Genomic DNA, 71,718 nt, shown 5'->3' on the forward strand with positions numbered 1-71,718 from the left:
TTCAAACCTATGTGAGTCCTGTGCACAACACCCACACCTTTATCGCTAACGAAATATAGTAGATTCCATAGTTTGTTTGACATTGATTTAGTGGAGATTTGTTTTGTATATCAAAGAAATACAGCACTAAATTGTTTGTGTATTAAAATAATGTATAATTGATTACACTAATTTTTTGCCGTCCATCCACACACGATACCTCATAATTACTAAGCGAGAACATATTTGGTCATTTGTGCACAGAAAAACTACTGAATTTATCTATGTACATAAGTAATTACACCCTTTGCCATGACTCTCCAAATGAGCTCAGATGCATCCTGTGTTCTTTAATCATCCTTGTGTCTATATAAGTTATTTGGAGTTCCCCAGTGGCAAATTCAATTGATTGGACGGGATTTAGACAGTCATTCACACTGTCTACATAAGGACCCACACTTCATAGTACGTGTCAGAGCAAAAGCAAAGCCATGAAGTCCAAGGAACTCTCTGTAAATCTTTTAGATGGAATTGTGTGAAGGCGTAGGTCTCGGGAAGGGTTTAAAAAACATTTTCAACATTGGAAGTTCCATCACTGTAAGACTTCTGGAGCTGGCTGTCAGGCCAAACACAGTAACCAGACAAGAAGGGCCAGTGAAAAAACCCAGTGGCCACTCAATTAGAATTTCTCTGCAGAGATGAGAGAACCTGCCAGAAGGACAACAATTTCTGCAGCACTCTCTATAGAACTTGATTAAGTAAATGTCTTACCCACCTTTAGAAAATCATCTTTGGGGACGCTTTTCTTTAAAGAGGACAGGACAACTGCACCGTATGGAGGGGAGGATGGATGGGGCCATGTATCGCGAGATGTTGGCCAAAAACCTCCTTCCCTCAGTAAGAGCATTGAAGATGGGTCGTGGCTGGGTCTTCCAGCATGACAACGACCCGAAACACACAGCCAGGGCAACAAAGGAGTGGCTCCGTAAGAAGCATCTCAAGGTCCTGGAGTGGCCTAGCCACTTTTATTTTTCTAATAATATAAAATGTGAACCAGAGAGAAAGGAACAAACATTCATGAGAAAAAGAAAAACAAACAGAAGCAGAACACAAAAGTAGGCCCTCGATAACCCCCTTTCTTTCTACCTGACATGCCCCCCTCCTCCTCTGAAATACATCCCCCAAAGGGCTGGCTAAAGAATCCCCAAAATACGTGCAAGAACATGAGCACATTGAAGGCTTAAGCTGTAATGTGATCTATTACAGTGCCAAATGTTCCTCATAGGAGAGAGGCTGCATCACCTTGACTCAAATTTGATTTGAATGTTGCTTAGTATATTTACAATTTGCTCTTAATATAGAGGGCTTGTCAATTTGCCATTTGATGATATCTAATTTTTTCTTCCTCTCCAAAATCAAATCAAGATTTAGTGACTCGACAATTGCACTGTTTTAAGATACATTTAGCCAAAATAAGACTAAGAAATTTGTGAAATCAATAATCTCCCAAGAAAATCAATTGCGGTTTTGGGGCAAAGCAGCGGAGTAGAGCACCCATTTGTCACATAAAGTATCCAGTGTCAGAGAACCAATGCAATTTGTTGTTTGAATATTGTAATCTGAATAGAGTCTTGAATTATATACAAGATGATGTCTGGCTTTGATTGAACAGTTTGGAATCTGGTCTGAGGTGTTCTCCCAGTATGCTGTAGAAATGTCAGTGCCTAGTTCCTCCATTCGTTTTGTTATTTTTTGATTGTCAGCTGACCAATCTGAAATGTGTCACAGACTATATTTATATTTGTTGAGGGGGGGCACCTTTCAAGCACACTTTAAACAGAAGTCTAGAGATTGTAGTAATTTATGGACACCATTCAATGATATGTCTGCCCATCTGCAGTATCTGCTGTCCTTGTTGGTACATGGGAGAGGTAATCAACAGGTGCCAGCACTGCGCCAGCTATGCCCGTCTGCCACAGGCAGGCATCACATTGTCAACTCCTTATTAATATTGCTTTAATGGCCCAATTAGCAAAGTTGTTACAGTAATATTGGCTTCTCCAACTACGGCAAGTATCAGACGGCATAGACAAGGAAATATGTGAGTGACCCACGTCAAAATACCTACGTTTCCTTCATTAATTCAACATCATTTTGAAAGCAGAACCGGTTTAGAATCAGGACAAATGATCTACAGGTTGCTGACAGTAATTAGTTGGGATTAAGTAATTAGTTGGGACTCTAAATATTTACATCCTTGGTATGTCAGTTATTGAAGAAACTCATAATGTCATAATGGCTGTTGCACTGAACAGTTTGATATTACTTCTGACTTCAATGAGTTCCGAATAATTATGCCATAAAGCTGTGTTGTGGTTGGTTTCCTTGGCAACACAATTTGAAAATATCAATTTCTGACCACAAGAAAAGTAATTTAAACATTTTAACATGAAGCGTAAGGGTGTTAGCACAGATTTGTGGTGGTTCTTCGCCGTTTTCATGTGCGGTGGCTCCACAGATATTGCAGATTCCACCCACATTTACAGTAAACAAAAGAAACCCAATCACGGGAAGGCGGACAACATCAGATATTTTAATAACAACAATTTCAGTCTGACTGAAGAAGATGCCAAATTGAAGTGCAGGTCTTTTGGTGACAGACCATCAACAAACCTCCTTGGACTGGCCAACCTGAGGGTGTCATTGTACACTTGGTGCACGGATGGTTTCAGAGATGACCCGACCGTTGGTCCGGTTTGGTCTTGGAAGTCTCAACCCTACGAGCCCCGGAAACCCTGTATGTCCTTCGATGAGATGCTGGCGTACCCATCGGAAAACACCTGGCCTTACTTCCCGTGGCAGATTGTGCGTCCATCAGCCCCGGAGAAAAGGAGAGCCTCCGACGTGTGGACTGGCGATGTAAAGAAGGCCCGTTCATCCGGCCCTGAGGTGCGGAGTCCCACCACCGAGGAGTTCCTTCATCAGAGCCGTTTGTTTAAATATATGACTCTGTCCTCCGTGAGCCACACTGAGGCATCCCTGTGAGGGACTCTGGGAGAGCAGCCTCCCTATAAAGAACCAGTCTGAGGACAAGGTTAGCACATACCTTCCTCATGCCCCAGAGGGACCATTAAAGCCTCCCTCGGTATTATTGAAAATAAATATTTGTATTTTATTTAAATATGGTCCTAGACTGATTACTGATTTCTCAATCAAGCACTCTACTTTAGTGCAACTGTTTAAGTACTGTGAATGTGAAAATGTGTTATTTCCGTCTCACAGTGAGAAACTGTGATAAAATAGGTCAAAAGAGGTAAAAGCCTTTGAAGGAACCATCTTTGTAATGCACAGTAGCAGCATGTTATCTTTACTTGGGTGAGATCTGAGTGCTCCTGTAACCACCAGCTGGCAATTCCTGATTAAATCTACAGACTCACTTCAAAGACTCACACGTGACAATGGAACAACGGTTTATGACCCATAATTGAGTCGGTTATGTTTTTGTTTTTTTATCATGTGCTGAACTTTTTCTCTGTTTTTTCTGTTTCCCTGTTGTCTTTCAAGTCTAGCACGCTTTTGTTAGATCGGTTACTTTTTTAGGTCAGTGCCACTGCTATTCAACGAACATACTTTGTGTTTGAGGTTTTCCTACACATCAACCTGCTTGACAATCCCATGTGCCCATGTGAATTTAGGGATAGCGGCTGTATATTGTTTCAAGCCATAACACATTTTTTAGCTAGTTAGCTGGCTCAGTTTTCAATAGTTATTCTAAGAGACTTAGAATATTACACTAGAGACTCTAAGGCCTGTTAGTGTTTCATGTACACAGGAACAAATTAGTAGCATTTTACACACAATGTACTATTTCATATTAATGAGGATGATGGGCCCCCTGTGCTGCTTTATACTATGACATTTGTTTGACCAAAGGGTGTCTGGTGACCCGTCTTCGGTCCTTCACTGATCCGGGATTCGTGTGGTCACATGACATCCTGGGGTGATTGTCAATGGGATAATTGTTCTATTTATTGTAATTGCATCAATACAGGCTATTTATTGCAATATGGACTTTGCCTATATCACGCTGCTCAACTCAGGAGTATTGTCAATCAAAAAGAAATAGTCTATCAATATGGTTATTCCCTCTATCACAGACCGTTCCAATAATGCATTGAAATGTATTTTCCGTGTGCTAAGCCAGCCACAGGATCTCTAAGAATCCAAGACAAAGCATGTGTGTTGTTGTATTGTATTAATGAGTGTGAGTGTGTTAAAGCTGTGGAGGGGTTGTTTGTGTGTGTCCCTGCGGTGCATCCCCGCTGAGAGCTGAGTGGATTGGACTTGGGGGTCTGTGGGAGCATATGGTGAGGTCAGCGTGTGGAGTACAGGTCAGAAGATTATCAACTCTGGTGGTGGGAGTTGTCAAGCTCAGATCCATCCCTCGAGCAGACACCGATGCACCCTTCCAAATGTAAACCCCTCATTAAAGCTTGAAGCACATTGACTTAGAGCCCACTTATACTACATCAACTGTCGTGTAAACAAATGAAATGACATTCACATAACATGTACGCGGACCTTTCGGACTCACGCTGGTAACAAGAAACCATCAAAGTGCCCCAAGGCTTCGTGCTTGGCCCGACCAATGACCCGAAAGGCAGATCAACCCGGCGACAGTGTTGTTTACCTGGTAACTACCACGGAGCGCGGAGTGTTGCTGATGATTGCGGAATTGTTCCGGTGTCAGTGTAAAATGTTTCAGGTCAGTTCCCAGTGACACTTTGTTCTGATTCGGTTCATGGAACTAGAAGGACCTGTTTTTTTCTTTCTTTAGCATGGTGAGCATTCTTTTGTCTCCACTGTAGAGGTCTTCCTGCAGTGCAGTGGTTCCCAAACCTCTCCTGGGGCCCCCCGGCCAATCCATCTATTAGATGCATCCCAGAGCTAGCACACCTGAATCAACATATGAACAAACCCTTACCTGTTGAATCAGGTGAGCTAGTTCAGGGCAAAAACTAAACTGTGGGATGGCTGGGTGGGGGGGGGGTCTGCAGGAGAGGTTTGGGAACCACTGCTGTTGTGGTCTACCAGATACTTTACCTTTGCTGAGCTGACTAGTGTTTTCTTTCTGATGGTATGAAATAGTTGATTTTGGTACGTCAAATTTTCTGTCTCTACTCAGATCTATTTATTCTGATTCATCTGCATCATGATGACTTTCATTGGCACCTCTTTGGTTCTTCTGTTGTCAGACACCAGCAACCGACTCCAAATGCAAATTAAAAACTTAGGATCAAGACTAGACATGGACAGCTCTCATGCATGCACTAATGATGAAAACAAAAACACACTTGCCTAATAAGAGACAACTGTGAAGAGAATTGTCCAAATACTTTAGGTTCCCTTATAGAGGGAAACTATGTGGAAATAATGTTTCTAAATTGTTCATACAATATGGATAGAAATACCCTCAAATCAAAGCTGACAGCCTGTATTAACACCCCATCATTCTTCTATCATTTCAAATCTAAAGTGCTGGATTACAGAACCAATACAAAAAAGACATGTCTCTGTCCAAATACTGATGGACTGCATTGACTGTCTGTACATAAAACATTCTTAATTACAATGCTCTACAGGTTGAGCAGAACGCATATGTTTTCATACAATTCTACGAATGTATGTTAAAAACAAGTGAACAATCAATTAATTTTTCAGAGTTACTTTAAAGGGTTAATCATCCTTCCTTGGTTTTGGTAAACCACTGAGGGATGGGGCTGCTGAAATGTTACCACACTCTGTATTGAACTTGAGGTTGACCACATCCCATTTCTTCCATCAGCTATTCGGTCTACTCATTCTGTGTAAAGTATTACAGTCAATAATAACAAACTCTGAACAGTTGCGGCTAACTACCAACATATCCCCCCCATCCTTTGCAGCTGTGCAACAGTTTTCCAGCCCTGGGGATCTGCGCCTATATAATTATCAAACCATTTTTTTATGTTAATGATGATTTAATGATTTAATTTGAATTCATTTGAGGAACTGTGTATACTTCAGTTTATGAACAATTAAGTTCATAACCTGAAGTAAAGTGTACACATTTCACAAGAAGACACCGTTGAATCTGCCTATTTGAAATGTGTGAATTAATCTCAATAAGTTAGGTGTGGTCAGACAACTTGTAATGGAGCATTTCTTGCTCACAAGACTTACATAAGAATCTCTGCACAAAGACGGAGCCAAGGTCAACACTGGCATTGTGGCCCGCGGTAGGCCGCTGAAAATGAGAGGGGTGTGACATGTGTTTGGTCTAATTAGCTTTGTTTGCACCCCGCTAAGTCCCCCACCGTTGCAATGCTGAGAGCCTGCTTCTCTTAACTCTCCCAGCAGTAACAGGAAAGCTACAGATTGGTGTGGAGCCTGTCTGGCTGTGGGGAGCTGTTTTTCCTCAGCGCCTGATGGATTTGCGTTACTGGTTGCTTTAGGGGTTGTGCTGTGCTATGTAAACAGCTGTGCTGTCTTAGGTATTAGCGTCAGCGTGTTGGTCTGTTTCTAGGTCTCGGGGAAAGGTACAGCAAGGGATCGAAAAACGCGATGACTGGTTAGCCAAGTAAGGACAGCAGTTGACTGTGTTGCATCTCTGGCGTGTTCCATTACCTCCGTAGAATAGATAGTGTGGTTCGTTTCTCTCAGGAGACAAAACAGTCTTAGCTTTTGCTTATTTGTTGTAATGCTCAATATTTTACAAACAACAGTCAGTGTGAGTAATCACTGTGTTTTTGTGTGCCATTTGCCTTGGAGACAGCCGTCTCAGTTGTTCCTTCAGTTATCCGTTAAGTCTCCTGTGCCTTCTCTTACTGAGTAATAGACTGCTGTTTTAGACACACCTGGCATGCTTGTTTTGTCTGCTGGGCCGTTTGATCCTGACCAAATGTCTCGTCTGCTTTTTTCCCCCTCTGTTTTCGTCTGCAGGCATAGCAAGCAGGGGGATGACCGGACTCCTGAGGCAGGAGACAGACGAGTGAGTGTTCACCGTGGGAGAGCCCCTCGTCACTCTCGACACCCCCCCCCCCCTCCCCCGCCCCCGCCCACTCCACTACCAACACCAGCCACTGACAGCTGCGGCAATGTTCTCTCCCGACCAGGAAAACATCTCCACCACCCCGGCCTCCACCAAAGTGCCAGTCAAATACGGAGAGCTTATTGTGTTGGGGTAAGAAGGGGAAGTAAACTGGGTGTACGGGTGGAGGTCGGGCCTGGGGGCAGTTCTACAAAAAGGACTGCTCTGGTTTCGTTGGGCCACATGGATTTCGCAAGGCTTTGATTCCAGCCCCTTCCTCAAACACTGCTGATTGAAGTAGCTTAATCGCGGTGTTCAGCCGACAGAAGCAGGATTGGATTTGAAGGATGCCACCACTCCTGACTAGTCACACTATGCATTTTTTATTTGAGGTCTGAAACTGCCTTATTAACTTCACTGGAAACTATTGTCGACTGTAGTATGTTGAAACTGCACTACCAGTTTTGATACATGCCAGTCAGCCCTCATGCTGTAAATGTGAGAAACTTCTGACACACATCGGTCCATAGACATGTACAACTTTTGAACTGGGCATAGTTTTATGGAGGGGGGTGGCAGGGTTAGTTGAATCTAAATCCAGTTAAATGCAAACTGCAACTCAGCCACAGCTAGGATAAACAAAAGACCTCTGCTGGCTTCCTGACTGTAGGCCATTTACTCAGGCAAAGAATAATGTAGCCTGTGTGGCGCGGAAGGAGGATGTGAGCTAAATTGGTGGTTGGTTGTTGTGGCTTCGAAAGTACTCTGTCACTTTCACATTCAGCAGTAAAATGTAATTGCCTGGGGGGAACCAAACACTCAGCTGATATTACTGTAGATATATTTCCAGCTGAGTGTTAAGTGTTAACTATTTAGTTTTATTTATTTTTTGGCCAAAGGATTGTAGGCAATGAATGGATTCATAAGGACTGATGCACTTCATAATTGTTATGTATCCGCATTCACTGTGCAGATGATTGAAAAGTAAGTGAAAGGTAGTTTCTCAAAGATGCAAACTACTGTAGCTTAGCACACAAGCACACATTTTGGATGTCTGCAGTAATAGCCTAGCATGCTAGCTGTTCACATATACTTCCATTCATTGTGATAGCACTAGTTAACAATTGTGCAAACGCAAACCACACACAAAGACAAGTGGTCTTCACAGGTTCAACTGACTCTGCAAGTAGATGTAGGGAGTCGTCAACAACAACCTGAACTATCCAGTAGTTAATTCATACTGTTAATACATACGTTTGTCCAGAAAATGTAGATTGCTGCTTACTTGATGAAGCAACAGGAAAGCCCCGGTTTCCTAATAAAAGCTTTGCAGCTGCTCAGCCTTACTATCTGAAAGTTTAGGCGGCAGATGCTTGCAGGGGTTAGCTACTACCAAAAGAGAACCTCTTAGTTCACCCCCTCTGATGGGGCATAAGAGGATTGGTTGTTGTTTTAACAGTGCTGACTAGCAACAAACAGAAAGCTGCCGACGAGGTTGACCCCCACTCCACCAGGGAATTACCGTACAGTCTGAGTGAGGGAGTCGCACACAGTTCTCATTTGTTTCCATTGTTTTTGGATACAGAGGTTTGGTTTCGTCATAACAACAGTGTTTACACTGGCAGTCCAACTCAGATTTGGATTGACTTTGTAAATGCGGCTGTACTCAGTCCCTTTGATCGACGTTCAAACTTCTCAATTTGCATCCTTGAGGCTCACACGGTGTCTGCTGTGGCAAACTCGTGGTATGACTGAGTGGCTTCAGAACCACCAGATTAGGACCCCACGGCCGAGATGTCTCGATTAAAGCTGCAACGAGAGAGGTGCCAAGTCACACAAGTCTGGTCACACTGTAGCCACAGGACAAAATATGAGATTTGCGTCACGCATTTAGCTGTTTGTGGAAATCGACCCACTTTCCGAGTTTACTCGTGCATCGACGTCACATTGCATCATCTTTGTTCAAGGTGCGCTATTTTCTAACCTGCGCTGTGTCCTGGTCTCCACAGGTACAATGGCTCCCTACCCAACGGGGACCGGGGGAGACGGAAAAGCCGCTTTGCTTTGTGCCGGAGACCCAAAGCCAGCGGGGTGAAGCCCAGCACAGTGCACGTGGCATGCACGCCCCAGGCAGCCAAGGTGGGAGCAAGAAAACACCCCGACTAGTCCGGATATTGCTTACAAACCTGGGGCTGGTTTCCCAACAGCATTGTGCGGTTCTAACAACGAACAGTGCCTTAGGATGGCCAAAGGCTTGAAATGCTTTTAGGAAAACCGGCACCTGGGAATTTCGTACAAACTCATTGGCTTTTGACCAGATTTTCCCTTGAGGAGATGCATGCCTAACTCTGAAACAGGGGCACTTGAGGACCGAGTCACAAAAAAAAGCATACTGGGTTACCCACAGTTGGGAAACGTTAGAATACCTCCTGAAATTATGAGCTAAATTGTGCCATACTGCTGTTCCTAACATGGGCCTCCTGCCTCGCCACCTGCAGGCCATCAGCAATAAGGACCAGCACAGCATCTCCTACACCCTGTCCCGGGCCCAGACGGTGGTGGTGGAGTACACTCTGGACAGCAGCACAGACATGTTCCAGGTCAGTGGGTACTCGTCTGTGTCATCACTGGAACCAGTTCTGGTGGGCCATTGCTTGTCACATCCAAGTCATCTCAGTGACTGGGGTCAAAGTCGCTCCCGGCTCCTTATCGGCCCGTAGTCCCATTTTAGGACATAAGCTCACACGGGCAAAGCATTTCCTGCTTCTCAGATTAAATGCGTAGGAACAGAATGTCGTCCCCGTTCAAGTCAATGACTCGGCCGTGGTATTCATTGTGTTTTGGGGAATTTGATCCTATATGATTTGTGAATTCCAGATAGATTACCTTTGGAAGGCCCAGTAGATCTGAAAGGGTTAGATCATGTAGTAAGACGGGTGGTGGTCATTTCCCTTTGCCTTAGTTGAATTTAATGCCATTTTACATCACGTCAGATCTGCAGCCAGAGGACTTAGTAGAGTTTGTTCTAGTTGATTGATATAGGTATCAGAGCCTGTATTTATTTTATTAGTCTCACGGTAGGAGTTCTGATCTGAGGACCAGGTCTCCATCTATCTATGTAATATTATTAACATAAAAACAAAAAATGATTACAAATAAAAAAAGTGCCCATACATCTTCAGAAATAGGCTTCCCTTGGAACACCTGTATTGCAGTATGGTGGTGATTAGTTTCACCCATCGTATAGATTATACAGATTACATTTGACGAATGACGTGCCTTCCCTAAGCTGATTGACCAGGCAGTTTATCTTACAGGCCATATGGGGTCCAGACACTTTGTACCATCCTTCAGACATTCCTGTGTGATATCCCCTTTAAGCTCCACCATCCACTCTTACAGACCCAGGTCTTTAGGTGCTTTAGCCAACTCAACAGTTCTAGTCCAAAGTTATCTAAACAGCCACAATCTCATTAAAGCTAAAAGTTGAGAGCCCACCAAGAAAGCCTCAAGAATTCCTTTATTTGGAATTGGAAAATCCAAATGTAATGGATTTTTAAATGGAATTGGTTACAGTATATATTTCAGAAAGAAGCTTTTTTTGGATCCCCTTACAGAACTTAAACAAGTGCACCCTCCTATACCTCATGCCCTGTTTCCCTCCCGTCCCAGATTGGTCGTTCGACAGAGAGCCCCATAGACTTTGTGGTTACAGACACAGTGCCTGGTGGTCAGCAGGGCCCCGGCGGAGACGGCCAGACCCAGTCGGTCCAGAGCACCATCTCGCGCTTCGCCTGCCGGATCATCTGCCAGCGAAGCCCGCCGTACACCGCACGCATATACGCCGCCGGCTTCGACTCCTCCAAGAACATCTTCCTGGGGGTGAGACGCCCGATGGCACAAAAACTAAATGTCCCCTGTAGAGGATCCATATTACATTTCCATATTGCAAGTCATCAGACTCATCTCGTCATTGTCGTATGTGATAATGTGTTCCGCTTCACATGGGTTACTCGTGAATGGTCTTGGTCTTCGGCATTATCCAAATGCAGTGAATATATCAAATGGCTTAAAACGTCTTCAAGCCATTTATAACCTAAAAAAACTATTAATTTAAAAATATGAGAGATATTTCCACCTCTGAAGTCCTCCATTGCTTATTCCTGTCCGGCTTCCAGGAGAAAGCGGCTAAATGGACGACGCGGGACGGTCAGATGGACGGACTGACCACTAACGGTGTGCTGGTGATGCACCCTCGCCACGGCTTCACGCAGGACTCCAAGCCGGGAGTGTGGAGAGAGATCTCCGTCTGTGGCGACGTCTTCACCCTCCGAGAGACGCGCTCGGCTCAGCAACGGGGCAAAATGGTAGGTGGCGACGAGATACATTCACGCCTGCACTCACAGACTGGTGGGTTACAGACAAACACAGGTACTAAGGATCTGGACTGGCATTTTTTTTTTTTTTACTGCCATTTTCTTATTGGTTTTCTGTTATTTAGAGTATTGTCCAATTGCGCTGTATGACCGCTACCGCAGATGAGTTAAATATATCAGTTGCCTCAGAGCAATGTATTCTGGTATTTATGAGTCTATATAAAACTTCTGGGAGCCTCACCTACTGTAATTTCTTTGGCAAAAACAAATGAATCACTGATTTATATGATGTTGCTTTCTTTTTAACTGTTGAGCGTTTCAATTCAAACTTTTGAAACTCACACACACACACACACTTTTACATTATTGGGAAAACAGCTAATGTCTTTTTATATTGAACAGCTAATGTCTTTTTCAAAAGATTCAAAATATAAAGCCAGAGTGCCATGAGAGAATACAATGAGTAATCTTCAGCAAGCAAAAATAGTACAATGAAAATGAGCAACAGAACTATACTGAGTTTGTAAAAGAATGAGGAACAATTCAGGCTGTTCCTATACTTTGTGGTGAGGACATAACAATTGATAGCATATTGGATTGATATAGTTGGAGTTCCTGAAATGACTAATTACAATTGAGTGCGCACTGAAGGTAGACAGCCTCAGTGTTCATTTGTGGCGCTCCATGTAACAGGTGATTGTCAGCAGACGTCTTCACTGGTGTCCTTCCTTTTGTCAGTAATACCCCGATCCGTGTTCCTCAAACTCCCCTTTCAGGGCTGTTTTTAAAGCCCAAAACAGCAATCAACAGCTGGTCCAATCAGTTGTGCTCTGCCCATACTCACCAACCAGGCTGGGGTTGTCGAGAAGGTCCCAAATCGGCCAGTTGTTCACACATTTAATACACTCTCTCCTCTGTTAGTTTTACTCTGACATTTGAAAACTGTGAGATGTAAGTTAACCTGATGGAACACAGACAAACATGCACAAACAACCTCTGGTTAAATCGTGTGGACAGCAAAAACATACATCAAAAAAGTGTAGAAAATATGCAGGCAAAGTAACACAACAGCCTACAAGTGAAAATGTTCTCTGTCATGACAGATTAATGCTCTTCTTGGCCTTTAGGTTGTTGCCGGCTCCAGCTTTAACTTTACAGTTGTCCATGTAAGCAGCACTGTTATGAAACAAAATAAGACAAATTCTGATGGAATTCATATAAGGACACAAATGAAGAGCCATGAATGAACCACAGTAGCATAGGTTTTTCATGAACACACCAATGTTTCCAGGATAGCTATGTCTTCCGGTTGAGGTCTCGTGCCAGTCCATATATCAATGGCAGCAAAGTTCAGCTTTTGGTGCCTGGCGTCGTAGAACATTGAAGCTGTCCACCGCCTTGAATCAGTCTGGTGCATTTACAAAGGCGTTGAACAGGTTGCTGTTGCCGTCTGATGGTCGCGGGTGGTCGTTCTTGAGGGCCCACACCAAACGGTACACCACTGACGGTCCGATACAGGACTGACTACCCATCGTTGCTCGACAAGGCCCGGTAAACAGAATTCCACCTTGTTTCGCGGCACCTTATGAGGGAGTGTTTGTGGACAAGTTGTTTCGCGTGAAAGGAAAGGGTTGCTTGTGCGGTGGAAATGCGCCACCGTCTTATTGCTCGCTGCTACGATGCGCTCTGTAAGTTATTGACGGGGCTGGGTTACGGCCAGCTGAAGCATGCGTGCGAGGCAGATCTCAGACTTCCAATCGTTGGACTTTCACAATGTTTGCTGCGATGTTATGGATGACCGCTCTCACCAACTGTTATCCCCCACCCGTTCCGCAATGACGGTAGCTAATTCAGCTTTAAGGTTGTCTGCTGTTTGCCTCTCCTGTAGCTTTTCACTGGTCAGTACAGGGTTAGAAGGCTACCACTTCTCGTCAGTGTAATGACACGTTGAGGTTATGTAGGACCTGTTCGCAGACGTCCAACAATCGGTTGTTGAATTTTTGAGTGCTTGCCGTTTGTAGCTGCCCAATCATGGTATTATGGGTTTTCAACATGGCATGTTATAGTCTGGTTTTTCATATGACCAAATTACTGGGAAACCGACATCCTCAGCCATTGACACTGGCTGACTGTAATCGCTGCGAGTTTATTCAGTCAGTACCTCATCACACGTGTTGCTGCTGACTAATGTCTGTTGATTGGGCCCTGTATAAGAATACATTCACTAACTACTAAAACTCACAAAAAAATAATGTAATACAGGAAATTTTACCGGACGATCTGCTGTGATGAAATACCCCATAAGCTAATTTCCATTTGCTTTGTCTTTCAGAGAGATTGTTTTGAGAAGTCATTAATGAAGCAGCAAATAATCATTTGAATGTCCCCAATAACTAACTAACTTAGAACAATTGATGTCTTGAAAGAAAAATCTGAGCATTAGCTCTTCCGACACACTAGAGAGGAGCATATTTTATGGTCAGGTAACTTCATTAAAGCAGTAATCCGCAGTTTAAACAGTAAAAAAGTGTCTACACACTTCTGTTTTGGAAAAAACATTATAAATAGGGCTGGAGTAACCATTCTTATTCATAAACAGCAGTAGAGATGCAAAGACTGACCATTCATGATATCAAAATTATAATTTTACCAATGTTTTGAGGCTTTGTGGTGTTTGCTTACATTTCCATAGTTTACAAACACTGGAGTGAAACAAAGTTGTAGCTTGGCTTCTGCTGGGGTACGACAGATGTACTAAGCTCATGAGGTAAATTATAGTCTTGGTTCAAAAGTCCAGAAATGTATTAGGCAACTGTAGATTACCCCTTTAAATCATTAAACAACAGCTGTGTAAAACAGATGTGAAATGTCATTAATTCATCAATGATTATCCAGTTGTACAGAACAGTCTGGTTCGCAAAGGTTTTTAGATGGTTGGATGTGTTCACGTGTACTGAATTGTAATGCAAAGAAACTGTTTCAGTAAGTGCATGTAGCTTAATTTGTGTGTGTGTGTGTGTCTGTGTCTCCGTGTGTATGTGTCCATTAAACAAATAAGCATGGGATTTATAGTGTTTTTGGTGTCTGTCACGTCACAGATAATAACCTCCCCCTGGAAAACCCTGACTCTTGACTTTCAGTTCCCATCCACTCCTTCCAGAGACCACACAGTCAGTTTGGCAGGAGGGCCTGGACACGTTGTAGTCTGCTGGGTCTCACAGGAATCCCCTCCTAACCTCACCACCATTTTGAATGTAGTGACGTTTAGGCTCAGACATGCTATCGGAAAGAAAAGTGAACCCACACAAACAAAGAAACGTTGGAAGCAGTGATTGGGCGTCCTAATATCTCTGTCTGGGAAATGTTTTATTCCGTTCATTTCCAGACGGTTGTACGTTGTAAATCATGGTCGATTTTCGACAGCCAGCAGGTGATCGGTAACACAACGTAGCCACCCGGTGCTTTTGGCCGCTCCTCTGTATTTCCTCATGTTGTCCCGCTGGCCCAGTTTTTCTAAAGTTATCTATACACATTCCGGTCTGTCGGACAGAAATATGAACAGAAAATTCATCAATTCAATGGGTGTCCCCCGTAATGCCTGCTCAATTCTTTACATTTCTATTTAGTTAATCATGTTTGATATGTGAGGAAAGCTGGATCTCAATCTGAAAACCCCCACCCTCTTAACTTCACCACCGTTTGGGGAGCAATGACCAAAGGTCTGTGCCACACTGCTCTTGTAATAATGATGATGTGGTGACATTTAGACCGAGGAACAGGAATGAGCCCACACCCAAGCAAGACACCTCCCGGGCCAGTGACGTGGGAAGGAAATGCCATGGTCCGATAAGACGGAGCCAGCGAGTGTCAAAGACCCTTGGCCAATCGGTTTAGTCACAACACTCAGCCTGCACTCTGAATGAAACCAAAACAAAGTTTCTCTGCTCTAACACTGAGGTGCCGCTAGTCCTGACAGTACTCATTACAACACTGCGGTATATTGATCTCGCCAAATAAATGGAGTCCCGAGGATCCCCTCTTCACCCCAAAGGATATTCAGTGTAGCATGTGGACAGCGGGTTGCCATCTGCTGGACAGTCGAGGCATTTCATCCAGGCAGAATACAGAGCCACGGCATGCTCAGTTAGCATTGTATTTTTAATGAAGTGTTGTTTTCGTGTTTATGGTTCGTCTTTGCCAGTGTCTGATGATGGTTCTCCGTGTCTCCTTTTTTCTCCCTCCTGTAGGTGGAGAGCGAGAGCCAGGAGCTGGTGGATGGCTCACTCATCGACCTGTGCGGTGCCACCCTCCTTTGGCGCACGGCCGAGGGGCTTTCGCGCACACCGACCGTCAAGCACCTGGAGGCCCTGCGGCAGGAGCTGAATGCCGGGCGCCCCCAGTGCCCCGTGGGCTTCAACACGCTGGCTTTCCCCAGCCTCCGCCGCAAGGAGGTGCTGGACGAGAAACAGCCCTGGGCCTACCTCCGATGCGGCCACGTGCACGGTTACCACGGCTGGGGGGGCCCGGGCCGGGAGCCCGAGGACGAGGCGGTGGAGCTGGGCCGGGAGAGGGAGTGCCCCATGTGCCGGGCCCGGGGGCCGTACGTGCCCCTGTGGCTCGGCTGCGAGGCGGGGTTCTACCTGGACGCGGCGCCGCCGACGCACGCCTTCAGTCCCTGCGGTCACGTGTGCTCGGAGAAGACCGCGGCGTTCTGGAGCCAGATACCGCTGCCGCACGGCACGCACACGTTTCACGCCGCCTGTCCGTTCTGCGTCCAGCAGCTGGTCGGCGAGAGCGGCTACGTGAGACTGATTTTCCAAGGGCCGCTGGACTGAACCGCATGCCACGCGCCTCCTCATGAACCGCTACTGACACCTCAGAAATGTGAGGCCTGTGCTCGTGAGGGAGCTTAGGGCCGGTTTCACCGATGCCGGTTTCACCGAGTCCCGGACTGAGAAATCTCCACTCACCTGGATTTTCAGAAGCAGGACTAGCGTTGATCGGGGTCTGTGAAACCGGACCTAAATGTTTAACAGTGTTGTGCAGCAGGTCATGAAACAGAGGGCGGTTCATACCCGTTTTCAACCTTTTCTTTTTCTCGGTTCGGTGCCTAATGAACAGCACCCACTGTCACTCCACTGGAGGAAAAATGCGTAAAGACTGTTGAAATTTTTTCGAACTTTACATTTTATTTCGGAGAGCTCTGTAATACTTTTTTGCTTCTCTCATTTCAAGTGACCTTTCCGCTCGCGGTGCATTTTTCAGTATAATTATATTTTCATGTTAACAGTGACATAAGTGCTGCAATACTAACCAACCCAGAGGTCTGTCAGGGAAACCTTTTCGAAGTGCACATTTTAAATTTTGTCATGACAAAAACATTGTGCGCGTGTTCGCGTGCCTGCGGGTGTGTATGTGTGCGTGGCTTGATGTTTGTAATCATATCTTTTTCTATTAGAAATGTATGAGGCAATTGTAGCAAAAAAATCTGACAGACTTGGACCAAAAAGTGATTATGGCATTTCTTACCAGCCCATTGTTCTCCCACAATGGCCCATATTACTCCAAAAAGCCATCATTATACAAAAAAACGAATCCAAATGTAATGTACATTTTCAGACATTTGTTTATGCTTTATTGGAAAGTAAAATGAAAGAGCAGTGGTCTGAATTTAGACTCATGCAGAGCAACAGAGGCAGCAGCCTAGTCCGCTGGACCACGCTAGGCCACATGACCCCCGTTATAAACAGAAAGGGTTAACAAAATATCTGTACTTTTACTCAGCGACAAAATGACAACATATTACATTAAACTAAGCTAAAAAAAAGATTGTCTGTGACTGATGACCAGTCAGACCTGTAATGCTAGCTACAGTTTTGGTCATGACATCCTTTTTTTTTTAGAAGCGAAGACACTGTTGTGAACCTGCATTAACAATGTGTTCAATGGCCGTATATATATTTTTACATGAATAACAACATTTATCTACTCCACATTGTATTATTCACCACATCAACCTGAAGGAAATAGTGGCTTAAGCAGTGGAAGAAGTGCATCATGAAAAAATGATCACTTTGCTTTCTGTTTACCCTTCAGCCCTTTGTACAAGGACCAGAGAAACTGAATCTATAAATTAGCTTTTGGAAACATGTTTACAGTTACTTTTATTTAAATGTCTATTTAGGCAAGCAGCTGATCCAGTTGTGAATTGAAGTGTGGCCCTGAACACATACAATTTGTTGTGTTCAAAATGTTATGATTGTTTTCCTGTCATACGTGTACCTGTATTCATTGTGTATATAGTATTTATGATCATGTTTGTAGGTATTTTAATTTCTCCACGTTTCTTTTACACTTCAATTTTTTCCCCCCAATTTGCTTAATGTAAGAGCTCTTTACATTTTTGACCAGCTGAGAGCAGGTGTTAGAGCAGTTCCATGTTCAGTTTAGTATTTACAGTTTTATATTCCCTTGAGAGCCTGATTCCTTTATACAGAATGTTGAAAACTATTTCCTAAAAAATAATTGGTTGCTGTTGCAGATTGCAAACAATAAAACTGCAAACAATAAAAATGTAAAGCTTTTAAATTGTTCATGCTTGTATGAGTGATCAGTGATTTATCTTTTTTTTTTTACCTAACCACTGTTGAAGTCTAAGATAACCAATCTGCACTGGATTTTGAAAGAAAATAATGTTTTGGCCTATGACACACATTTAGTTTGGATTGGCACTATTGCTTTTACGTAAGCCTGAGATAAGTGTTAAATTCAAACCTGTCATAGAAATGTTTATGCATTGTCTATGGCTATGTTTACAGAGGCGGCCCAATTGTGTTATATTGTTCAATAATTGGCATTTCAACCAATCACATCAACTCTGAAAAATATCTCGTAATAAGATTGGTTCTCTGCATACTGATCTTGAAAAATTACAGCATGTCTGTAGGGGTCAACCTGGTTGGTTTCTATACAGTACCCAAGAGACAAATCTGTATCTAATATCCTATATGCGTCATTCTACGAAATGGTTGCACTTTTACTTTGAAGAAGTTGTTTTTTAAATACATTTTATTGGGCCTTTAGGTATTTTGTTGGACAGAGGATATCCTTAACTGTATCAAAAATGATGGTGCTACTTCAGCATCCTAAGTCTTTTTTAAGTTATTATTAAAGGTTATTGACACAATAATGACCCAATCTCATTATTGACCCGATGTCAACCCTGTTTCCTAACTCTGAATTAATATTTTAATGGTTTACTTAAAGATTTTTAATGAAACAAACGTTATTTACTGTGAAATGCCCTTTGGTGCATAACGGCTTGGTCTTTTTTTGTATTGATTTAACTGAAAACTGTAATAGGTGTGTAGATTCTATTTTCAAAGCGTATTATTTAGCCTGAAACTTTTGTACATTTTCATGCACATTTTCATGCAAGATGAAATGTTACCAGAAATAGGGTTGACAATAGTAACAGAGTTGACTGGATGGCAAATTGATTGAAAATTCAAAAGATTTCAATAAGATTTTGCCATGATGTATGGTTTGACTTGTTTTAAATAAGATCAAGAACTGTTCAGAACAGTCAGGGCAGCCTAATCCTGCTTAATTGAACTGGAAAAGTGGATGAAAAAACATACGTCTCTGTTTTTATTTGATTAACACTAAATTTAAACCATTGCAGCCAAGTTTCGAACTGACTTTTCCCCTGGCTGGGGGCCTCTAGGCATCTCCATGCCCCCGGGAGTCACAGTCAGGACCTAACCTCAGAGGGCACTCTAATTGGGGACCCTATTTAAGTAACCCTGGTTTGCCTTTTGGTCAGGCATTGTTTGCGTTATGTGCTTCAGTTCATGTTTGTTGCGCTTCTTCATTATTTAGTAATCCGTTCAAGTGAGTTACAGAAATAATAAAGGAATGTTTGATGATCGCCCTGCTCCATGCATCCTGCATACCTACAACCATGACAATGAAAGGCATAGTCATTCATTATATACATTCTATGACTAAATAACATATGTACAAAACAAACAAACTCAAACATTCATATTAGGTAAGAATTTGTCTTAAACCCCAAACCGCTACTTCTCTCCCATGATTATGTAGCATTAAATAACATACAACAGTAAAAAATACAATAAATTATTATCTGAAGTACGCCTATCTTCAGCAGTAGAACTGCATGTGGTTTTCTTGGCAAATTATTTTGATGTTATCCTTCAAATAGCTGACTGACTTTTTAAAATTCAATAACAGTAAAAGCCTTTCTGCCATTGGTCTACCCAGACTTGCTCAGTCTTTTAGCTTAACCAGTAAGTTTTGCCCATATCTCTCTTTGAATGTCCATGTGATACTCAGTAACCAGTCAACAGTGAGAAGGGATTTATCTGATAATGTCATCAAACAGGCACCAAATCATGTCTTCCCAAGCTGGCCAGAAGAATCGGTTGTTTCCAGTGTGGTGCATGCAGTTGATCTGTGAATACCCTTCTTCAATGGCCAAAATGACACCGGGGTAGAGATCATCATTGTAACTCAGGAAACACAATTTCTCCTAATTACATAACAGTGCATAAACTATGTGGTAACTCTAAGTGCACATTAATAAAGATTTAACCAAAGTGTGTCTTTAATTCAATTGTCATATTATTGGTGATTAAATGTATTTATGTCTACCTTGTTACCATTATGTCAACTGTGTAACCGTTAAAAAATTAACAGTGTTGACAGTAACAGGACTGACGGTTTACGCCTAGGTATTACAGTGTACATATGTGATGACGCTAATGAGACTGCATGGTCAGCACTGATGGCAGATGTTTAGTTTCAAACAGTTGTTTCATTATTTAAATGATTTACAATGTGAATTCAGGGTAACAGGTTTGACATGTTAAATGTGTCCCCCTCTGTCAAACATCAGATAACTTGAAAAAAATAAAATAATAGAATGAGACCCTTACAGGCTATGCTGTTCCCAAGAGGCAATAGATTTTTTCAAAAAACTCTCCTTTTGTAAGTTTTGTGAATTTCAAAAAACTTTACATTTATGATTTATAAAAATTACGATCACTTGATTTTTTTACATTAATTAGAAGCTGGACAAATATGCCAAGGGAGTTCCAGTAGGGGGCACTCTTTATCTAGTTTAACAATCAAATACCAATACCCCATGGCAATAGTAGATTCCTTCTTTTGGATGGGACATTGAAAGTGTCCTGATATTCTGTGGCCTTTCCCAAGGCTCTTACTGTAGAGTTGGATAATTAAACCCCAGTGTCCTGGCTGGATTTCCAATCACATCCAGTTTATGACTTACAAAAACAGAATGAAACTCAGAAGTGCGATGCAGCAAGATAATGAAGTATGCACACAGAAATCCACCCCTAGTATTTTTTTTTTTTTACGTTTTGTATTAATTTGTATATTCTATTCCGATCTCTTTTTCTAACTTTATGTTCTTAGAAAAGTTATTATTTCGACTGTTGTTTACAAAGCATTTTACAATATTTGAGACCTTCACCCTTGCGAGGGGCAAATGGTGGTGTAATGAGCAGGAGATGGCAGTAGTGAGCCGTGATGAAACTTGCAACTGCAGGGTTATATTCGCGCAAAGCATTATGGTTATCGTACCGGTGGAGGTGGGTCTGTCAAGGTTTGCTGAATGTTTTCTCCTGGTTTGTTTAATGTTATTGTGATGGTGGAACGAAGAAGCAAGACCTGCTGTGTTTGTAACCACAGGTACCAGAGATAGCTATCGCATCTTTCTTATTCTATTTTAATCCTTGTAAAAACACTGTTAAAGATACTCAGCAGTCATGCATTATGCGTGAACTGTTTCCGACTGTGCCTGTCTGCTGTCAATGACATGGCTAACGTAGCGGGCTAACATTTTGTTAGCTTTGATAATCAGTCTACGTGTAAAACTAGCTGGTCTCTCTAGGCCGCGGGTGTCGTGTGTACATAACTAGATCCGCGAATATTAACGATCAAGGAGACATTCTTAGAAATACTGAGATAATTAATGGTAAAGTGTGTTAAATTAAGAAAGGGGGATGTGAATATTTGGGCTTATTATTACTGTTAATTATCTAGCTAACTTGGCTAACTATCTAGCCAGGTAGAGGAATACTGATAGTACCTGACTGACGTTGCTCAATGAATTGGCGGCTTAGCTACTTTGGATTGTAGTTCGATTAACTCTATACTGCTGTTTTGTTTTCTTGCTCCCCAGCTGGAGTTGTCTACATAGCTTACTGTAGTAGTCTGATGATGAAAGCACCCAGACACTGTACTGTAGATTGCAGGGTCTGTAGATTGTACTGTAGATTTTATAATGTCAGGCGAAAATCATGTGAACAGATGCGTACCAGCAACTGACTGCACAGTAGGTCACTTACTTAGGTAATAATTCGTATTGATAACCCTATCATCGCAGATATAGCAGACAGGTCAAATATTTTCTTGACATTTTGTATTTTACACTTCCATTTAATTACAACTGTCCCTCGGTCTCAGCAAGCGAAAGCCTATTGACTTTAGCCATTCACATTAAGTAATTGTGTGATTCTTACTCCTCAACTTTCCTGTAGTCCAATTAATGTGTTCAGTGCTTTGATATGCAGGTAATGTTGGTGTAAGTAATGTATTTGCTTATCTCACTATTCATTAGATATTGCACGTTATTGAAAGTGACAGCATTAATCAACATATTGACAGCCGCTATGGGGTATACAAGGTACCCGCCCAAGCTACTGAATCGAAGTCTCGCACAGCACTGTACTTACAGCACTGCCTACTCGTCAGAGTTCTAATGCAAGCCTAGTTTTTCTAGGCTTTTTATCTTTAATCACTGATAGTTAATTACCTCTGCTATAAGGAACAAGAAAGTTTTTGTTCCAACACACAGAGAGCCAGGATAGAGATAGTAGCCTATCTGATCTCATATAGGCCATATATAACATCTAAGAGGATACTCATAGCCATTATAAACCTGATACCAGCTCACAGTTAAAACCATACAGTATTTTTTGTTATACTCATGGTATTACCTAAAGAAAGAGGCACAACGCTTTGTGGTATATGGCCAGTAGAGCAAATTCAAGATTTCCTCCTTCAGTATATTCATGTAATAAGGTACAAGTGGGTGTGGTAATTAGCAATATACTCTTGTGCTGGCAACTGGTTTTTAATAGTAATCTCAGGTTGCAGTCTCATACACCATGGCTTTCCATCAGCATTAAGGATTCAAACCAGCCTGTTTTTATTCTTACTAGATAATGTTGTTTAGGACAGGTTTAGTTATGCAGACGAACCAGTACTCTAAACAATAAGGAAGTGTGTTAGCAGGAATTGTCTTTCACAGTTCAGATTTAACACCTGCAACTCTGTAACTGAAATTTCCGAGCGACAGTGCTATAGCATCAGCACTTTCACTTCTGCTAGGAACTAAGTACGGAAATCATGCCCTGACCTTTTAATTAAAATGGTGCCTTTCATTTTAAAATAGCTGTTCCACTATTTTCTTACTCTTCAAGCATTGTTATATTTCTTTTCCCGGTTTCAGTGTCCTTGGATTCATAACACTTCCTGTGGTCTGGTTTATTGTTTATATATTATCTAGATTCTCAGGGTTGATGTTTAGCCCTCTGTTGTGTGTCAGTACCGTCTGACTGTTTCTTACCTCAGCTGACTTCGGTGGAGAGGTGCCCTGATGTCATGGCCTCCAGTCACAGCTCCTCCCCAGTGCCTCATCCCAGCAGTGGAGGCAACGATGGGATGTTCCGGAAGGACAGGGACCCTTCCTCACGACACCCCAGGCCCATCCGCTCACTGCCCGACGTCTGCCCCAAGGAGCCCATGGGTAAAGAACTAGCTTACAGTTATGGCAGGCTAAGGGTTGTACAAGATAACTGCTCGTGCGAACGCGTTGAAGGTGAGACCCTCCGCGACATTGAAAATATTTGAACAAACATGTCAACAGTCCCTTGAATGGAAAAATAACGTGTGCACTCCTCCCCTAACAAAACACATCATGTTAAATAGCAAATGTCCAGTTTAGTTTGAAAAATTTAATATGTGATAATAAACATTAAATTCTAACCGCTTGTTGCTATTAACAAAGTATATATGCGGTAAATGGTTCAGGGGAAAAGCCCATTTCTTTTAAGAACTGCACAGCTTATTCACCGTACTTACAATCTGCAAGGAGCCATTCTGCAGTCACAAAGGTACAGTGCTACTCATTACCAACCCATGGTTATTGTGGTATGCAAAAATCACTAGCAAATATTTCCTCCATGTGAAATCTCTCACGTGGTGTGTTTTGAAAAACATGTTTTCCCACCAGATACATTTCCGAAGCACTTGCTCAAAGCCTAGTGGCATTTGCACATTTAATGCAAATAAATACATGAATGGTTTATCAAACTTTTTAAGCCAAATGAAGAAATGATTTAGTAAGTCTTTGCAAATAATACATTTAAACAAGGATTTCAAAACAGTTATTGGGTGATGAACTGTTATCCGATTATCATAAAAGCCATTATCATGAAACTGTTATCATGAAACTGTTATCCGATTATCATGAAAGCCAGCAGTTCAATCTTGTGTCTCTTGTTTGCTGCTAAACACATTTAATCCGAGGCCTCTGGATGCCCCGAACAGCCAGGGGCTTTAGTGAATACTTGTGTCTTCAACTCCCACGTGCCCCTTCAGGCGAGGTGTCCCGGGGGCTGTGTGAAGGACCGTCGGTGGTGGTTGACCAGCACAGGTGGACAGTGTACAACTCTAAGGTGAATCTGCCGGCTGCCTTGAACGACCCACGGCTGGCCAAAAGGGAGTCTGACTTCTTCACCAAAACATGGGGCCTGGAGTTTGCCGAGACGGAAGTCATGCCCTCCTTTTACCTCCCCAGCATCACAAAGGAACACTTTGCCCCCTACCTGCAGGAAACGGCTCAGGTAACAGACTCTGGCTCGGGTGTCCACTTTCAATTATTCAGAAGCAGAGGCCATGTCTGACCTGAATTCATTATGGGTTGGCTTTTTTTTTAATGTGATGCATAGTGAACAATGTATTCACTACCTGTGTGTATACCAGCCAATCCTTTTTATATCCTTTTTTGTCCTTTGTTTTAACTGCACATTTGACTGGTATAGTCTATACCTGTTGTATTCGGCACATGGGACAATTTCACGAACAGTGCAACTGCCAGTTAAATAGACTTGAGAACTACTTCCAAGTTTTGTCCTCTTCCCTTATGCTCATGGTCTAAATAGCTCTAAGAACATTTGCAACACCAGCTAAGTGTGACAGGAAACTCATTCTTATTTGCAGCAACAACTGAAAATAATAATGGTAAATTTAAGACTAGATTTTCAAACATGCTGACTGGAATTAGTTCTAGTAACCTTTTGGGAACTGGTCAAATACTTTAACCATAACCCTGCTGCCCAAAAAAAAACCTGAATCCACTGTAAATCTTTTATTGTTTGGTGTTTCTCTGTAGAGGGAGAGAATCCACGAGCGGTGCAAGAATATCTGTCCCAACAAGGATGAGCTGGATGCTGTTTCCAGCATCACAAACCACCATGGTAATGCATTATTGACCGGCCATGACAGTTGCTTTTGTGACTGATCGAGACTGTGTGAAAACAATTCTTGTTGTCCATGTTCAGTCACCAGCCTTTGTCCCTGTTTCCTTTTTCTGGTTTTGAACGTGCTCTTTCGCTTTCTCTTCTGTGTAGACAAATCAAGAGGCGAGTTGGAGCAGGTCCCCAGGGTAATGCGTGTCACTTGTTTTGTGTTAAAACGATGCGAGCTGTCGTGGCAGCCTTTTTAAACAGTGTATTTATTTATTTGGCCTCTTGATTGTATGCTTCCAATCTCATCAATACCATTTACTTATTTAATTGACACCTCCTTGTATAACCTTAATCTATCTTAAACTAGCGCCAAGCACCTGCTCTGGTCGCCTACGATTAACATCTGCCTAACTCTGGCCTGAACAGATCTTCATGAAGCCTGACTTTGCGCTGGACGACCCGGCGACCTTTAACGCAGTCCTACCGTGGTCCCATTTCAACAGCGCTGGCGGAAAGACCAGCCGGGACGTGGTGTCGTCGCGATTGCTACAGGAAAAGGTGAGCCGGTGATAATGTGAATAAACGATCGAGTCCCGTGCGACCTCGGCCTTAAGCCACTGCTTCGGCGCACTGCTCTCTCAGCAAAAAATAAATAATATTTCCACCGAAAAATGGCTTCATTGGTTCACTCATTTCCTGCCCTCCGTCGGCTCCTCCCTCACTCCGCCCCGTGTCTCCCTCAGTTGAGCCACTACCTGGACGTGGTGGAGGTGAGCATCGCCCGGCAGATCTCCCTACGCTCCGAGGCCTTCTTCCACGCCATGTCCTCCCAGCACGAGCTCCAGGACCGGCTCACCCAGACCACGCGCTCCGTGGCGGTCCTCCGGGGCCGCACGGCCGCCATCGAGCGGGTCATGTGCGAGGGGCCCCTGCGGGCGCTGCGCCAGGCGCTGACGCGCTCCAACTGCGTGCGGCTGCACAACAAGCTGAAGCTGATGGCGGCGGTGCACCAGACCCAGCCCACGGTGCAGCTGCTGCTCTCCACCTCGGAGTTCGTGGGGGCCCTGGAGCTCATCGCCACCACCAAGGAGGTCCTGCAGCAGGAGCTACAGGGGATACACAGCTTCAGGTTGGTGAGACAGGCGCAGCGGACCGGGAGGCCGACGCGCCACGGTCGGGGGTTTGATGCCCGACGTGCGTGTCATCAAAAATATTGAAGGGGGGGTGCTCTAGAAAATGTGGGTGAGTATATTTGGCCATTAACCCTGTGCCACATCTCTCTTCACCTGCAGACACTTGGGCTCACAGCTGTGTGAGCTGGAGAAGCTGATTGACAAGATGATGGTAGAGGACTTCAGCATGTACTCCAGAAGTGACCTCAGTAGAAGCCTGGACGAGGAGGGCCAGGTTATGGAGAAGGTCTGTATCTTTAAACGACCATCCAGAGTTTTGAGCATTTGAATTATGAATTGAGAACGAGCTGCGATCCGTGGTTGGTGTTTGGTTGTTGTTTGTTTTGTCACAGATGTCACAGTTTTCAGAGTTGCAATGCAAACGTTCAGTCTCGATAAAGGTGGGTCTTCCCAAACAGGTTGCTACTCGGAATCAAGGAAATCACAACCCTTTTTAATGAATTGGTAGTGATCCGAATCAGAAGATGATCTGAATCCGAAGTAAATCATTGTGTTCATTTTGTGAAATTGGTTCATAACATTAAGTGGATAGATCAGAGTCTTCTGAAGTTAATGTTTCTGCATTGAGTTACAGTTTCTACCAGAGATTTGTGATGTATCCTCTTTCTAGGAAAATTCTGTGGCAAAATTGCTAATTCCCTTACTCTTTGTGATTATGGGGTGTATGGCAGGATGTGAGTTAATACTTGCTTTATTCGTAGCTTGGTATTTAAAGATAATTTACTGCGTTTGCTGAAATGTTTCTCTTGGATGAATGGAAATAATAGTGGAGATGTGATTGTATGTTGTCTTACAACTTAGTCATCCCTAACGTCACCATTTCCTTTAGCCGTCACTCTTTTCAAGGCTAAAATCTGTTAATATGATGGTTTTTCTTATAGTCAAATGTGTACTGTATATTATAGTCAGATGTATACTTGCATAAGGCCAGAATAGTAAACAATATGAAGAGAAACCTTATAAACTACAGACCCAAGCTCTGTAAAAACAAGGAAAACTGCCTCAACTGAAGTGAGTGATGCCAACGAAGGCCTTTTTCCATGTTTTCACAGAATATTCATACAGTTATTGCCCACATGACTCCCATTTTCCCATATAGAAATCACTGGAGAGAGCATGTTTCATAAAGGTCATATGTAAAACACTGGAGACAGCATGTTTCATATAGATCATATGTAAAGATGCAATGTGCAATTTCTTCTTTTTTTTTGCTACTGTTTGTAAAAGTGTCCCTGTTGAGCCAAAATTGGTCCCCAAAAACAACTCGCTTTCAAATTTGGAATATTGTGGCTAACTGAGGTAGATTAGATTCAACTTTACTGTCACCGAACAAGTACAGTACAACAAAATGCAGGTATGATAGTGTTATACCTTATGCACATATATACTACATATTTCACATCCAGCCCAAACGAGATAGAAACATGTATTTTGTTAATCACAAAAGTTCCAGACTGCAATCTTTTAAATGTGTTGGACCTAATGTGCAGTTTCTGCTTTTTTTGCTTGGCACAGCAGTATGCATAACTAAACCCCAATAGGTATTGAATAGGTATTTCCTATATGCGTGTCGACACAGGACAGGCTGGAGTCTCTGGTGTTTGGCCTGCTGAGACAGCGGAAGCTGGATTTCCTGGACATTTACAGCGACGAGATGATCCTGGCCGCCAAAAGCATCGTCACACAGGTGAGACGGGAACGGAAAGCGTCTGTGACCGACTCCCACTTTATGATCATGAACGCTGATGCTGAGTGGGGAGGCAGGTTTGTTCAAATCTACGATCTGTTTTTCATTCCGCACAATGAAGTGTCCCTCATCTGTGCTGAACACCATGCGCTCGTATGAAAGGGAGACTTCCAGCGCGTCATGGAGGTTTGCGCTCTTTGCGCTCTGATGTGCTGGCGTAGCGAGACGCGCACCAGACTCACTGGAATCAGCAAATGTCTTAAATCCCTCTTAGGAAATTGCCCACTTCAGTTCTCTGCTCAGTATCGTCCCTCCTGACAGAACGCTGCCCTCTGGATTGATACCTCGCTCTGGTTGTCCCTAAAGTCAAAACCTCCTACAGTCAACATTCTTGTCAGTTCTGAACAAACTGCAAAATGCTCTTCAACTAGAAGCTTTCATCAGCGCTTATTTTTTTCAAGCGCAAATGGTGCATTTTTCTTTTTGCTTTTGTTGATAAGGCTGTTGTTGTGTTGACCTATCTACAAAGTATGTACTTAAATGTTTCCTTTCCTCTGCCAATTCCACTCTTGTCTTTTCATGAGATCCTCAAACAAGTAATATATTTTTGAATGAGTAAAAAAAGATATGGGAAGTAATACTCCTTCCTCCCGCAGTGTGTCGTTGACTCTGTGTCACGGATTGAAGAAATCGACCCGGACGTAGTCACCAAGTGAGTACAATGTTGCATGCTGACGTATTTGGTTTGGCTTTGAGTGACAGAATTGCCCTGGAGCTGTGGTGAACGTTTCTCAGAATCCCTGGCTCAGCATTAAGATAACCAGTTAGGGTTATGGTTGACTAAACAATGGACACTGTAAATCTGTCAAGCTGCCATTCCGTAGCCAGACTGACGAAGGCTGGGTAAATGTGGACAAGTTTGTTCCTGTTAATATGACGGAAATGTCATGAGGTTTGTTTTAAGAGTGTAACATTACAGATTGTCAGGTGGAAAGGTATTGTTTAGAAAGAGGGGATTCCGCCGGCAGCAATGGGAGGACAATTTCAATTTTTGGGTGATTTTATTTGGAATAAAGGTTTGAATTGATAGGTTTTGTTCTGCCTCCCAACAATCTGTCCAAAAAGTATCCCATGGCTGTAGATGGGGACCCATGGCTTGAATTGTATTTTCTGTCAGATGTATGTTTCTATTAGATGGAGATAGATATAGATAGATAGGAATATAATTAGATATATAGATATAGATATAGATAGATATAGATATAGAGAGATAGATATCTATATCTATATCTATAGATATATCTATATATAGATATATAGATATCAATATATCATATCTATATATCAATATATCATATCTCTATCTATCTCATTTGTTTATAATATATAAAATGTGTGTGTATATATATTTGTGTTTGTCTATCCTAAGCAAATCTTTACAAAAAAGGCTTGGAATTTATGTTGTTTGAATATCAGATTGATATTCAAACACGCGTGCCGCAATTTTTGCTGCCCCTTAAGATCTGTGTCGTCTTTAATAATTTTCAGTGAAGTCTGAGAACAGATAGGGAGTTGAAACAATTTTACTGTACAGAAGCAACGACTCTGATGTAGAGAGCTTGTGGACTCTCTTCTTCGGTTCACCCCTTAAGTTTTCAATAGGGTTTGTGTCAGGGGACTGTGATGGCCATTGCTTGATTCTGTGGTCAGTAAACCATTTTCATGTGGATTGTTATCCTGCTGGAAGATCGAACGACGGCCCAGTTTTAGCTTTCTGGTAAAGACAGAAAGGTTTTGGCCTAAAACCTCCTGGTTCTTGAATCAGAATATACTTCAATAAGATTTTCTTCGTAAGATTTTCTAGGGGTGCCAATAATTTTGGCATGTTTTTAATTCTAATATTTCTTGATTACTTTTTCTTTGAACAATTTTCACTCAAGTAAGATTCATAGGATATTTTGGTAGATAATCGATCATTATCAGCTATTACATTTCCACCACCTTGTTCATATTTACCTAGGATGATAATTGTGGAGGGTGCTGTATATTTTTGTGTGTACACTGTACAATGCTTTAGTACTCTCTAGTAATGTCTGTTTTAATAGTAAAATAAAAAAATCTGTTGCTAACCGCTTAGCTCCGATTTGCACTAATAAATGTGACTGCTTACGTTTGGTCAGGCTGGCAGACCGGATGCGTCTGATGACTTTCCCACAGTGGTTCCAGCTTTTAAAGTCTGTGTTTGAGAACTTCATTCTTTTCCTGAAGAGGATCAAGGTGAGAATCTCTCTAAAATAATACAAGCGCCTGTCACAGACATCACCTCTTATCGCAGGGGGGGGGCAGAGTTAATGCTCTCTTTTAATAGGCAACAGACGATGTCACTATTATTTTTGCAAAAAACAGCAAACAGCAAGTTCCTGTTAAAAGGAGAGGGACTATGTTGTCTTAGTTTGTGATACTACTTTGTTCAAAGCAGGTTTTTAACATGCGTTACTGGGTCTCAGTACATAGTTACTTCCTTAACGCTCAGGTTTATGTCTTTTATGATTTGTTGTAGTTATTTTCTGGAACGCTCTAGAAGTTTACAGAATGTTCTCATTGTGCCCCCCTAGGCAACACTAAGTGTAGTGAGAAACGTGGTACTGGAGGCTCTGGACAGCAACCAGAAGAGCCGTCTTCTGGAGCTGGAGCGGGCTGAGGCGGGGGCCCAAGCCCAGGCCCCGGGGACCCCGCTCTCCCAGGGGGAAGCAGAGCTGGCTTACCTCACCCACGAGGGCCTGTTCATCAGTGATGCACTCAATGAAGCTCAACTCCTCCAGGGTGGCAATGGGGGCCAGGAGCAGAGCTCCGCCGTGGGGCCCAAGCAGCAGGTGGACCAGGAGCAGAGCTCCGCTGTGGGGCTCAAACAGCAGGGTGGCCAGGAACAGAGCTCCGTTGTGGGGCCCAGGCAGTCTCAGTTGCGGCTGGACGGTTGTGGTAGTGATTCTGCCTCGGGGACTACTGAATCATCCTCCAGCAGGGAGCACACCTTCCAGCCAGGAGGGGGTGCCAGCATCTCGTGAGTTACTGCTTATATTACCAAATGGACATTCTGAACCTTCACCAATCAAGTTCAGGTTTCAAGTTCATTCAGCAGTCCATCCATCATCTTCAGCTTATCCGGGGCCGGGTCGCGGGGGCAGCAGTCTAAGCAGAGATGCCCAGACATACCTACCGTTTTGGTTAACATAAAACAGTAGCTAGAAAGACAGAGTTCACCGAGGTAATTTGAATGAGTGCCTTTCACAAGTGAGTAGTTTGCACCTTTGCAACTAAAACATCTGCAAATGTTTAGCCTGCAGACATTTGCTTGTAATTTTTCCAAGTTGTCAAACGTGTCTTACATTGAAAACACACCCCATTCAGTCAGCTAGTCAATAAAACAAGATTTTCCTAGCCGAGCAAACAAAATTATATTTTATTTTGACCCACCTGCCGGATTTGTGCCTGTATCAATGGACCTATTCATTGGGTCTGTCAGTCTATCGTTGTGAACCAGTGGTTCTCGTATTGAGGGATGGAGAGCGGGCCCAAGTTCTTCTACAGCTATGTTGGACTCATCAACCACTTCAATTAAGAATAATACAACCCAGAAAACGATTTACGTAAGCATTACAAATGAGAATAAAACAACTAGCTATACACGCAAACAAGAATATGCTAGATAAACTATCAAACTATGGGGAGTAACACAGTAAGCCTAATGATAAAACTAGGGCTCGCTCCATGAGGGTTATTGTTTGGCCGATAGGCTGTTGGTATAAATGTTTAGTGTGCACAGAAGACACCAGGCTTTTTGGTGCCTAGTGTCTGGGCTAATCCATCGCGTGCTGCAATGTTTGCGGTTGCACTCTGGAAACGCCGGTGCGCCTGGGCTACATTGGCATCTGTGTTCAAGTTCCACAGCGAATTAAATCGCCTGAAATGTCTCGCCCAACATGTAAACCACCATTTTGATGTCAGAGTTCTCACAAATTGACAAACGGCAAACTTTAACAATTCACTTTAACGGAGATTAAAACAAAAACATCAGATGGAGAGTTTTCAGCAGGAAGACTCTAACGCCACAGATCCTAAGAAGACAAACCTTTATCACCTTTGTGTCATTATTTTTGCTAAATTGTTCATCCCCAACGGTCTCTGTATCATCTGTCATCTGTACCAAGGCAATGAAAAGACCAGGGCCATTCTAGTTACCGTATTTCTGTCCTGTCTGTCCCCTGCAGGGAGGACATGATGCCCAGCGACCTGGAGCTTGGCCGCGTGGCCAACAACATCCAGGAGCTGCTCTACACTGCCTCGGACGTCAGTCACGATCGCTGTGTCAAGGTTCTCATGGCCAGAGCCAAGGTACCTGTTACCAAGCCACCCTCCCGGATTCATAACGGGCAGAAAGACCAATGGCCTTTGGCTTTAGTCCCCCTTTCAGCTAACGATTGTCTCTGTTGGATTATGAACCAAATCCCTCTGGTGCGACTGGATAGGGAGTTTTGAATTTCCATTGACTCGATGAGTTAAGTGTCATTTCACGGCCACCCTGCCTGTCAGCCCTTCTGGTTGGTAACCTAGCATCGTCTCTCTCGTGCCAGGATGGCTCCCTGGAGCGCCTCAGCTCGGCGGAGTTCGTGTGCCTGTCCCAGGCGGTGGAGGGGTTCGTGAGGGACACCGAGGAGCTGTGCTGCCGACGCAGCGTCTCCCTGAGGGGGGCGCTGCAGAGTCAGGCCAACCGCTTTGTCAACCGCTTCCACGAGGAGCGCAAGACCAAGCTCAGGTACTGGAGTTGGATGCCGACAGCATATATACATATACACACGCGCACACAGGGTATTACAGGGGCAATTCCCAAAGCAGAAATCTGCTAAATGTGTGTTTTCTCCAGTCTGCTGCTGGACAATGAGCGTTGGAAACAGGCCGAGGTCCCTGCAGAGTTCCAGGACCTGGTGAACTCCATAGCAGATGGCAGGATCACACTGCCTGAACGCAAACCCCAAGGTGACCGAAATACTACGCTTCCTATAACGCTTTGCTACCATGCACCCTCGGACTGGCTTTATTTGGTAACCTCACCTTTGGCGCCAGTGGCCTTGCCAGAGCATGCCACTTAAAGGAAATAACAATCAATATCTATGATTTTTCAAAATTCATAAATCGCTTGAAAGTATTGTTGGACTGTGTCTATGCAGGATCGAGCTGGCGCGAGTGAAGGGTTAAATTGATCTCCCACCACTAAAGCGATTTGATAGAACTTTGTGAAATTACAATTATCAACATGAAAAACAAATGTTCTGTGATAGCAAAGACAGAACGTTTGGGAACCCCAATTGATTGTGGTGCCATACACATTTTATGTGATGTATTTAAGTCGTGTGTTTTAAAGTTGACCATTTCTAAAATCTCCTCCATGGACGTCTCATGGACATACTGCACAAGCCAACAAGCAGGTTTTGGAGGAGATCTTAAAAAAGAGAACATTCAAAACCTGCTGTTAAAACCCGTTATTCCCTGTTATTCCCTCGAAAGGAGGCCTTTTGACTTCCCGAGAAAGAATAGACCTGTTATTTTTCTGATCAGAATTACAAAAGAAAAATAGAGAGAAAATACATAGGGTGTGGTTAGTTTAGTCATAAAGTGTGTAATTGTTTTTTTCTGTTGCTGGATTACTAAAAGGAGAATCTGTTGGAGCTGTATGGCAAGTTACACATTGCCCTGCTTGTACTTTTGACTTTACCCGTCACTGACTTTACCCGTCACTGACTTTACCCGTCACTGACTTTACCCGTCACTGACTTTACCCGTCACTGACTTTACCCGTCACTGACTTTACCCGTCACTGACTTTACCCGTCACTGACTTTACCCACAGGCACAGAAGAGAGGAAACCAAGTGATTATTTACGCATTGATGGACAGAAATATGCTGTTGTCGGGTAAGTTTGGATCTACTGACTTTCTACATCGAGGTCCAATAACAATTAGTGATTTTAAAGAGCGTAAAGAAAGTTTATGCCATTATCACACCTGGAGAGATTCTTTAGATAAGAAGTGTGTTTGTTGCTACTGTTGGACCTATTGACATGTTTACCTCTACCCCCCCCCCCCCCCCGCCCGACCTCAGGACGGTGTTGATATTAATCCGGATCTTCCTGGAGTACTGTCAGTGTGTCAACGACATCCCCTCCATCGCCACCGACATGCTGACCCGCCTCTCTGACCTACTCAAGGTAGGAACACTCCCCCACCCCCTGTGAGGGATTAAGGATTGCGTTGTCGCTTGCAAACATGGCCCGAGCAAAATATGAGTTATTTCAACCCATCCCCTCCGAATTGAAAATGTGAGTGGTCTGGTTGGCGCAGAGCAATATTTGTTAACTGTCTTGCTCAGGGACATTCTTATTTTACCTTGTTGGCTCTAGGATTTGATCCTAAAACCTTTCAGTTACTGCTCAGATGCTCTACCTGTTATCTGTTGCCCCAGAGCTAACAGTCTTACTGATAGTAAGAGATGTTGTCCAACCTGGCAAACTGTAAGGGGAATTTGACCATAGTTCACCTAACTAATGTGTGAATAAATGAATGTAAGCAATTATCTATTTGTGTGAAAAATTTATTCTCAACAAAATCTGCCAAAATAGCCTAATTGACTTTTGTAGTAGAATTTGGAAACGTTGACCTCATTGAAATATACATTTATACATTTTTAAAGCTATTGTTATTTAACATCAATGTTGGTCATGCCCATACTGTTCTGTGCTTGGCTGTACTGAGCACAAGCAAGAGCAAAAATAGCTTGTTTGTGTTTTGTTTGCCTGGTGGAGATGCACAACCACATTCTAGGGCTGAGCGATTATTCAGTAAATATTATTGAGTTTTTAAAGTAATTCAAAAATGAAAATAATGTAATTGTTGATTTTGTATTATTGCACATTTTTCTAATACTTTATTCCTAATAAGAAGGGCTATTTAATTTGGGATGTAGTTATAATGCTGCACATCAGTGGAGAGGACCTTCATTGGCTAAAAACGCAGAGATTAACACAAAAACACCAAGATTCATGCTTTCATAACTTTCCACTAAATCTGGTCATTAGTTCCATGAAAGACGCCACTGTTTGTTCTACTAAATGTGCAGTAGTCAGATTAATAGGGAAGTTACTGCATTTAAGTTGTTTAAAGACACTTTTGTTCCTGTACGGTGCAGTAAACCGGCAGTGGTTTGCCACCAAATGTTTTAGGCAGAGTATCATTCTACGCACCATTACATTTGTGTTGTCGTCATCTTCGTCTTCAGGCATATATCGGCCCCTTAAATCTTTCCCAGCCTCGTTCTTGATGTGTTTCCCCCTTTGACAAACATTCTCACCTAGCCTGTGCCCCAGCTGTGTTGTCTGGCTCAAGTCTCAAGGTTCAGTGGCCGCGTTTGATGCGTGTTTCCTGCTACAGTACTGTCTGTCCTGTACCCTCCTATGACCCTTTAGTCAGGTGCCCCTCTTCAGGTGGTGGCTTCTCCTTCATGGAGCTGATGTTCTCCGTCTGCGGTGGCTGGGGATGGGCCAGCCCCTACTCGCCCTCCTCGTTGCACCCGGCACGACTGTCCCAATGCAGTGTCTTGTAGGTCTGGACTTGGTTTGGATTTGGAGGTTCCCCTTCGATGGACTGGTGTGTCAGTGAATGCAGGATTCAGAACCCTACTTTATGCAAAACAAAGATGGAATCTTGCACAACAAAGTTAGAAACCTTAGAGTTTTTAAGTAACCCCTATTAACCCTAATCTGGCATCTGCCGTTTAACAATCTGGAACCTGCCAACCTCCCCCCTCTTGACACTAATTCTATCTCAGAAGTAGACGTAACATACTGAAGACCGCCAGGTTCCCCTAAATCTGTTTTGGGAAATGGCAGATGTCGAATGCCCCTGGAAATGTTTACCATTTTTAGTTTTGCTAACTGTTCCTTCTAAAAGGACAGAGTCTTCCAAGGCTTCAAAATATCACATGTGTCTCATATCTGTTTTAAGCTAGCTACAGGACAACACGTTGAATCATAGATTGAAGGAATTTGTTTACCTAAAAGTAAAATGCTGATTTTAAATTCATTGATCCTTAATATTAATCATTCCCCCATTCCACTTTACTATAAAGACCAACCTTTGATCCCTCACACTTCAGTGGGACCGTTATGGGATCAAAGGTTAAAATTGGTGATACAAATATTACATAGGCCTCAAAATGGGCTATCCTCATTTGAAACAATCCCAAAATGATTACTGTGCTACCCAATCTAAAGGACGAAATGTCAGTGAACTCAGAATTATTACTCAAAATGTTGGGTTGAACTCATTTAGGGTAATGGGCTGACCCTACCCTGATCTAAATATCCACAGGCAAGCCATTCATTTGGTCTAGATTACATACAATCCTCACACGATTGCTGTCTTGATGACCTTGCAAGTTCCAGCTTGCCTGCACTGGACCCTCAGAATTAAGCTCTATTAGTTGCTTTGGCTTTAACCATTAATCTCTCCTCGGCCTTATCCTTTTAAAGAGAATAAATATGGTTTATTAAAAATGTTACCCCTTCTGAGCCTGGTTCCTCTCTACGTTTCTTCCTAAATTTTGGCCTTCGTAGGAAGTTTTTCCTAGCCACTGAAATTCAACACTACTGTTGTTTGCTCCTTGGGTTTAAGGCCAGGTGTTTTGTAAAAGCACTTTGTGACAACTGCTGATGTAAAAAGGGCTTTATAAATACATTTGATGGATTGACTGATTTATTACTATATAGGTGATATTTATAGCTTAACTTAAATGAACAAATATGTCTGTCTGCATTATAAAATATCACCATTCTATTCAGTAACATTATCCTGTTGCCTTTTATTGTTTAAACAACATTTTAGAAACGCTTATTAGGATCACCTTTACATTTCTATATAAGGAAAACCATTCAAATTGCATACAATTAACTCAATATCCCGTTCTTTACCTCTATTTTGCTTGTTCATTTTTCACAATCTGCTAGAAAATGTCTACTGAGATTGGACCAAAGGGCATGTTTATTTTTATGTTGGCTTATCCCAGTATACACAGACTTAAAATGAGAATTGACATTGAGCTCCCCATGTTTTATTTCTTTCTATTTGTTTTGGAATAGAATGCACATTATGTCCTGATTTGCACAGAGTGCTTCTGGGAACTGTCCACTTGTACATTATCATCATAGACAGTGTACAAGTGCTCCCTACCGCAATTAACTGGGTTTCGCTCATTATTACCACTGCTTTTGATTGAGGCGTGATCTATCAAGGCGAGTTGCTATGGTCAAAGATATTCCCATAGTTGTTATAGCCAAAACTGTATATGCTATAGTTTATATTCTGTTGTTGTAGCTACATTTGTAGCTAAAGGATTGGGCACATATATTGGGCTTGGTTTGCGCTCAGACACGTGCAGTTAGCATCTGATTAGCGATTGTTGCGTTAAGATTGATTACTTGTCGGCATGGAACACTATGTAGACAGTCTGTATGTCTTCTCCCTATTGGCTCAAAGCTGGCGTCTAGCAACTAGCAATTGAAGACGCTAAGCGGTGGGACAAGTGTGCCACGTCCTTAATGCGAGCTAACGTCACCTGCTTGTGCAGGCAGTAATAGCACCACCTTTAACTAGCTTAGTGACTTCAATACACATTACAGGTTATTCAGTCGTGCAAAAAGACAAATATACTGAACTAACACTGAACCATCTTCCTCTTTCTCTGTTTGACAGCACTTCAACTCCAGGAGCTGCCAGTTGGTTCTGGGGGCAGGCGCACTGCAAGTGGTTGGCCTCAAGACCATCACCACTAAAAACCTGGGTAGGCCATATTCTAACGCTGAGCCATCCCATTGTTGCAGGGCATAGTTCTTTTAGAGGGCCCTGAATCCCAATAATCCTGTGTCTCTCCCCAGCCCTGGCCTCACGCTGTCTGCAGTTGGTGGTTCACTACATTCCCGTCATCAGGGCCCACTTTGAAACCAAACTGACGCCCAAGCAGTACAGCGTCCTCAGGCACTTTGACCACATCACCAAGGTGGGCACGGACTTTCCTTTCACTTATTTGGTGTGGTTTTTCATCCGCCACCGCTGACGGAACCTTGCCGAATAGTGCCACAGGGGGAAACATGGAAATACAGTAAACAGAGCAAACACACAGGTTACATTTTTCACAAATGGGTCTTTTGACCAATCACTAGTTTTCACATCAGAGCTGATCGGATCGGTCAATCGTTAACAACAAGACCCGGATTGGGGTGGACTGTGTAAACGCAGCCCAAACTTGCATTGGCACCATGTAGTAAGAAAGGGGACCTTTACATGTCAGGTAGAGGACCGTCATTAACACTCAGCCTGTTGCACTAATATGACATGTTGACCCTAGTGAGTTTCAAGTCCTCCAATCTCCATCCAACAGGACTACAACGATCACATAGCGGAGATCTCCTCCAAACTGGTGGCGATCATGGACAGCTTGTTTGAGAAGGTGCTAGCAAAGGTGCGTTGTGCCGCTTTAGGCCCCTCACGAACGTCTTCCTAACTATGTCGTCAGTCACGACGCCTAACGCGCGTGTCTACTTTGTCTCCCGCCAGTATGAAGTCAAGGCCCCCATGCCCTCGGCCTGCTTTCGCAATGTCTGCAAGCAAATGGCCAAAATGCATGAAGCTCTCTACGAGCTGTTACCTGAGGAGCAGGCCCAGGTAAGAGACGGCGTTAATACCAGCCCAAGCACTGTGACGTCTCTCTGGAGAAACGTGTGATGTGTTACAAAGTCTTGGTCAAGTAAATATCAGAGGTTTCAACTGCACTCATGTGTGAACACTGACATTGAGGTTTTGAGGATGTTTTGTTGCCATAACGGGTGTAGGTGTGTTGATGTGTAAGCAGGGCTTTTTGGTTCTCTCCCCCTCTGGGCCTAGATGTTGTTCTTGAGGATCAACGCTAGCTTTAAAATGCACCTGAAGAGGCAGCTGGCACGCCTCGGGGTGCACCATGATGGCGGACCTCAACACGGGTGGGTTTTTCTCAAGATCTGTTTTGTTTAATTAAAATAATTATCCAGTTAGATTATTTCTGTTTGATTGTTTTGATTGACCAAACCAAAAACATGACACAGATTAATCCAATTTATTGACTTAAAAATATGCTAAATGGAGAATCTCTTATTGGTAATCAGATGAGCCGAGGAAAAGATTGGATGTGAAAACATCTAATGTAGTCTTTGGTCAAAAGACCAATCTGTGGGAAAGAATGTCAGAACTGGGCTGCCTGTGTAAACATCCCCTTCCATTTCTATGGTATATTTACTAAGTGTACACAGTCGATAACGTACGTTGCTCTGAAGGGTCAGCTAAAGAACTTCTCTGACCCACCACACGCACCACTCCCTCTTTACTCTTACCCCAATTCAGGCTGGTGACAGTGGATGTCGCGTTTTACACCGAGAACGTCCAGGCACTGCGGACACTTGAAAAGCTGGACTTGAACATGGCTGAGATCTGGGAGCAGAAGAGGTGATGGCGGCGGCGCCAGTCGTATGTCCCATGTGCGGCGCCACGTTGACCCACCGCGGAGAGGGAGGAACCAACTCTAATCAGACTCTTGTAAAGAGACAACACCCGTTGCTTCACCCTCCAGCAGCCAGCCAGCCAGCCTGCCCAGGGGACAACGAATCACGCTGCAGTCCACCTGAAGGGGGCGTCGTCTGGGTGCGGAGAGAGAGGACGTCTGCTGGCGTTTGGGGTTCCCTGAGGCAGACAGCACCAGGAAGACACTAGGACCAAACCCCAGAGGCGATGATCATTTAACCAGGGCAGCCTACACAACATGGCTGGCTGCTAATTTGCCTCCGTAAAGCCTGTATGGTGCACTGCTTTTGACCAGAAGGTTTGCAAACACAACACAACTGTGCACTATATAGGAAATAAGGTGTCATTTTAGATCCAAGCTTTTAAAGAGCAGCTGTCTCTGGGGACTTACAAGGGACTTCTAGGACTCCTCACGGTGCCTCCTTTTAAAACTGTTGCCGTAACCTCGTCTCACTGTGTGCAATTCAACTCCAGATGATTTATGAAAACAAAAACTGATGAACAGATTATGAAGGACTTTTTGAGCGGACTGAGCTTCCGACAATGGTTCAAAACTTGACACCCACTAACTTATTTTTTTCGTGTTAAAAGAAATGCATTAAATACTGTCTTTGTGTTAGTGAAGTAAGGAAAAACAAGGCCACTCTCCCTTCGTGTATTCAAACTTTTAAGCTAAATGTAATCCGGTTTTAAACAACATGCATATGTTGGCAGCTTCATTAATATTTGGCATCATCAGATGTTCAGTAAGGAGTGTTATTTGGCACTGAATTCATCTGAATACAAAATTCCTCCAGCCCAATAATTATATCAGCATTCCCCTCCAACTGTGGATTGTGCTTAGTGTACTGTCAGTATGAGATATTCTCAGGTCAGTCGAAATCTGAAGATATTGTTAAAGAGCTCATGTCTGCAATTGACTGAGACATGCACAATTGTTTTCTTTCCTCTAATGACCCAGAGCTAGGAGTCATATTTTATCGAAGCTTTTTCCTCACAACAAAGAGGCAACAAACTCCACTACATTTGTCTGAATTATCGTTCAAGTGACAGTTTTCAATTCAGAATTATCCACTATTGCTTGTTTGCATGGATGAACATTAGTCTTCCGATTGGCTAGTGTTTTTAAAGTAGCCCAGCTCCAACCCAAATAGTCCCGCTAATGATCAGTTCTTGAAATGGCCCGCCTGCACTGTGCGAACATTATACCTCATACAAGAGGATCCAAGGGTATCTTAAAAGGCACCCTCAAATAACAGTGCTAAATACTTCAAAAGTGCCTACTTTTGATAACTATCCAAGACTACATCAGACTACTTTACAACAGTGCTGTTTGAGTGCCTTGTGTGTGTGTGTGTGTGTGTGTGTGTGTGTGAGAAAGAGGGGCGGGTGTGAATGTGAATGACTGTTGGGCCCTCATTGCTGCTCTGGTTAAGTTGGATAAGGAAGCGTGGGACAAACAATCTGACAGCATGCCTGAGAAATATGTGTTGAATGAATCCTGAGAATCTTTATGAATAAAACATGGAATTATATGGAATCATTTTTGACTAATTTGTCGTTAGCGGTTCATAGTGAAGCTGTGAAACCTATTGTAACTGTCTTCACCCCCCCTCCTTTGACATGGTAATACCTTAAGCATAGTATGTACATATGTTTTGTTCAGGCATTTCCATGCTTTGAAGTGGGAAAGAGAGAGAATAGAGTGTTTGATTAAAGAGCAGTGAGGCAATTTAACCCATGTAGGAGCACGTGTACCAGAGGTACTGTACCAGCTTATGCCTCTCAAATATTCATTATTATTATTTTAAATGTTTGCCCTTTTTACCAGGTAAGGTGAATGAGAACCAATTTGCAACCATGACCAAAATTAAGTCCCATCGCAGAAAGCTAGTGAAAGACACACCCACTTGTTTTTAGACTGAAAAAAACACCACGAAGTGTTGGTCTCATGTTTCATGAGTACAATTTGGTCAATGGCAAGTTGAATGCACAGAGCTACTTTTGGACCAAACGGTACAACTCATCAGCTGTCTAATACCAATCCTACATCACAAAATGGTGGTGGGAGCGACATGCTATGGGGAGGACGTACTCATCATGTCATCATTATTATTAAAAAGCTGTCAATGCCTGGGTAAAAGTGCACATAAAGAACCTCTGAAATATTTTGACCTATGCTATACTTTGTCTGTAGTTGGATTAACAATATACCATACTGTAGATCATGCAAGGTCTGGAAGAAATGGAATCTACATAACATTTAAGCAGCATTCTCACACAAGTCTTTAGAATTGGCTGTTTTCGGTAACTAAGCAGGACAGCAAGAAACATAAATCGTATATCATAAAAGGATATATAGTTAATTCAGCCAAAAATTCTTATTGAGAATTCTAGTACATTTGCTTTTACATGCCCTTTCAAAACATTTTACCCGGAAGAACATTGTACAAAGCCTACTTAACAGAATAAACGTGTCGTAAAGGTAATTAAGGTGCATTTCTAATAAAAAAAGAACATCCCTTGTATACATTTTGCAATAATAAATGTTTTCTTCAAAATCAATGTGTGAAAATGTGTTCTCAAGTCAAATGTATTTAGAAAAGCACATTTACACACAATTTACAAAGTGTCAACCAAAGTGCTGTAACGTCAGATGAAGTAGAACAGCAAAAGGAAAACCATACAAAGAACATATAGCTAACGAAACATATGTTCATAGGACTTGACAGACATAAACAACTTCCTACCCATTTGTAGACTCAATTGCTAAAGAGAGGTCTTAAGTTGGGATTAAAAAATGTCGCTATTAATGGAAGACAATATATAAATGTAGGCTATTCCAAAACTTTGGAGTAGCAACAGATAAGGCACAGTCTTCTTTAAACTTTAATTGAGATCGTGGAGCACACAAAAGCAATTGGTTGGAAGACCTAAGGGTCCTTGAGGAAGAGTGGTGGCTAAAGAGGTCAGAAAGTATAGCAGGATGCTGATCCATGTAGGTCATTAAAAACAAACAAAAAAATCCTATATTTAACAGGTAGCCAGTGGAGAGAGGCCAATACAAGGGTGATGCTCTCTTCTTTGTACTGGTTAAAAACCTAGCAGCTGCATTTTGGACCAGCTGAAAGCAGGAGAAGGAAGACTGACTGACTCTTGTATAAAAAGTAAAAATAGTTTGGGCGGGAGGAAATGAACGAATGAATGAATGAAAGAATGGGTTTCAATCTGGCAATGGCCCGGAGCTGGGAAAAACTACCTCTGACAACAGCATTCACCTGTTTATCAAATTTGAGATCAGAATAAGAAATTACCCTGAGATCTTTTACATAGCTATGAACATTGATGGATAGAGGCCCTAAGTTATTAACAATAAGTATGAACATTGATGGATAGAGTCCTTAAGTTATTAACAATCGCTATGAACATTGATGGATAGGGGCCATCATTTATTAACAATAACTTTGCTGGAGTCTGTGTGGCCAAATACAACAACTTCTGTTTTTGTGTTATTTAATTTGAGAAGGTTTTTAGCTAGCCATTATCAGTCTCAGAGAGGGTTTTCAGGGATTTCTTGTCATCCAGTTTCAGTTGGGAGGTACAACTGTGTGTCATCGGCATAGCAATGGCAAGAGATGTTACATTTCTGTAAGATGGAGCCCAAAGGAAGCATATATAACAAGAATAAGATAGGGCCTAAAATCTGTTATGCCTGAGAATAAAGGTAGAACATTATAGCCATAATTCCAAAATATATGTTTGGTGCAAAACCAACACGGCTTCGCTCCTGAAGTACACAGTACCTGTCAAGCATGATGACGACAGCATCATGACACAGTTGTGTTCAAAAGTTTGCATACACTTGGAGAATGGGTAATATATGTACGATTTGTAAGGAAAACATGAGTGAGTAGACAAAACAAGTCTTTTTTTTCTTATGGGATTCACATTCAACTGTAGGTCATAACAGAATGGCACAATCATAAAACAAAACATGGCAACAAAAAAAATTTATAAACTCACTCCAGTTCAAAAGTCTGCATACCCTTAGTTCTTAATACTGTGTATTGCCCCCTTTAGCATCAATGACAGTGTGCATTATTTTGTAATAGTTGTCTGTGAGGCCTTGCAGGTGGTGTAGCTGCCCATTCATCTTGGCAAAATGCTTTCAGGTCATGTTAAGTCTCTGGTCGTCTTGCATGAACCGCATGTTTGAGATCTCCCCAGAGTGGCTCGATGATATTAAGGTCAGGAAACTGTGATGGCTGCTCCAGGACCTTCCCCTTTTTGTGCTCTAACCACAGGTCAACTTGGCCTTATGCTAAGGGTCATTGTCATGCTGGAATGTCCAAGAGCATCCCATGTGCAGGTTTCGTTTAAAAGAATGCAAATTGTCTGCCAGTATTTTCTGATTACATGCTGCATTCAGCTTGCCATCAATTTTCACAAGATTCCCCGTGCCTTTAGAGCTCACACACCTAAAACATCAGTGAGCCACCACCATGCTTCATAGTCTAAATACTTAAACGTGTGAATCTTATTCAGTAGTGGTCTTCTTTCAGCCTCTTTGACCTTGACCATGTCTCTGAGCACTTGACACTTTGTACTTCTGGACACTCCAGGTAGGTTGCAGTTCTGGAATATGGTGGCACTGGAGGATAATGGGTTCCTGGTAGCTTCCAGACTTCTTATCAAGTCTTTTCCAGTTAATTTGCATCTTTTCTTCTCCATGCATTTTTTACACCCCAGTTGACTATTCGCAACAAAACGTTTGATTGTCCGGTGGTCACGCCTCTATAGTTTAGCTATTTCAAGAGTGTTGCATCCGTCTGAAAGGCATTTTACAATTTATGACTTTTCAGTGTCAGTTAAATCTCTTTATTGGCCCATTTTACCTGAGGTCATGAAGCTGCCTAATAATTATGCACACCTTGATATAAGGTGTTATTCACTGTTGCCACACCCTCCCTTATTACACAAATACATATCACCTGAAAATGATTAAAGTTTATATGGTTTGGAATTGGAAAATGTGCATAGAAATAATGAAATGATCAGCATACTCACTTGCCTAATAATTGTGCACGCAGTGTATGGCTCACTAACTCCCCTGCCTTAGAAAAAATCTTTCTGTGGGTACAGATGAGGCAATGATTCCCAGGTATTTTACTACAAGTCTGCTTAGGGATGGAAATGTTTGGACATGCTCTTGCCACCAAAGCCATGGGTCCTGGTCCCTGGGAATACATTTTTCCTCGGAGTAACGGTGCATTATGAGAAGTGCCTCAATGCCTGCTGAGCAGTACTGTTGGGATGACAGAACGTGAGAATCAAATTCTGCCCATATCCCTCATTTGGCTGTTGCTGGGGCAGAGCTTGGGATAGGTGCAGGAGTCACTGGTGAAGCACAGCTTGGCATTGGTGCTGAGGTAGAGATGGGTGGTGGTGTAGGACTGTGAATGGATTCAATCCCACGGAATCTGCGCTGACATTACAGTGCCAGTTCTGTGGCAAGGGAGCCACCTTGACTCTCAGTGGCTGCAGTCGCTCTATGAAGTAGTGACACAAGGAGAATCACTATAGACACAGAAACGTGTTTTTGAGCCGAAACTTCCTGTGTTGCCTCTTTAGAGGGCCTCAATGGTTAGGTAGATCACAGAGAACTCATCATTTAAGCACAGGGTGCTCTTCCCAAGTAGTCAGAGAGCTTTGGTAATTGCCTCTCTCTGCTCATGAACTCTCTCCAACATGTACAATACTGATTTCCACCTAGTTTCTACTGACTGAATCAGCTTTCAAGGTGCTCTGCCACCTTCAGCTGCTTTTGAATGTTGTTTAGCTTCTCTGTGGCTTTCGTGGTGGAAAAAGGATACAATCCTACTGCATTTTTCCAGGAGCTGAACAACTTCAGGAATAGCTTTTATTGCATCTAGTACCACTAAGTTCAAGGTGTGTGTGAAACAGAGGTAGTGCTTCCACCCAGCCTTGTTTACTGCAGAAACCATATTTGCTCCGTTGTCTGTGACAACTTCTACCACTTTCTGCGTTATGCCCCGTTCATCTGTTATTTTTTTCAGCTCGAAATTCATGTTGTCACCAGTATGCAGTCCATAAAAACAGGTTTCGAAAACACACTCCTGCATTTCCCAATTGTCAATGAGATGACAGCTCACAGTCAGATATGCCTCTGTGGATCTTGAAGTCCACATCTGTTGTGAGAACCACACTTTGTGCATGTTGCAAAGTTGCCCCTACTTTTTCAAGACAGTCTTTATACATGTCTGTGAGAGTACCCCCCCTCACATGTTTGCGAGTTGGGAGTTTGTAGTGTGGATCAAGGGTCTTGACAAATGCATTAAAACCTCTGCCTTCTACCATTGACATTGTAGTACTCCGCTGTATTCCACCATGCTCTTTGATGTGCCTAGTTTTCAAGTGTTTTAACAGGTTTGTGGTAATACCACAATACCACACACAGTTCTGTCTTGACACGTGAAATAACTCCAAACAATGCATCGCTTTGTCTCTGCCGTACCCGGCCTACAGTAGCCTACACACCAGCTTGTCTGTCTGTGACCGTGTTTTTCATTAGCCTGTGTGTGTAGGCTTGATGGTATGGAGGAAGCGGAAAGAACATTCTTTCATATGCTACAAGTTGTTCACCTGCTCAATTATTTGCTACAAAATTGTATTCAATCACCTTAAAGCATCAGATAAACATGACATTTCATTCAAAAATTCATATTACAATTATTAATGAAAGAAAACACTTACATTGGACATTTTTATGTGAGGATCGATCCTCAGAAAGAAACGTGAGGATCGGAAGTATCTATGGTTTTAGTATCGATACGCCCATCCCTGTTCAGACTCTTGAAGAAGCACCTGCTACAATCCATTTCCATCTGAAAGAATCCTTGTGCCTGTTGTAGAATTATCTGTAAGTATTAAAGAAATGTATCTCTTTTCTGTATTCTTTCAGTTTCACCCTTTTTGTATCTAATAGACAGTTGTGCTCATAAGTTTACATACCCTGGCAGAAATTATGAAATCTTGGCATTGATTTTGAAAATATGACGGATCATGCAAAAAAACTGTTTTTTATTTAAGGATAGTGATCATATGAAGCCATTTATTATCACAGTTGAATAGCGGGGCCTTATAGACAACTATTACAAAAGACTGCATGCTGTCATTGATGCTAAAGGGGCAATAAACAGTTTTAAGAACTAAGGGTATGCAGACTTTTGAACAGGGGTCAGTTGATTTTTTTATTTGTTGCCATGGTTTGTTAAATGTTTGTGCCATACTGTTATGACTACAGTTGACAAACAATCTGACAGCATGCCTGAGAAATATAAATATTTGTATATTCCTTCCTTGTTTAATTAATTCTGGGAATCTTAATGAATGAAACATGGCATTATATGGAATCATTTTCATTTTTGACTAATTTGTCATTAGTGTTTCATAGTGAAGCTGTGAAACCTATTATAACAGTTTGTACCATGTTCGATTCTCCTCACAGTCAAAGTGATGTACGCATTATGAATTATTCCATACAGGTGAAGACTTCGCTGGCTATAATCTTCAGTATCTGTATTATAGTAAGCCTGAAATAAAACAGTTTATGTTTATATTGTGACTGTTTCTTGTGGATTTTCATCCATGCATGCGTTTTGGGTAAGGATAGACAAACACTAAGCTGTCTACAACATTTAGTAGTTATGTTATAGTAAGCCTTAACTAAAACTGTATACGATTGTATTGAGACTGTTTCTAGCATGGAAAAGTTCATCTTCAGCCTCGCTAGCAATTGCTCAATTCTTATGACTGTTCCTAGGACGTTAGTAGATACTAGTAAGCCTATTACTGACTAAAAAGCCATACAGTTCATAGATGCTATTTGTGGTAGAGGAAACGTAATAAGAAACGTTACTCAGTTTAACATAAAGCTTAATGGCGTCTAGCGACATATTACTGGCTAATACGTTTTTTAAATGGCCAGTGGCAAAAGTCATACAGTATTGATACTATTTGTGGTGGAGCTGAACTTAATAAGAAACGTTACTCAGTTTAACACAATGGTTAATGGTGTCTAACGACATATTCAAACTTGGTGTGATGTTAATATGTGACAGAATTATATAATGTCAAGAGGCTATACTGACACCCAGAAACGTACAGCTCTGTGGTGTAGTGGTTAATGACACAGTCTTTTATGTTGGTGACCAGGGTTCAAATCTTGAAAGGGCAACACTTTCTATTGCAGGCCAGCTATTGCTTGCCTCGTGTCTTGTTATTTTACATTTTTACCCATTTTACCTGTTAAGGTGAATGAGAACCAATTCTCGTTTGCAACAATGGCCTAGATCAAGCCTCATCGCAGAGAGCTAGTGAAAGTTGCACCCACTTGTTTTTACATTGAATAAAACACCACATGTCTCATGTTTAATGAGTACAATTTGGTCAATGGCAAATTAAATGCACAGAGAGAGGAAGTGCAACCTTTGGACCAATCAGGGTACAGCTCATCTCCTGTCTAATACTAATCCTACATCGAATCATGGTGGTGGGAGCGACATGCTATGGGGATGCCATTCCCATCATGTCATCATTGTAATTAAAAAGCTGTCAATGCCTTGGTTGAAAATGGGTGCACACCTCATGTAATGGGGTGGGGTTTAACCCCCATTTAATCACATTCCACATCATGTACAAAGGTAATTTGCCCTCACCTGACATCAACTGAAGTGATTCTGGTTCACCTTAAATCAAACCAACTGTTCATATATGTCTTGCAATCGTTGCCATAGCTTTTTTTATGGGCCCTTATTTTATCTACAATAAAAAGTTGTGTGTGTAATAAATTAAAATGAATGGTCGTCACTCATTCAATACTTTACAAGCACACAGATTGGCACAGGTTAATTATGCAATAAAACAAAGATCCACTGACTAATATTTTGACCTATTCTACACTTTGTCCTTAGTAGTTGGATAAACAATATACCATACTGTAGATCATGCAAGGTCAGGTAGAAACCTAGGTAATCTACAGAACATTAAAGCAGCACCCAAATCTTTCAGATTAGCTGTTTTTGGTAACCAAGCAGGGCAACAAGGAATCATAAAAGGATATATAGTTTATTCAATCAAAACATCTTATTTAGAATTATAGTACATTTGCTTTTATATGCCATTTAAAAATATTTTACAGGGCAGGACATTGTACAAAGCCTACTTAACACAATAGACAACCTGTGGAGTAAAAGGTAATTTAGGTGCATTTCTCATAAACACAACTAGCCACTGAAATACAACACTACTGTTGTTTGCTCCTTGGGGTTTAAGGCCGGGTGTCTCTGTAAAGCACTTTGTGACAACTGCTGTTGTAAAAAGAGCTTTATAAATACATTTTGATTGATTGATTGATTGATTAGGAGAACAAGTATTTGATACACTGCCAATTTTGCAGGTTATCCTACTTACAAAGCATGCAGAAGTCGATCATTTTTATCATTGGTACTCTTCAACTGTGAGTGACAGAATCTAAAACAAAAATCCAGAAAATCACAATGCATGATTTTTAAGTCATTAATTAGCATTGTATTGCATGACATAAGTATTTGATCAGAAAATAACTTAATATTTGGTACAGAAACATTTGTTTGCAATTACAGAGATCATAAATTTCCTGTAGTTCTTGACCAGGTTTGCACATGCTGCAGCAGGGATTTTGGCCCACTCCTCCATACAGACCTTCTCCAGATCCTTCAGGTTTTGGGGCTGTTGCTGGGCAATACGGACTTTCAGCTCCCTCCAAAGATTTTCTATTGGGTTCAGGTCTGGAGACTGGTTAGGCCACTCCAGGACCTTGAGATGCACTCCTTAGTTGCCCTGGCTGTGTATTTTGGGTCTTTGTCATGCTAGAAGACCCAGCCACGACCCATCTTCAATGCTCTTACTGAGGGAAGGAGGTTGTTGGCCAAGATCTCGCGATACATGGCCCCATCCATCCTCCCCTCAATACGGTGGAGTCGTCCTGTCCCCTTTGCAGAAAAGCGTCCCCAAAGAATGATGTTTCCACCTCCATGCTTCATGGTTGGGATGGTGTTCTTTGGGTTGTACTCATCCTTCTTCTTCCTCCAAACATGGCGAGTGGAGTTTAGAGCAAAAAGCTCTATTTTTGTCTCATCAGACCACATGACCTTCTCCCAGTCCTCCTCTGGATCATCCAGATGGTCATTGGCAAACTTCAGATAGGCCTGGACATGTGCTGGCTTGTGCAGGGGGACCTTGCGTGCGCTGCAGGATTTTAATCCATGACAGCATATTGTGTTACTAACGGTTTTCTTGGAGACTGTGGTCCCAGCTCTCTTCAGGTCATTGACCAGGTCCTGCCGTGTAGTTCTGGGCTGATCCCTCACCTTCCTCATGATCATTGATGCCCTACAAGGTGAGATCTTGCATGGAGCCCCAGACCGAGGGAGATTGACTGTCATCTTGAACTTCTTCCATTTTCTAATAATTACTCCAACAGTTGTTGCCTTCTCACCAAGCTGCTTGCCTATTGTCCTGTAGCCCATCCCAGCCTTGTGCAGGTATACAATTGTATCCTCGATGTCCTTACACAGCTCTCTGGTCTTGGCCATTGTGGAGAGGTTGGAGTCTGTTTGATTGAGTGTGTGGACAGGTGTCTTTTATATAGGTAACGAGTTCAAACAGGTGCAGTTAATACAGGTAATGAGTGGAGAACAGGAGGGCTTCTTAAAGAAAAATGAACAAGTCTGTGAGAGCCGGAATTCTTACTGGTTGGTAGGTGATCAAATACTTATGTCATGCAATAAAATGCTAATTAATTATTTAAAAACCATACAATGTGATTTTCTGGATTTTTGTTTTAGATTCCGTCTCTCATCGTTGAAGTGTACCTTTGATATATGTGTGTATATATGTGTGTGTGTGTGTGTGTGTATATACACTCATCTAAAGGATTATTAGGAACACCTGTTTAATTTCTCATTCATGCAATTATCTAATCAACCGATCACACGGCAGTTGCTTCAATGCATTTAGGGGTGTGGTCCTGGTCAAGACAATCTCCTGAACTCCAAACTGAATGTCAGAATGGGAAAGACAGGTGATTTATGCAATTTTGAGCGTGGCATGGTTGTTGGTGCCAGATGGGCCGGTCTGAGTATTTCACAATCTGCTCAGTTACTGGGATTTTCACCCACAACCATTTCTAGGGTTTACAAAGAATGGTGTGAAAAGGGAAAAACATCCAGTATGCGGCAGTCCTGTGGGCAAAAATGCCTTGTTGATGCTAGAGGTCAGAGGAGAATGGGCAGACTGATTCAAGCTGATAGAAGAGCAACTTTGACTGAAATAACCACTCGTTACAACCGAGGTATGCAGCAAAGCATTTGTGAAGCCACAACACTCACAACCTTGAGGTGGATGGGCTACAACAGCAGAAGACCCCACCGGGTACCACTCATCTCCACTACAAATAGGAAAAAGAGGCTACAATTTGCACAAGCTCACCAAAATTGGACAGTTGAAGACTGGAAGAATGTTGCCTGGTCTGATGAGTCTCGATTTCTATTGAGACATTCAGATGGTAGAGTCAGAATTTGGCGTAAACAGAATGAGAACATGGATCCATCATGCCTTGTTACCACTGTGCAGGCTGGTGGTGGTGGTGTAATGGTGTGGGGGATGATTTCTTGGCACACATTAGGCCCCTTAGTGCCAATTGAGCATCGTTTAAATGCCACGGCCTACCTGAGCATTAATTCTGACCATGTCCATCCCTTTATGACCACCATGCACCCATCCTCTGATGGCTACTTCCAGCAGGATAATGCACCATGTCACGAAGCTCAAATCATTTCAAATTGCGGCGTGGCTTGGAGTCGACAATGCGGCGTGGCTTGGAGTCGATCAGTCTGTGGCACTGCTGAAGTATTTTGAGAGCCCAGGTTGCTCTGATAGTGGCCTTCAGCTCTTCTGCATTGTTGGGTCTGGCGTATCGCATCTTCCTCATCACAAGACCCCATAGATTTTCTATAGGGTTAAGATCAGGCGAGTTTGCTGGCCAATTAAGAACAGGGATACCATGGTCCTTAAACCAGGTACTGGTAGCTTTGGCACTGTGTGCTGGTGCCAAGTCCTGTTGGAAAATTAAATCTGCATCTCCATAAAGTTGGTCAGCAGCAGGAAGCATGAAGTGCTCTAAAACTTCCTGGTAGATGGCTGCGTTGACTTTGGACCTCAGAAAACACAGTTGACCAACACCAGCAGATGACATGGCACCCCAAACCATCACTGACTGTGGATACTTTACACTGGACTTCAAGCAACATGGATTCGGTGCCTCTCCTCTCTTCCTCCAGACTCTGGGACCTTGATTTCCAAAAGAAATGCAAAATGTACTTTCTTCTGAGAACATAACTTTGGACCACTCAGCAGCAGTCCAGTCCTTTTAGTCTTTAGCCCAGGCGAGACGCTTCTGTCTTGTTCAAGAGTGGTTCGACACAAGGAATGAGACAGCTGAAACCCATGTCTTGCATACGTCTGTGCGTGGTGATTCTTGAATCACTGACTCCAGCTGCAGTCCACTCTTTGTGAATCTCCCCCACATTTTTGAATGGGTTTTGTTTCACAATCCTCTCCAGGGTGCGGTTATCCCTGTTGCTTGTACACTTTTTTTCTACCACATCTTTTCCTTCCCTTCGCCTCTCTATTAATGTGCTTGGGCACAGAGCTCTGTGAACAGCCAGCCTCTTTAGCAATGACCTTTTGTGTCTTGCCCTCCTTGTGCAAGGTGTCAATGGTTGTCTTTTGGTCAGCTGTCAAGTCAGCAGTCTGTGTGGAATGAATGTATACATTATACAAGTTTCATGTTTTGAATGGAATTACTGAAATAAATAAACTTTTTGATGATATTCTAATTATATGATCAGCACCTGGGTGTGTGTGTATATATATAAATATATATATACATACATACATACACACACACACACACACACACACACACACACACACACACACACACACACACACACACACACACACACACATACATACCGATCAGCCTTAACATTATGACCACCTGCCTAATATTGTTTTGCCACCAAAACAGCCCTGACTTGTCGAGGCATGGCTTCCACTAGAACTCTGAAGGTGTGCTGTGGTATCTGTTACCAAGACATTAGCAGCAGATCCTTTGAGTCCTGTAAGTTGAGAGGTGGGGCCTCCATGGACATGGGTCAGCAGTGGACAGGGGTCAGCATGGGCACCCTGACTGGTCTGCGGCTACACAGCCCCATACACACAACAAACTGCGATGGAGTGAATTAATGTTAATTCTGATGGACAATATAACAACTGCCATATTTGCTTGTTCTTCTGAAATAAAACGAATCTACAGATATTCTTCTGTAACATAATCACTTACACAAACTCTTCTTTTCTCCAGGTCATACATGTGGACTAAATTGAGATACAACTTAGGGAAAAAATGGGTGGCAAGGAGTCCAAGCCAGTATGTCCCAAGTGCAAGCAGCCCCTTGAAACGTGGAAGGATTTGCCCCACAATGAAAAAGACTTCAAAAAGGAGTCAAAAAAATCAAACGGAGAAAAGAGTGTTGGAAACAAAAAGGAAGATATACTATGTGAGGACTGTCAACTTACACAGTTGGAAAAGAAAGATTCAGGAAGAGGAAAGGAAAAGTTGGAGCAAGAGCTTAAAAAAGGCTTAGATTTGGCCAGAGAGTTAAATGCTGCAAACAGATGGATGCAGGAGGAAAAGTGGCATAACTCCGAGGTCACCAGAGATGTGTTCCATGAGGAGGAGAGCAACCCTAGAAACGAGCCTAGGGGAGACTCTATCCCTGCTGATGAGACTGATGCTCTGAGCCAGCAGGCACTTTGTGAGGTGTTTAAGCGCCTCCTGAATCAAGATCGGACACTTGCATCTGACATTCTGTTTCAGGCTCAGGAAAAGATCATCGACAAGCTGAGCCAAACGGCAGCAGGGGTAGAAGGTGAGGCAGCAGGTCTCATTGGGACACTTGACCTGAAGCCTATTGTGCAAACTGTGAGTTACACAGTGGGGACAGAGAGCAAGAGACAGCACCTTTTCACTATTGCCCTAAATGACACCTGGGCAAGCATGCTGAATGTCAAGCCATTGAGAAGCTGCTCCAAAATGAAATTCCTACAGCTGCTTCTGTGTTTCCTTGATGAGCTCAGAGAGAATGAGGTAGATGAGAGCTGGGTGGAGGTACAGAGGGAATGTCTGAGATGTACTCTGGATGAGATGGGTCTGGAATTCACTGTTGCATCCCCCCTGCTGTCCCTGACTGGCCAAGGACACTGGAGTGGCCAGCAGGCTCTAAATCTATTAAGCATTGTGACAAAGAAACATGGAAGTAAACAGACTGACCATCACAAAACAGTGGAGCTGCTGGAGCTTTTGCAGAGACACAACCTCCCCCCAACCTGGACTAACCCAGAGGGGCTCTCAGTTATGGAGATGATTAACCAAACATCTGAACTAAATGCACTTCACCAGAGATTGGAGAAGCAGCTAGTTTCCAGTGAAGAAGAGCTTCTCAAGTTTTTGAAAAACAGCACTCCCTCTCTGGAAAAAACGAATAACGCTTAGAAACTTGTTAATAAGATGTACCAAAACGTAAAGGATAAAAACATCACCAATCCATGGGTGTGGTTTGACCAACGCATCATGGGTATCCTGATCTTAGTAATTGTATTTAAAAGCATGGTCTATGATGGACTTGTTGGCATTTGGTTAATTTTTGGCATTTTCTGCTACCTCATGGTGTATGTAATAATTTCCACTAGGGAGGGCTGGAGCCAAAGAGAGGACAAAGCCCCAAAAAAAGTGTTAAAGCTTCTTACCCATCTTTACAAAGAATTTTCCTGCTTCAAAGGCAGGTCTCCTACATACCATCAGATGCTTATCCCATGTGAGTTAATTACATCTCCAGAAATCAAAATGCCTTGGAGATATATAACAGTGGTGCAAGACCACTCCTGCATTGCTTTCATGTTGACAGCACTAAAAGCAATGCAAGGTAAAGTAGTGGGAGTTCTGATGGACTCACCATCCCATAGTCTTGAGGAATGGGAAGGACTTTACTGCAATCTAAACATTAAATTATCCACTGATACAGTGTCAACACAGATCTCTCCCAAAGACAAGACTGTCCTGTTTGGAGATCTGGGATGCTTCATTAATAACTTCTTGCAGCTTCAGCCATGGGTGGAGATAGAGGAGGAGACAGGGGTAGTGTTTATACCTCAGGGCTTTGTTCTTGGGGGACATCTCCCAGAAGAGACCATTAAGTTTAGACACTTAGGCAAAGACAGCACTCATATTAAGAGCACTCTAACGACTCTTGTGAAAGCAGCTAGTACGAGTATGAAGCATCAAACCAAGATGGTTAGCATTCTGTTGTTTGCTTTCAACACTCTTTCAGACCCCAAAAGCACATGTAGCATGAAATACACACCCAAAGACAAGCTAGCAGACATCTCCAAGCAATTTTCTACTCAGAAAATCTCCAAGAAAGATTTTAATCTTGTAAGGCTTTTGGAAATTGTCTTAAGATGCATTCATTGTCACCAACAAGTTGTTGAAAAAGAGGGAGAGAGAGGGAGGGAGACTCCTTTTGACCATACACTTGAGACGATATGTTTTGAAAGTCTGGTGGTATCAGCAGCAAGAACATGTGACATGGATTTATTTCAACATTCTCTGAAAGTGCTCTCTAACCTGGTGCGACTGAAACTCTGGGGTGGAGTTGAAGTTCTGGATCTCTTCTACCTATTGGTTAAACATCTGGGGAAAACTGGAAATTTCAGAGTAAAGATACTAAATGCCATTGGCAATCAGAAGCAGCTGAAACAGCAGATTATGGAAAGCTCCCCTCTCACGCTCTCTTCCTCACTAAAAGTCTTACAGTTAATGGAGGTTAACTTGGTGCCATCAGGTTTCAGAGATGCAGAGGGATTTTCCCTTGCAGAACAGCTACAGTCAAATGACAATGGCTCACTTCTGTTTGCTCAGCTGCAGGCCAGTCTACAGATGGAAAGAGAAAAAAGCTTGGATGACATCCTCAGCAAGCTGCAGAAAGCAGGTGACATTGAGGGGATTAAGAAGATTTGTGAAACAATAAAATACATTGTGGATCACGTTGTTGAAGAAATACAAAGTCAGAGGGAGGGAGACACGCCAATACTAGGAGAATCCAAGAACCCAGACCATCTGAAATTAATACTATTACATCTGTGTCAATCAGTTAAGTCTCAGACTCAAATAACTCCTTGTTTAACGCAAATGGTCAGCTGGTGCCTGCTGGTTCTGTCTGACTCTGGTTGTCTACTGCAGTTGGGTACTGGGGAGGGGAAGTCCTGTGTGATGGCCATGTTTGCAGCTTACAGAGCCATATGGTCTGGAAACAAGGTAGACGTCCTGTCCAGCTCTCCTGTCCTGGCCAAAAGGGACTCAGATGAGTGGTGCTCATTTTACAATGATCTCAACATTAAAGTGGACTGCAATACTGAAAAAAAAGATGACGAAGCTCGTAACACTTGCTACGAGGCTCAAGTGGTGTATGGGACAGTCAAGAGCTTTGCTGCAGATTGCCTAAGACAGGATTTTGAAAAGAAGGACGTGAGGCCTGAAAGACAATTTCAGTGCATTATTGTGGATGAGGTGGATTCTTTGCTGTTGGACCATGGCGTGCAGACCACCTACCTTTCCTGTGACATGCCATCCATGGAACACCTCAATGTCATCCTGGCAACAATATGGAGTATGGTCTGCCAGTATAGATTCATCGCAAACTCAGACCCCCCAACTTTCCAAAGTCCTTCTATGTGTTTCTACAAAGTATTGTATGAAAACACTGATCTTGATGAAGCTCTGCTCCAGGAGTTATTAGAGAAAGGAGAGAAAGAGGCTATTCTTCCCCCTGGTTTCTGTGATTCACCAGATACCATGGTTGATAAATGTGAGAATTTAACAGAAGATTCATTGATTACGTTCTTCTCTATGGCTACAGACTTTTTGGGAAGCACAGAGACGTCTGGCAACCTGTCACACACAAGGTAGTGATGGCCAATTGAGACTCTGTAAAGGAAGCAGTGAGAATATGCTATCCTTTTTGTTTCATGATAAGGGACAATGCAGTGCTCTGTATGATGTTCACATGTTGTGTCAGAACGTGGAGCAGGCAGTGAGGCGTAATCTTCACTTTACAAATGTAGCCCAAAGTCAAAAAGAAACCCCAGAAAATGTCAACATCCAGAATGTAACACTTTTTTTTTTTAAAGAAATTTCAGGTGTGGACCAAAGAATCTACAGAATGTAATGCTACAGAAAACATAATTGACACCAGAACACGCATCCCTGGCTTTTTGAAAGATTTTGTGGATCAGAAGCTAGGTCTGTGGGTACGGAACGCCTTTCAGGCTCTTCAGATGCAGGAGAAGGAGAAATACATTGTTTGCCCAGATGGGATCTTCCCAGTGGACTCTGAGCATACCGGAGTGGTGGAGCGCAACAAGAAGTGGGGAGACGGTTTACAGCAGTTTCTTGAAATGAAACACCGGACCAAGCTGAACAGCATGACTGTGATCACCAATTTCCTGTCCAATGTTTCATTCTTCAAGAAGTACCAGGGCAGGGTCTTTGGGACCACTGGAACTATTGGGAACAAATGGGAGATGAATTCCCTGACTGAGCTCTACAATGGCCTCTCAACAGTCAAGATCCCCTCGTTCTTGAACAGCAAACTATTTGAGGAGGAGGGTGAAATGTTGGGTGACGAGCATCAGTGGATAGAAAAGATATGTACTGTGGTGCTGCAGCAGACACGAAGAACTCGTTACAGGGACGGGAGGGCTGCTTTAGTCATCTGTGAGACAATTAAACAGGCTCAGAACATCTTTACAGCTTTGGAAAAGAGGCAGCAGCAGAAACCCAATGAAATCAGGACCCTGAAGATCTACACAGATGACAGTGAAGACAACACCAACGTCACAGACCAAGTACTCAAACCAGGGGATATAATTGTAGCCACCAACCTAGCAGGGCGTGGCACAGATCTTGTGGTGTCTAAGGAAGTACTGATCGCTGGGGGGCTTTTTGTTGTGTTGACCTTTCTGTCTGCCAATGACCGCGTTGAGCAGCAGGCGTTCGGAAGGACTGCTCGTCAAGGAAGCCCTGGTTCTGCTCAACTGCTGGCTTGCTCCACCCACCTCCCCAGCAGAGTTTATAACCTACTGCAGACATCTCAGAGTACAGGCCCGTTACTACTGCAGGAGGCCAGGCATGCACGAGACCACATGTCTGCAAAGAGAGTGGAACAGGTTCTGAAGAATGACATCCCTAGAATATTACAGAGGGAGGAGCTCTTTGCAGAATACTGCAGGATTCTAGAAGAGGACGTTTACAAGAAAACCACAGAGAAGGGAAAGCAGAAGGTGCTTGTCGCAATATTGAATGAGTACTGGGGTCTCTGGTATTTGCAGAGGTCTGATGAGATCAGAAAAAATAACCTAGAGCAACTAAAGGAAGAACTAAGGAGAGACATAAAGAATAGAATAGAAAAAAACACTCAATGCTCCAGTATATATCATTACATCAAATTTGGAAACAAACTTATCTTTGAGAAGAAGAAATACCTAGACAGTATTGAGCTTTACACCAAAGCAATTGAGTTAGACAGTGACTGGGCAGCCATAGCATACTACTACCGTGCCTATGCAAAACTCAAAACACATGGCCAACTTGGGTTCACTGAAAGTCTCATAGAAGATTTGAAAAAGGCCTGTGAATCAGTGAATCTTTTTATAGGCCAATATCAGACTATTCTCTGCCTGCTGTGTGAAAGGGGAAAGGAAGAGTCACAGCCAGACAAGTCTGTAGGGTTGGAGCTACATGGTGCAGTCATGAGCAGAGAGGAGGAGGCTGAGGAGAAGACTGAGGAAGAGCATAATCAAGAGAAGTTAGGAACAACCAGGCACAGTAAAGGAGCCAACAACTCTCTGCAGGAGCAGATCACAGCCAAAATTCATATATGGGTATTCTTACGACAGAACATTGAGGCACTAATTAAAGACAATAGCAAGAAGTTGGAGGAGTGTACCATCTTCTCTCTGATGAAGAACCGCAGTCCAGTTGACCAGAGAGAGATGTTCCGCCTCCATCAAATGGGCCTGGAGAGAGTGTTTGGCACCAGTGATATGATGCACTTCTGCTGGCAGGGCATGACGGTGATATCCCTGGGTGTGTTGGAGCTCTTTGGAGGCTTAATTCTTGGTGACATGGGTTTGGGCATGGTCTCTTCACTAGTGTTTGGGGTTGATGAGAACAGCCTGGGTATCCTGGGGAAACAGGGTTTGCGTGACATCAAGCAAGGAATTAGGGCTATGAAGTCAGGTGAATTAAACTGGAACGTCTTGATGAGAGACAAGACTGCATCTTTCATCAAAACCTTTGTGGTTACTGGTCTGATCCAGAACCAAGTCAGAAAGGGACTTCAACTTCCTGAGGAAAACCAGGTTGGGATGTTGCAGATGTTTATGAACGCTGCAACTATCCTGAATTCTATGAGTAAAAAGAAACCAGAGGATTCTCCAAGACACACAAGTGACCATGTCTCCAAGCTCATTTGTGAGTATGGACTGAAAAAGGAAGACCAGGTACACTTAAAAGAGATCTGCGACTCTGTAAGTGTGTCCATCCAGGAAAAGTCACACAAAATCATGGCGAAGAGAATTGAAAGTGAGCCACTAATCAGTCTAATAAACAACATGGTGAGACATTATGAGCCCATCGAGGACAACACAGTCACCAGCTTTTACAGTGTTCTACCAGAGTATCAGAACTACCTGACAGACATATTTATGGAGCTGGTTAAGTCTGCTCTGGAGAGCCAATTCACAGGGACGAGACAGCCAAAGATGTTGGTAGAGTTGATAGATTCGGTGGGACACAGGGTGATTGAGAAGCTTCAGGAAGGGGAAAATGAAGAAATGGGGATCACTGGGATAATGAAGCAGGAGTATGAAACAGAATTCAAATGCAGCGCTCCCAAAGAACTCATGGCCACAGCTAATGACTTCATCAAGGAACTCTGCAGTCTCCTTGAGAAAAATAAATTAGCCCTGGGGATGCGAGCAGGTAGGTGAGCGCCCTCCAAAGAGCAGCTGGGATACTTCCGCAAGAAGTTGGTCCAACTTGCGGCCAATGAGCTGTCTGAGGCGCTGTGGGAGATGCTGCTGCAGTTTCTGTGTCGCCAACAGGTAGATCTGCTCTCCAGCAGATTCAAAAGAGACCTGGGGCTCAGTTTAAAAAAAACAGGTAGTAGTGGGAGGAAGAGAGCAGGACTAGAGACACCAATCAACATTCAGAGAGCACCCGTGCAGAGACAGAGAACCATCAAAGTCATAAAGCGGTTGGAGGACTTCACTAAGTAAGTTAAGCATATGAAATACATGCACACATGGGAGTAACTATGCATATGTTCATTGATATTTTTAATACAAACGTTCTCCCACTGCCTTGTCCACTTTATTCACAGGTGATCCTACAGCAAGCTTATGTCCCAAGATTGGATGTACTCCATTTCAATGATTACTGTCAATTACTTTTCAGTTAAGAGAGACACTACAAGACTATTCCTTTTACCAAGTGAATAACATCTAACCTTAAGTTAGAAGCCATCGGGCATATCAGACCTTTGAAGTGTGTGATTATTTTTTTTAAATATTTTTTCTTCACAAGTTTTCTTTTGATCAATTAAATGTTAGATTTCTTCCATATTTTGAGTGTGATATCAAGGTAATAAACAGAAATTACATTTTTCATTGCCTTTTTTGCTCATCTGTACCAAGGGAGCCAATACTTATGGAGGACACTGAATGTACAATTGTTTCACAATGTTAAGTATTCTTTTGGAACCTCGAATTGGTAGAAATCCCTGAATGGAATCACATTTTTTTTTAAATCTGGAAAATAAAATAAAATTCCACTGGCTTTTAATGCGATTATCAGATTGTACAAATCATATGTATAAAGCAACATAGTAAAAAAGACTAAGGTGAAGGGGCTTCTATATTTCTAGGTAAAAGACCCATGTTTGATTATATTTGATAATCTACATACTTTTCTAATTTAACCGTTTTATTGGAAGAGGAATGGAAACGCCTATATTCAAACAGCTAATTTGAAGCCTGTGTGCATCACAGAGATAAAACATGTAATTCTTCCTGTGAACCCCCAGAATTAACTTTTAGTGTAAAATAGACCTAATGTCTGAATTGCAGAAATAAAATATGGCCATGTGTGGCTGCCATAGCCCAAGAATATAATAACAGTATAATTCACAACATGAATACATATTTTATCTTTACTTTTTTGGCACTAATTAACCTACGTACACATTTTACAGCTACATACTCCCCTTTTCTATGAATGATAGGCATCGTACTGTCAAACCAACCTTGTTTTCCAGAGATTCTACAGATTCTAAAGGATTTTACACTTTTTGTAGGTCCAACCTTTGTTGTGGCATTCTTCATGTGACAAGAAGTTTTAAAAAAACTGCCACTGAGGAAAACATTTGTCAAGTAGGATTTAGCCGCAGCTTGCAGCCGCATAGCCTGACACTACAACTATCCTGTCCTCAATGCAATACTATTACCATCTACTAGTCAACTGGACTGACAGAAGAGGGCTTGCTATTCCTCTTATCAATGATTTCAAGTGAACAATTAAAATATTACATACGTTCCTCTCATGAAAAGAAAACAATTTTTTCCATTACATTTTTTCAATTGAGTTCAATTTTGAGACATCCAGGGGTTTTCTGTATCTGTGTGTGAAATGTAGTTTTTTTTGTGTTGTGTGTCAACCTCTTCTCTTCCTTTCCACCATCCCCTATTTATCAGATAACTGCTCCTTAGTAGTATTAAAATAACTCCAACATTAACCTGCAGGAGCAGGGTTAGGGTTACTGTAGGGTTAAGGTTAGTTTTAAGGTTTAGCTAAGGATTTAGTATAGTTGTTTGCTCTTAACCCTATTTTCTTCCCAATTAGCATTTAAGGCCCAGCTTTATTACAGCAACGCCCAGTGACACTCGGGACAGTTGATATCGAGAAATGTGACTTCTGAAGCACATACAATTCCATTTTAGTTCTTATCTAGTAGCTCAACCAGCAAGTCTAAACTAGAATTATCACACAACAGAAGGCATACATTCTTAAATGCATCGAAGTTCTAGAGTGCAACAGGTCCTTACATGTTTTAATGTCCTGGGGATGACAGAGGAAGGGGTAGACTGTTAAAAGTAGATCTATTATTTCACAAAGATTGAGTCCCACCATTTTTGAATCCAGAAATAATGTTGGAATTATTCATTTGTTATTAATTTGGAGAGAAAAAAGTAATACACAAAATATTTGTGTTTTTATTTTCACTTTCACATGGCCCAGGGTAGTCCAGCAGTCAAACCTGCTGCATGTGGTGCCCACACATGGCTGCATTACTGGTTCAAATCCAAACTACATATCTTTCAGCAAAGAAAAAATACATTTCACCGCATTCCTGTCCAATAAAACATAAAATGCCTAAAATATAATATACAGTGGGTATAGAAAAAAATCACGCCCCTTTAAATAATCACATTTTGATGCTTTGCAGCCTGAAATGAAAACGGACACACAAAAAAAAAATATTTTCAGCTGTATTTACAACTTATAACATCCAAGTGAAAGATATAATACCAATTTGTCAGAAAAAATATATACAAATTAAAAAACAGAATCACTGAGTTGGAAAAAGAATCACCCCCCTCCTAAAAAGGACTTGTAAACCCAACTAGGTGTAGTTAATCACCTTCTCAATAGCACACAAAGCCAACTGACTTTCAACTGTGAACAGCTGTGGTCATTTTGATTAGCTCAGCATGAAACAAGCTTTTCCTGAAGCATTTCAGTCCTTGGTAGTGCAACTGAAGAAAACAACTATGGGTGGCAAGGCATTGTCAAAAGATCTCCGGGATAAAGTTATGGACAGGCACAAGTCAGGAGATGGGTACAAAAAAAATTATATGTCTTTATTAGTGCCTAAAAGCACACTGAAGTCTATTATTAAGAAGTAGAAGGTATTTGGTACAACACAGACCCTCCCTGGGTCAGGACGTCGCTCCAAACTGGATGAAAGAGCCAGGAGGAAACTGGTCAGAGAGGCTACCAAGAGGCCTACAGCAACTCTGAAGCAGTTGCAGGAATTCATGACAAAGATTAGTCATTGTGTGCATGTGACAACAATATCACAAATTCTCCACAGATGTGGCTTGTATGGGAGAGTTGCAAGAAAAAAGCCACCCTCAAGAAAGGCCACATGCAGTCACGACTGAGCTTTGCCAAAACACACCTTGAAGATTCTAAGGCCACGTATAAAAAGGTGTTATGGTGAAATTAGACAAAAATTGTATTATTTGGCCTCAACGCCAAACGATATGTCTGGTGAAAATCCAATACAGCTCACCATCCAAATGTAGATATTTTTTTATTTCAAGTGGGGTAAATGCTTACACAATTAAATAAAGGTAGGGGTAGTAGCAGAGGAAGAATACTAAACAGTAGCATCAGAAAAATGTGTCCGTAGTCTGTTGCCAGTGCCGGCTCTAGCCTTTTGGGGGCCCTCAGTAAGATTTTATTTGGGGCCCCCTCTCCCTTTTCAGTCAAGGGCTCCCTAGCAGTCGGAAGGCTCCCTAGCGGTACCTGGTCTGTTGCATACACACTCACAGGCCACTTTGAGGCAAACCTGCTCATTAATGCAAATAGCCACACAGCAAATAACATGGCTGCAACAAAAAACATAAAACTACTTGGTTGCTTTTAACTAGCAAGTCAAAGCATCAAAAAGCGATAGCACTTATCTTCTTGAGTAGAACAGCCAAGCTTCAGTGCAGCACCACTTCAGTGGATGGGGGCATTCTCACCCTTCCCTTTCCTGTACTCCACAATCAGCTCCTTGCGGTGAGCATTATTTTGTCATTCAATGCAAAGTCTTGCTTGGTCTACCTGGTCATTTGCCATTTCTGAACTAACCAGTAGTTTCTTGTTAATGTGCTCAACAGTTGATTTTGGCCCAAGTAGTGTTTTGACTGTTTCAAATCGATTTATCATGATAGGCCGCGGAAATGGCTAGGAGACTTTGATCCTCTCAGACCAACAAGCGTAGACATCAAAATCTCTTATGGATGCATTAACAAGAGACTATGTAAAACATGCACAGTTATTTCTAAATGGTTCATGTGATACCAGGATGATGCTGGTGAGGTGAGCCATGCCTTTCAAAGCATTTCATCATGGCCACAAATTTAGGCTGGACTCCTTTGCATTTTTGAGTACAGGGACGAGTTGTCTGCTTAAAGACATTTGATGAAATGTTGGTGAAGACACTGACACCTGGCATGAGAGTACACCAAACAGTATACCAGATTGCCCTGAAGCCTTGCGAAACGTTAACCTGCTTAAAAGTTCACATAGTTGTCAGGAACAGAAGGTGCTTTCACCGCTAATTAAACGTACCTAAAAATGAAATGTCCCATGAAATCAGATTCCCCACTATTATTGGGGGGTCTTAACCCTAGACCTTTCAGGAAGACCGCTGATAAAAAAAACTAATCAAATATGTGGTGTTACTAAAACTACAATTAAAAATGCACTTCTAACTAGAGGAGCAGAATCACATGAAGATTTGCCACTTAAGACGAGTCTAATGAAATAAAACCAAGACAGAGTTTATATCCATATTGCACTTTTATTCAGGTTCTCCCTGGCCTATGAGAATTGATCTGCCAGGGTAAAAGGAGCTTCCAGATCCTGTAACAGCATGTGCAGGCTGTGTTTAAACAGGCAGGCCAAAGGGGATCTTCTTTCCACCGACTGGTGTTCGGCTTATAATCAGGTCATCTTCGACGTATTTGTTGTGAACCTTTCTGATGAGCTCAAAATATATTTTTTACAGTGATTTTGCTATTTAAGAATGCTACAAACTCATTCTTATTTACAGCAACAACCCAGGAGCAATTAGGGTTAACAGATTGTCTGCCCGGGGTTTTGAACCAGCGACCTAATGTTTGCTGGCCCAATGCTCTGGGCCAGTTAGTGGAGAAAATATCATAATTGGACTGCCTTTGTAAACACAGTCATGGTCTCCAGACCAGAACCACAGTATGTCTGTTAGGCCATTTCATACAGATTGGCAAAGTACTTCCTTGCAACCTGCAGACAATGTATCTGATATGGGAAAGTGGTGAATCACAGTGATAATGCCTAACAATGTGGAAAGGCAACTTTGTCCTGATATGCATGTCTTTTATCTTGGCCATGTGTCTCTTGGCTGTGCTGAACATCTTAGTGGTCAAGGATGCGCAGGTTTCCAGAGACAATCTTGTTTTCCAGCACAGCTCCTGCTGGAATATCGATTCGGTCTCCATGATTGGCAATAATGATGACAGTTCCCTGTGGAACGGACAGTGAGAGAAGGGGACACACATTAACCACAGGTTGAAATACAACAAAACATTTTCATGACATTTCTTAAATCCCGACATCCATATTCTGGGTAGATACTATGCAACAGGAATTTGGGATATGAAGACTTTACTTTCAGAGAGACGTTCTTTCCGAAGGTGACGTCTCCAGACACGGTGAGGTGGTCCAACTCCAGCATGTCTGGGATGCTCTCAAACCTCGTCAGGAAGTCTTGGACCTGCAACCATAACAGGTTATTTTAAATGTTTTTCAGCAAACACTCTCATTCCAGGTGACAGGAGTAATAGGGATTAAGTGCCTTGTTCATTACAGTTACTGGCCCAACACACTAACCGCTAGACTATCTGCCTAGGTCACACATACAATGCAAACCTTATAAAACGAATGACTATCACTGTGAAAAAACACAGACAAAGATTTTAATAGTTTTTTTCCATTTTAAAAGGTTGATATTTGGAGTCTCCCCCTGGGTTGCATTACCTTGGTGAAAGAGCTGCCCAGCTTCACATGCGGCGTGGAGGGAAACTCCCTCTTCTTGCTCATGGTCAGCGAGCCGGCGTCCAGGCTGTACAGGTTGGACATGACCAGCAGCAGGTCCGATGATGTCTTGACTGGGAGGAAACGGCTACGGGGCACGTTGACGCCCAGCGCGTTGTCAAAGGCCTTGATGGCGGCGCCCACCGCCGTCTCCAGCTGGATCACGTTCAGGCCACCGTCCAGTGTCTAGCGAGGAGGAAGATGAGGGGTTAGGAGCTTCTTCGCTCAGAGACAACTAATATGAAGATGTGTTTGAGAATCTCAAACTCACATTAAAGGACAAAAACACAGGGCTGCAAACTAAACCCAGAGAGCCACTCTACATACAGTCACCAGACTTGACGGTTGTCCTCTCTCTCACCTTGGGGTTGACTATGATCTCTAAGTCCATGGCATTCTGCTCCTGCAGCCTTTTGATGGCACCCAGGGAGATCCACAGGTTGTTGGTGTTGAAGATCTTGAACTTGGTGACCGACTTGAACTCGTCCACGTGCGCCTTGGGCACCTGGGCGATCTCCAGCAGTCGCAGCTTGTCGTCGTACTGGATCAGCGTGCCGCCCTGGGTGAGGTGGCAGTACAGTGAGGAGTCGGATAGTGGAACAGTGGCAAAATGAAGGACTTTCGTTTTGTAGCTCAATGTAAATTGACCTACATCACCTCAACCGACTAATTCCCCCCCCCCCCCCCCGCCTGTGGAAAATGCAACTATTTTATCACGTCCTCTGGATTAAACCTCTGCTAGAGTCTAGCCAGAGCCTGCTCACCTTGACATCGGCGCGGGTCTTGTCCGTGACCTCCATGACAAATTCGCAGCGCTTGTCTTTGGGCTGCGACATCAGGTGGTTGAGGATGAACAGATCCACGGTGGCGCCCAGGTTGTCGATGTTGGACACAAAAATGTACTCCTTGCCCTCGGCGATCAGCTTGTCCAGGAGGCCAGAGTTGTAGAAGCTGGCGTAGATGTCGCCGTGGCCGGGTGGGTACCAGACGTCAGCCTGGTCGCCGTGCATTCCCAGGTCTTTGGCCACGGGCAGGAGGGATTCCTTGTTGATCCTTGGGTATCTGGGGGTTGCCGTGAAGAGGAAGGTAAGAAATGAAAAAAGAGGTGAGTTTGAAAACAGAAAGTGGAAAGGACGACGGAAAACGTCTACATTAAAAAAAAGGGAACCCTGGGAAAAATAGAAACCTGGGAAAAATAGCAGCACGTAACATGAAACACCAAGCTCTAAAAAACTAAATATATATATAATCTTTACACATTGATCAGATGGTGCAGTAATGTGATGCAACTATAAGGGGTCCAAACATTATCAGCCAACCATGTCATTATCCAAGTGTTTAACTTAGCCTTTTTATTGGCAGTCTGCATTACCATCCGGTATAATTTGTTTTCCTGACTAACTAGGACCTTGCGGTTACCTGCTCTGGTTGAAGGTGTGGATGTGTACCCGGTGGTGCGTGTACTTCTGCAGAATCTTCTTGGTGTCCTCGTCAGTGTTGAAGGAGTTCATGAGAACCAGAGGCACATCGACATTGAAGGTTTTGTTTAGGTGCTGCGAGAAAAGGAGGGGGAACATGAGATTTCCAGGGGTTCGACCTTCTAAAACATCCCCAGACTAGAATTTTACTGAAGTGTTTACATTCACCCTGATTTAAGTCTAGCATATACTGGCACCAATTCCAATCACATTCCAGTCAATTCAGAAAGTACCCTGACGTTCCAATCATATTCAAACCTTTCATTTAGGAACATTTGGTTTGACCATACACAGTACGGTCCACAGTATTTTTGGCTTCTGGGCTTTAGATGCATAGAAAGTGGGAATGATAAGAGTGCTGAAATACCAGCGTGCTGGATGTGATCCTCTACTGCAGCAGTGTTTGTGCACTGGAGGAAGCCACTTTGACAACACTTTTGGTGAACTTTCTGAATTGACTAGTACAGCATAACAATTGATTACTTCAATCTGGTGCACGGTGAGGTCCAGGAAGGTGTTCTCATTGCGGACACTGATGACACTCTTTGGGCCCTTGCAGCCCATGCTAGTGCCCAGGCCTCCGTTGAGCTTCACAACCACCAGCTTGTTGAGGCTGGCCGCCACGCTGTCCGGCAGCCCCTGGGCCTTGATCTTGTCATAGGGGCGGATCTGCAACAGGGAGGGAGAGGTCAGATGCTGGGAGTGGCCAATGGAAAATGTATACCGTTTCAACACCGACAATGTTAGTACAGTGTTCCTATACTACGAATTCATGAATTACATCAAGTTCTCTTTAAAATAAACTGTGATAAGGCTTCATATTAGGGTACTAGAATTCTTTGCCGTTTGGTTGTTCCAATCATTTTCCCCCAACCTGCTCAATGTGACAACGACAAATTGTCCAACAGCTCTGTTCTCTGCCACTGGGCCTTCCTTCATGAGAGTTGGATGTGACCATGGACATTGGTTCTGCACCACAGCATTTTTTGGTTCTGCACCCCTCATGCAGGGGACTCAGGGGAGACCAGTACAGACAATGGTTCCCTGACCAAAGTGCTTCTTACAAAAGGAGCAGTGACCACATAGTCTGTAAAAAGGTTTTCTTGAAATTAGAATCATCCTTGTCTGAAAACTAGACAGTGCATATCTAGGCACACACCCATGAACCTTAACAAGCAATTAATTATCAAAAGATAGTTTGTTAAAGATTGCTGATTGTATTACCAGCTATAGAACATCTACAGATATGAATTGTGACTCTCATAAATTGTTACTTCAATAACAACAAAAAAATGCCATAATGGAGAAACTAATGTGAGGTAACTTCTTAGATTACCGGTTTCCAACTTTTGCTCAATTGAAAAACAAGATTGAGCCATGTTGATTGTAGCCTTCAGTTGACTGCAAGAATTTATAAAGATTGTGAACTCAGCACATTCTCTAACGTGTTATCTCCTTTGGCCTGAAGCATGTGAAATAATCAGTCCCTCTGATCTTTACTGGCCACATAACGTTGGCTACTGACAATGTCAGGGATGTGTGGCATGAGGACAAAAAAGGATAAAGAGTAATTATACACACTCAAGACCTTCACTCATCACACTGAAGACCTTCACTTGCATGCAACCACACAAAAATTCTAAGTCTAATAAAGTAAGGACTGACCAAATGTGGTCCTAATTTTAAAGATTTCTTGTTTTAGCCTCGCAGTGAGGATGGAAACCGTCACATCATCACACCCACACGTCCTTCCTATCATCTTATTGCCCAATGCACAGAGACTCAAGAATCTGTGTCGTTAAAGTGTTTTGACACCTCCTGCACTACGTTTCCACACACAACTTCCTGTGACGTTGGAAAGAAAGCTACTGCTTCAGTGTTGGCATGGTGATAGTAGTAACTTCCTTACAATTGGTAAGAGCAGTAGAACAATTCCCCAGGCAATGATGAGGCAGATGTGAGCTGCAACATTGGATGAATGTCAACCTGTCTTCCGAGGCACAGGGGTAGGCAACCCCTGGCTTTCTAACAGCATCTGGCTCTAAAAACATTCCTCCGCATCCATTTCCCACAAATTTCTAACACAAAGATTTATTAAATTCACAACCAGTATACACAACTTATATCATGGGTGAGCTGACGAATGGTCAAAATAACTGTGTAAAAACATTCTACAAGTTACGTAACTATGCCATATTTGTCAATCCCAATAAACCAAAGATAAAGGTGATAAGATAGGTCACTCTAAAACTCCAGATTGTCATTTCCATTCGCTTTTCCAGGCAGATTTGGGAATAGTCTTTTTTGGCCTTGAACCCATTGCCATGTAAAAGAAACATGCCTGAGCACACAGACAGTGATTAGGTACATTTACAGGAAAAGCGAACAGTTTTAGACGGTTGCTACCAGTATCAATTTACATGTATAATTTAACTAGTTTAAATCAGACATTTGCTACATAACTAGTAAGCATCAAGGTGTTTCCAGGCAGCTGTGGTGAAATGTATTATGGCGTCATAATCAAATTCTGGAATAGTCAGCGCACACTGACAGCACGTGAATTATGAACTCATGCTCAGAGGCCTTTTCCAAAGAACACTGCCAAAGCATTAGGAATGTAGCCTAACTCAAAACCACAAGTTATAAAAGAACAGTGAATAAAAGAAACAAATACTTTAAGCAGTATGATAAATACTAATTGCATATTTTATTAATTGTTTATGTATTTTACAACATTTGTTTTGCAGGGTTTGATGTGAGTTGTTTACCTATTTAATTAATCTCTAGGGAACCGTAATTCCTTTACTGGTATTTAACGTCAAACGTGGTCCAGCAGTGTATGTATACATAAATGAGGGATATGAACTATTCACATAAAGCATGGAAACACCCCCAAAAACACCTCTTTAAAAAGTATTCAAACATCCATGATGTACCACTTTGTCTTATTTTACCAGGTAAGTTCAGCAATAACCTCAGAGCAACAACGTCAAAACCATTGAGTTTAACAGTCTTGCTTGAAACAATTTAGTGTGTGTTCACAATAGTCCTCAAGTGTCCCTGCAACTTCACCAGACAGCTGCAGTGTCCAGTCAAGATTCTGGGACCATGAAGGTCAGATTTCATGGTATGTTGACATTTTTTTGTTCTTGAATAGGGCTATATTTAAATTCGGAAGGAATGTCACTATTTACGGATGTGGAATCATCTTGGGTTGATTTTCCAAATGGTTCCCTGCAATAAATCACCTTCCTACTCAAGGGAAATTCATATCAGTTTTTCAAACAGTAATGGCCTTCAACCATTTAGACAAACGGTCAGTCACTGGAAAACAAGCAACACTGACCCAAGAGCAGAAGCTGGGCATTTCTTCATAACCGTGTCCTTGTGGATTCAGTGATTACGCAGCAAACATTGGACAACTATCGGACCACTGAACCACTGCACAGCATTGGCCTGTTTCTGGGAGGCTCACTCCATCCGGAACATGAACTCTCAAGTCAACATGGTACACACGTTGCGCAACATAAATGGCGGACAACGATATGTAGGATAAATAATTAAAACTAATGTACTGTTTGGCGACAGCTAGGAGAAAATACAGCGGGATGAGGCCAATTTCAAACCCAAGCTCCTCAACGTCACCTGTGTGGATGTGATAGGAACACTGCAAGTCCAGGAACGTCCCAGGTCTCAAGCCCGACCACCGTGAACCACGTTCCGAAAGAAGACCTAGAACAGATGGGCCTACAACCTCTCACTCCCACAAGGGGGTTGGTGGGTTGTGCTTTTGAATACTATAGAGGTCAGGCTAAATATACGGTAACCTTTCATGAGCCAAGGGAAAATTTGGGAAGTGGGGGGGGTTATCATCCGGGTGTCAAATGGCTGGTTGGCTTTGGCTCATAGCTACGTGCTCTGTTTTCGGATCTGGTTTCCTTTGCTTCGTTTCTGTTGGTGCGGGGTGCCTGTGCCATGTACTTTAGACATTCAGACTGGGAAACATCCCAAACTACCTAGTAGTCTCTAGGTAGTAACACCGCCTGACTGGCTGTCTCACGTTCCAGTCAGCTGAGGGGGGATGATTGTGTGGGTTTGTGTGTGGAAACCCAACACCAGGCTTTCTGTCCCAGATCATCCCCTGGTCTGCTCTGGGATGACAGAACAAGACCAGTGCATTCTGGCCCCATAGACAGCCAGAGACACATGACCGCTCTCAAGCAAACTACCAACTCTCATGTTCAAAAGGGCCACCTTGGCTTCCATCGGCTCAGCTGGCAGGGGATGATCATTGTAGAAAGTGCTTTGGCCTCGAGATCCAATCTCACCTGATATATACAGTATCCAGAAATGCTAGTGTTTCTAAGACCCTAGTTTAGACGTTAGTAACTCAACAAACTCAATGGATGTCATAGCCATTGACCTTTACTGTGCTGATATACCGTGCTTTATAGTGAAACAATGCAAGCTGTAGAATATCCTTAAAGCCAAATAGAAATGAGCATTCGATACTAAGCATGCCATTATTTGAAGGATAGATAATA

General features: G+C 42.7%; 3 protein-coding genes across 5 annotated transcripts in view; 2 read left to right on the forward strand and 1 right to left on the reverse strand.

Moving 5' to 3' along the window:
- Positions 1-7,064: 7,064 nt before the first annotated feature.
- Positions 7,065-18,610, forward strand: LOC105021524 (E3 ubiquitin-protein ligase pellino homolog 1-like). The gene is made up of 6 exons (XM_010889266.5): positions 7,065-7,201; positions 9,058-9,187; positions 9,547-9,648; positions 10,721-10,930; positions 11,227-11,415; positions 15,672-18,610. Exons 1-6 carry the CDS (start codon positions 7,116-7,118, stop codon positions 16,257-16,259), a joined length of 1,305 nt encoding a protein of 434 aa, XP_010887568.2. The 5' UTR covers positions 7,065-7,115; the 3' UTR covers positions 16,260-18,610.
- A 2,435-nt stretch (positions 18,611-21,045) lies between these two features.
- Positions 21,046-41,084, forward strand: vps54 (VPS54 subunit of GARP complex). Of its 2 annotated transcripts, none has more exons than XM_010889268.5 (23): positions 21,046-21,162; positions 23,110-23,284; positions 24,139-24,383; positions 24,932-25,016; positions 25,170-25,204; positions 25,434-25,565; positions 25,751-26,136; positions 26,300-26,426; positions 27,780-27,887; positions 28,544-28,599; positions 30,068-30,164; positions 30,503-30,948; positions 32,156-32,279; positions 32,519-32,700; positions 32,809-32,921; positions 33,792-33,855; positions 34,044-34,149; positions 37,688-37,775; positions 37,870-37,991; positions 38,373-38,453; positions 38,549-38,656; positions 38,876-38,970; positions 39,368-41,084. In XM_010889268.5, exons 2-23 carry the CDS (start codon positions 23,140-23,142, stop codon positions 39,471-39,473), a joined length of 3,051 nt encoding a protein of 1,016 aa, XP_010887570.1. In that variant the 5' UTR covers positions 21,046-21,162; positions 23,110-23,139; the 3' UTR covers positions 39,474-41,084. The 2 variants fall into 2 exon arrangements, with proteins under 2 accessions (XP_010887570.1, XP_010887569.1); XM_010889267.4 differs by having other exon boundaries at positions 21,057-21,162; positions 23,084-23,284.
- A 23,318-nt stretch (positions 41,085-64,402) lies between these two features.
- Positions 64,403-71,718, reverse strand: part of LOC105021527 (UTP--glucose-1-phosphate uridylyltransferase-like) — an 11,764-nt gene continuing 4,448 nt past the window's right edge. For both annotated transcript variants that reach the window (XM_010889270.4, XM_010889269.3), the window contains exons 4-10: positions 67,658-67,843; positions 67,116-67,249; positions 66,461-66,758; positions 66,058-66,255; positions 65,640-65,882; positions 65,272-65,376; positions 64,403-65,126 (exon numbers count right to left, since the gene is read on the reverse strand). In XM_010889270.4, the coding sequence (XP_010887572.2) occupies positions 65,019-65,126; positions 65,272-65,376; positions 65,640-65,882; positions 66,058-66,255; positions 66,461-66,758; positions 67,116-67,249; positions 67,658-67,843 (1,272 nt within the window). In that variant the 3' untranslated portion in view covers positions 64,403-65,018. The remainder of the gene's footprint in view (positions 65,127-65,271; positions 65,377-65,639; positions 65,883-66,057; positions 66,256-66,460; positions 66,759-67,115; positions 67,250-67,657; positions 67,844-71,718) is intronic.

This window comes from Esox lucius, chromosome 9 (genome assembly GCF_011004845.1).
Source record: "Esox lucius isolate fEsoLuc1 chromosome 9, fEsoLuc1.pri, whole genome shotgun sequence".
In the NCBI taxonomy this organism is placed as follows: Eukaryota; Metazoa; Chordata; class Actinopteri; order Esociformes; family Esocidae; genus Esox; species Esox lucius.

Coding starts and splice junctions, on each gene's coding strand:
- LOC105021524 (XM_010889266.5), top strand. CDS start 7,116: ATGTTCTCTCCCGACCAGGAAAACATCTCCACCACCCCGGCCTCCACC. Junction 10,931..11,226: donor CCAAGAACATCTTCCTGGGG/GTGAGACGCCCG, acceptor TCCGGCTTCCAG/GAGAAAGCGGCTAAATGGAC. Junction 11,416..15,671: donor CTCAGCAACGGGGCAAAATG/GTAGGTGGCGAC, acceptor TCCCTCCTGTAG/GTGGAGAGCGAGAGCCAGGA.
- vps54 (XM_010889268.5), top strand. CDS start 23,140: ATGGCCTCCAGTCACAGCTCCTCCCCAGTGCCTCATCCCAGCAGTGGA. Junction 30,165..30,502: donor TTTTCCTGAAGAGGATCAAG/GTGAGAATCTCT, acceptor GTGCCCCCCTAG/GCAACACTAAGTGTAGTGAG. Junction 38,454..38,548: donor TTGAGAAGGTGCTAGCAAAG/GTGCGTTGTGCC, acceptor GTCTCCCGCCAG/TATGAAGTCAAGGCCCCCAT.